Genomic DNA, 72,089 nt, shown 5'->3' on the forward strand with positions numbered 1-72,089 from the left:
TAACGATAACAGCGAGACGTTGCTGCGGCTGTTGAGTGTGAAATTGCGGTTTATTTATTTTGATTTGCTTTAGATCTGCACCCTGGATTTTATGAGTGTTATTGCCATGTCATTTTGAATACCTCACAGAACGAAATTAAGACGAGTAATGGGAACTCCCAACCGAGCAATACACATACATATATATGTACATAAGTATCTATCATACATACATATGTATGTGTGTATATTTAAAAAAATTTATCTTTCTATAGTTACTTACTATAATTGCGGTTATTGTATTTGTAGTTGTAACACATAAATAGTAGTGAATATTTAATTATTCTAATGAGAGGTATAATCGACTTTTATATGGTAATATTATATATTACCATTTCTGTGGTGCATATATCAAACCACTCACAACATATTCTTATCGCGCTTTCATCCACCAATTTCTCTCCATGTAGCTCAATTCTCTTCCAGTTGAAATTCACATGTGCAAAAAATTGCAAAATTTCCAATTAGCCTTACATTTTGCCTCCGTGCAGCTCAATTACTTATACATACGAACTAAATCCCAATCAGTTACTGAGTACCACTACGAATATCCACTCAACTCATTGAAACGTAGTATTTTACTTCGTTTCAATGGGTCGCCCCATTTGTTCATACCGCTGGTCACTGTGCCTCGCTGCTTCTGCCCAAGTGTAGTATATCAACCATATTTGAGTGTTTTAGATCTCAGGCGCGACTGCTACTTTTGGATTGTAAAGCTGCGGATTCTGTCGTTGTCGCTGCCGCTGGAGCGTAAGCGTCGCTGCTGCTGTTGTCTCAAATGTGTGCATAGTCATAGCGCGTACAAAAGCGCAGATATTACCAATTACACGAATTTTTATACTCTTTTAAAAATTTCGTTTTATTATAATATTTATTATCGTAGAGCGCAGTAGTGTCTGCGGAGCGTTTAGCGATTTAGTATTTGCGCTGACGTTGTGTACCCGACGAACAACAGAAGCGTAACCAAGCATACACAAAAATAATAGCGAACCAACGATTTGATATCAAAGTGAACGAGCGAGTGCCGTGAAAGCAAAATTCGCGTCGTATTGTCTTTTAACTGTTTGTGATTATTATTACAATACGAGCGACAATCGTTGAAACGCCATACGCCATTGCCATATATCATATATTGAATGTACGTCCAACGTTGAACGCGTAACGCTGTTGATATTAACCGTATTTGTGCAATTCATTACTATTACTATTATTATTATTACGTTAATGTTTTTAATCGTTTTGTTTTGTGTTATTATGCTCCATACTCACGTGTTGGATATTTTGTTTTTGCTGCTGTTGACTTTGGCGTAATCTTTTTGCAACAAACAAAATATACTAGACAGAAAATCTTTTCATCATATTTCAATGCATTCGTTTTAATTTTGCTAGGAAGTGTTATCAAAACGCGTCTTATATCTCAAAAAGGGGGTACTATAATGAAAGTTATATAATAATAGTGATTAAAGTTATAATACAGAACTTCAATTGAGAACGGATGTTGTATAAATCGACCGAGTTCGATTTTAGCTTTAGCTTTTTACGAAAAATATATTCCTAAAGTTAAAAAAAAATTCGCTACCATTAAATTAGTTGCGACAAACGCAAAATGTAAGAATTTTTCTTAAATTAAAATAAGAACATATTTTGAAAATGAATTCAATGAGAATTGCTCGTTCATCCACATGTACCCCTGCTAAAAATCGAGGTAACAAACAACCAGTAGAGCACTTAGAAAAAATCATAAAAATTAAATAGCCGTAAAACTGACGCAATTATAATTACAAGTCATACAACACATAAAAAATACGAAGAAGAAAAACAACGAACTACCATCAGTTGCAGCAATAATTTCAAAGAGAAAAGCTGCAGTTATCGACTAACAGAGTTTCATATGAACAGCTAGATATTTGCACAATGATTTCAGTAGTCGCAGAACCACTTGCATGGAAGAAAAACTTTCGACAAATATGGTTCTCTTCGCCATAAAGCTTTTAAAAATGATCAGAATACCTGCACAGATGTGTTGGATTAAAATACGCATCTGTTACTTTAAATGGTACTTAGTCTATGTTAACGCTTGTGTCAAAAATGCAAATAGAACAGGAAAAAGTATTCATGACAAAACCAAATATAGTAATTTTCAAATTGCGAGAAACGCGAGCACATTTTTCACAGATTCACATTTCTTATGAATATTAATATTGGATTTAAGTTAGTAAATGAGAAAATGAACGTAGTTTACTCATGGATAATCTTTTATTCGTGAAATTTTGATTTTCCTCACTATGTAAACAGCAGCAATAACAATTACTTTTGCAATATGTAATTTCCATTTTGAGCTCCTAATGATAGATGTTATAATATTAATAGCAATGGTAGTAAATATCTGTTTTTTATAAATGAAAAGTGATAGATGTCAATGCCGTCGCTAAGAGATCAATTTTGTGAAAGTATTGGCACCATTGTCGCATACGTCAAAGTGAATGTGAAGAAGTATTGTGTTTTGTGTTTTATTCCCATGATTTGAGTTAATTTTATCAAAATTGCATAGAGGAAAATTGGAAAATTTTAAATACTCAAACACGAAATAAATACAAGTGGATAACATATATAAATGTTAAATACAATACATACAAGATAAATAAATCAAACAAGTTTTAAAAAAGAAAATTTTCCAAATCTCATATGTATTTCGAAGTTCTGTAAAATAAGAAACAACCGCGATATAATATACATATATATATTCTTCCCTTAAAAGGTAAACACATTTTCATTTTGAGTTCAACTACACTTTTATTTACTCATTAGAGTTTCCATCAGAGACATTAAATATTTATTTTGACTATTTTTCAAATTTATCTAGATGTATATCTTTTACTAATTGATTATTAATCACATTAGCTTTATTTGTTTACTGCTTACTCTCAATGATATTTAACACTAACAAATGCTACGGAATAGCTCTCTATACTTCTGACAATAGTTTTATTTTTTTTATACTTTCTTTCCTCTAATATCATTTTGGTATCTTCAATGAGTAAAGAAAATGGTAGTCATAATGCTGTTATTATCTGATCTTCAACAATGTAGTTTACTATCTTTACAAATTTGTTTGCCGATTGATTATTACTGCCATTATAAATGAAAGCACTTGATATGTGGCACATTTTCTTCTATTACATAGGATATATTACCTTGTTTCAAAGATTCCGTTTACAAAGAAAATTCATTTGATAAAACTAGATTACAATGTAACCATCAGGGTAAGAGTCGGATTAAATTCACTCATTTTACCAAGTCATGCTGGAAAAGGGTACTACTTATTTGGTATTCTTGTCAATTTTTTTTAATTTTATAGTTCTACACATGAATGACATATTTCCTTTCTTGCAATGTTTTTTGAAAATCTGTTAATCAGTAATTTTTTTAAATTATATTTCACTTAATTTACTTCTATAATTTTTGGTTTGTTTTAATGAAAGCTTAAGTTAAAATACGGTCATCTCATATTCAAGAATACAAATTCGTAAAATAAACATCCATTAAATGGAAGCTGTTCCCAATGTTTTGTTAAACTAAAATTATTAATGAAATTCGATAAATAAAATGAAAGCATTTAGCACAAACTATCAGCAAAATAAACAAATTTAAAGACCGGACGCGAGAGGCAACAAAATAATGTGCAATGTCAAAATTTGTTTTCGATAGTATGCTACCGAAGTATCCACAGTTTCAGCCATTTATCAGTTCACATTTAACTTCAACCTCACAAAATTCGTCATCAGCAGCTGTTGCCGCCGCCCTCGCCGCCGCCGCAGCTTCCTCAACGGCTTCCGTTAATACCTTAGCCAACAGCTTTAACAACAACGGCATTAACTCCAACAATCACCATAGCGGTAGTCACATATCATCTGTTGCCGTCCACTCATCGTCTTTATCGCCATCGACGTCCAGCCTCAATATTAGCAGCAGTCATTTAAACCAGTCGTCCAACTCACCGGTGTCCTCGTCTTCGCCGTCGTCAACTACTTTCGGAGCCCTTTCAACTCAACAACAGCAATTGCAGCAAAACCACCAACACCACCATCAGCAACAACAACATCACAACCAATATTCTTTGTCGGCCGCCTTACATTTACAACAGCAGCAACAACAATTACATATAAATAAATTAGCTGCCGCTGCCGCAGCAGTCAGTTCCCAAAGTAGTAACGGTCTGGGTCACACTCACAGCATTCAACAGCAACAGCAATTGTCCCATCAGCAATTGTTACTCACACCCCCCTCTGGAACTAACTCCCAAGCAGGAGATAGCAGTTGCTCACCGTCGCCCTCAGCCACATCGTCTTCGCTGCATCGCAGCATCAGCGATCACTCACCCACCGCCGCGTCCGCCGTTGCTGTTGCATCCGCTGCAGCCGCTAGCACTGTAGCAGCAGCCGCAGCCGCCGCCGCCGCTGCCTCATCTTTTGCAATACCCACCAATAAAATGTATCCATACGTATCAAATCACCCATCATCGCACGGCATCTCTGGCATGCCGGGTTTTTCCGGACTGGAGGACAAATCATGCAGGTGAGTAGCAATATTCAGCAGGTTTATAACTATAGAAATTTTGCGGTGTATGTAATTATTTCGGCAATCTACAAATACGGAAAAAATCTCAATAATAAGATAGTATCTTTTATACTTACAAAATATCAATCTCCTTTACTCTGATGAAATAGTCGATCTTAGAAACTGATTATAGCATCTAGGGTTTCTAAGCTTATTATTTCAATCTAATAGCTTTAAGTGGGGACAAATCTAGGCAGGTGTAATAAGAAAACCCTATTGTAAACCTAATTAATCGTTCGGAGGTGGCTTATTAATCATGATATCTTAAAACTATTCCCATATAAGTGAAAAAGCGTATATGTATTTGCTCTAAAGAGAAACACTGAGGAGTTTAATAAAAAAAGTTTAAACAAATGTCTCCAAAATTAAGAAACTAACAATGAAATTTCTAAGTGAACAAACTGGAAATTCTGTAAGGTATCTCATGTGTTGTAAAGATACTTACTGTAAATAAAAGAAGAACTGTTTTGCTTTTGTATATCTTCACCGAGAGTGAAAAATATGATAGGTGTAGTGGATATTGCGGGATTTTTCTCGTTTTGGCTAAAACAGTACTCAGGTTTTATGAATATACTCATGGCTTTGCCAAACAGACGGAAGGACGAATGCTTGGAGTCCTCCTTTTCATATGGAATTATTTGATATACATACGTACATATATTCACAATTTTATGATTCTAATTGTGTTTATTTGCTGAGTATCCCTTAAAAATTTAAAATATATTTAACTTTCCAAGCTTTACGATACCGTCGGAGGTGAATATTCAATAAATTTACTATTATATCTTTAAGATATTACTCTTCTTATTGACATATGGTGGATTTATGTATATATCTAAAAGTTTGTATGTATTGTATGTCTAGGATTATAACCTAATGAACCTAATAATAAGATTTTTAACCACATATACTTATGAAGTAAATAATAACACACGACCACCCATTCGTTACGCAGAATCCATACCCAAAGTTGTAGGAAAATTAGAGCATAACTGCAGACAAAAACGTCATTACTGCCAAAACTCTGTTACCAAACAGGAGCAATGCATTGTAATGGATGGCAATTATGGCCAATTTGTAAGCACAGCACCTTTTCTTTTAAATAGTGCGAGAACTAAGTTAACCATAACGAAATATCTGAATTGGACTCCATAGAAAAATTCGCACGCACATTGACCTTAACCTATTTGCATACATACCAAAAGCCATTACCTTAACCGAATGCCATTGAAATTGTTTAAAGAAAACTAAGTGAAAAGAAAACATGCGAAAATCCGCTAACTTTTGGCAGATAGGGGGCATTAGAATATGACAGTATTTGCCCTCTTGTGATTTTTGATAAATTGTGTTTTTTCTTTAACAGCAGGTACACAGACAGTATCATGAACAGTTACCAATCAATGAGTGCACCCGCCTCTGCATCTAGTTTTGCGCAGTTTTATCAACATGCCGCTGCTGCGTCAGCCGCTTCTGCGGGTGCTGTTGGTGTTGATTCGCTCGGAAACGCTTGCACGCAGCCATCATCTGGCGTTTTATCCACAGGTGGCGCTGGTCAGAGTATTGCAGATTTGCCAAGATATCCATGGATGACTTTAACAGGTAAAATTTGTTATTTTACATATTAAGTTAGAAAAATTTCAAAAACTTAAGTTGGTCATGCTTCTTTAACCTTATTCAAGTCATTTCCTTTGTATGGTATATACCATACAATATATAAGTTGAAAACATGCGAGCTACACTCTTTGAATTTATTAGGTGGTGACATATTTTCAGGTATTGATAAATTAATTGATACTACATTTAAAAACGTTGAAAGCGAGTTAGTTTAATGAACATTAATTACCTATTAAATTATGTAATAAGTCAAAGCGTAGAACAACATTTTAATATATGTATATAGACCGACTAACATAAATGATCCACTGTCAGCTGGAATACCATATTTTCTTGCATGTCCAGATAACTATATATTTGTCATACTATTATATCATATGTAATACATATATGGGAGCTGGGGTTATTCGTGGACCGATTTAGTCAATTTTGAATCAACCAATATGAAATAGCCTATCTAATCGAAGCCAGTTGTTGTCATCGTCCAAGCCTCTGCACCATATAACAGGACGGGAATTATGAGTGAGTTATTGAGTTTGGTTTTTGTTCGTCGAGAGAGGACTTTAACTCTAAATTGCCTACTCAGTCCGAAGTAGCACCTGTTGGCAAGAGTTATCTTACGTTGAATTTCCAGGCTGACATTGTTGGTGGTATTTACACTGGTTCCAAGATAGACGAAATCTCTGAAGAAAGCAGAACTAACGACGTGGGTGTTGAGGATGATGATATCATTCGGAGAGGTCTTTCCCGATCCTGACAGAGCTTTTGGTGTTCCTCAACGTCAGTTTACACAGCCGTATTAGTTTTACAGGGATTCCAAATTCAGACATCTCGGCATAAAGGCAGCTCCTTTTAAATTCCAATCGTTGGGCATGTTTTCGTCCGTCCATATATTACAAAGAAGATGATGCATGATCCTTATCAGTTCTTCGCCGCCATGTTTGAATAGTTCGGCCGGCTCCCCCTGCTTTGTTGCTCTTCAGACGGGTAATTGCTATTTGAACTTCGTCATGGTCGGGCAATGGAACGTCTGCTCCATCGTCATCGATTTGGGAATCGGATTCGCCTTCTCCTGGCGTTGTACTTTCACTGCCATTCAGCAGGCTGGAGAAGTGTTCCCTCCATAATTTTAGTATGCTCTGGGCATCGGACACTAGATCACCTTTGGGGGTTCTACAAGAGTATGCTCTGGTCTTGAAACTTTCTGTAAGTCGCCGCATCTTTTCGTAGAATTTTCGAGCATTACCCCTGTCGGCCAGCTGGTCAAGCTCTTTATACTCACGCATTTCGACCTTTTTCTTTTTCTGTCTGCAAATGCGTCTCGCTTCCCTCTTTAATTCTTGGTATCTATGGATGGATGGATGGAGTCATGTGTAGAAGTTCACGCAAGTGAGGAACGTTCTCCGATCGCCATTCACTTGGGAGTGGCCAGAAACAATTCATTTACATATGACTCAAGCAGCTCACGACTTCGGGTCCTTGACCAAGTACCCTCGGGGTAGCCTAGGAACATCCGTTTGAAGGCGAGCACTTTGGAAGGCGAAATATCCCCTATTTAGGGTTGTGCGCTGGGCTTGGGACCCGTCACGTAAAAAACGCACCCAATGAAAAGAACAACAAGCCTAGGAGGCACCTAAAAAGCGGGCATGGCCACGCCCTCTAATAAATTTAATGTACATATCTCCTAAATCATTGAAGCTACAATAACTAAATTCGCCCAGTACAAATATTACAAAATCTCCTACCGATGATGTGAAAACTGATGAGATCGGAAGATAACTCCGCTCACTCCCCATATAAAGTACTACTAAAAGCGCAATAAATCAACAACTAATAACCCCAGAACAATAAATTTTACTCCGAGATGATGTAAAGAGGCTTTGCGGGAGCCGGTATAAAAATTGAACGAGGGGCGTGACACCGCCCACTTTTTGGTGAAATCCCATATCTTGGGACCCGACCAACCGATTTCGGCAAAATTTAGGACGCAGCATTCTTTTTATATTACTTTGTCACGCCACGTTTCGAAAATGGATGAAATCGGAAAATAGCCATGCACACTTCCCATATAGCACAATATTAAAATCCACTTGATCCTTTCACCTTCCAGTACACAAATCAAGAAACAATTAATATAGCAAAACAAAACATTGCACGAATAATCACTTTTGTGTATGCCACCCTGTGATCAAAAGTTATTCAAATTGAACTAAAACTGTTCAAACCCAAAGGTATCAAAAATGTCTGTCAATGTTAAAGATATTTAACTAAACTTCAGGGATAATCCTTCTCCAACAATGGTATTTCTGTATGTCAAAATGGGTTGAATCGGGTTAATACATCCCTTAGTCCCTATATAATATAATAAAAAGATTTTTGATTTTCCGGGTGACTTTATACCGCATATATCGGCTAATATGTCGGTTATCTCAATGAAAATGATTTTGCTCATAACGGTGTATGTATCTTTGTGAATAAAATGGATAACTTTGAGCGAAAATTATACTTAGCCCTAATATAACTAATATCAGAGTTTTCAAACACCCGGCTGACTTTACTCCTTATGATTGGTTTATTAGTATGTGGCATATTAATAGTATGTGGTACTGGGAAGAATACCTCCATATATGTACTACATATTATGATTTTCGCTTATCTAACAGACCTTATGTGTCTGTCAATGTAGTATGAGTTATATGTATATATCATATGTATGTATGTACATATATATAAAATTTCTTGGATTTCGATCCTTTAGTTGACGTTTTCACCTTAAAGAATTTCCATGGCTTTGATTCTTGAAAGTTGCAAGAGTATAAAATTTTGTTAATAAAATTTAGTGAAAACAAGTAAGGAAGGGCTAAGTTCGAGTGTCACCGAACATTTTATACTCTCACATGATAAAGGGATAATCGAGATTTCATTATCCGTCATTTACATATTTTTTTATTTTGCTGTAAAATTAATTAGATTAGTACTTCCTCAGATATGGTTTTTGGTCCATAAATGGGCGACGCCACGTCCATTTTCAATTTTAAATAAAAGCCTGGGTGCAGCTTCCTTCTGCCATTTCTTCCGTAAAATTTAGTGTTTCTGACGTTTTTTGTTAGTCGGTTAACGCACTTTTAGTGATTTTCAACATAACCTTTGTATGGGATCTTTTTATTATTATCCGATTTCTGAAATGTATATGGAAATGCCTGAAGGAAACGACTCTATAGAGTTTGGTTGACATAGCTATAGTAGTTTCCGAGATATGTACAAAAAACTTAGTAGAGGGCGGGGCCACGCCCACTTTTCCGAAAAAATTACGTCCAAATATGCCGCTTCCTAATGCGATCCTTTGTGCTAAATTTCACTTTAATATCTTTATTTATGGCTTAGTTATGACACTTTATAGGTTTTCGGTTTTCGCCATTTTGTGGGCGTGGCAGTGGGCCGATTTTACCCATCTTCGAACTTAACCTTCTTATGGAGCCAAGAAATACGTGTACATCATCATGATATCTCAATTTTTACTCAAGTTACAGCTTGCACGGACGGACGGACGGACAGACAGACATCCGGATTTCAACTCTACTCGTCACCCTGATCACTTTGGTACATATAACCCTATATCTGACTCTTTTAGTTTTAGGACTTACAAACAACCGTTATGTGAACAAAACTATAATACTCTCCTTAGCAACTTTGTTGCGAGAGTATAATGATTTCTTAGATATATCTTTATTAAAAGAGTAAAATAAATTAAAATGCTCTAGACTTTCTTTCAAATATCCAACTTAGTAATAATCCTGCCAGTTTATTTTATGTTTGGTATGTACATATACAGCCCGGTGGAAGTATGTATCTTAATGAAAAAAGTGAGCATAGTCTAATTTAGCGCCGAAATTGGTGAAATCGGTATATGTATTACCCATGCCGCATGTGGCAGTTTAATAGATTTTCACCTGTCTTTCTCCCTTCATATCGGACATGTCGAACGCACGAATATAGTTATTGAGGGATATCTGAATTGATTTTGAGTAGTTAATTCAATGTAGACATTACGGATCTTAAACGGAATAGCTTATTATCTCTATAAAAATGTGGATGTAGTACATAGCTTTAGTTTAAATGATTGCCAAAATGATCACTATAAGCTCAAAGTATGATAAAAATGTCAAAGTTCCCACGAAATTTCAAATTATGCAATTTGCAAACATAGCAAAAATTTTCTTATACTAGGTTAGGTTCGGTAAGACGGCTGATCGGAGATCGCACATGGACTAGAAGTAGTCCTTTGTGAAGCCGTTGAAACTCGAACTCCCGTGTTCGAACTTAGAGATCGGCAAACCGTTTTATATCCAATACAAATTTACAGAGGCGCTTAATTTCAATGCCCGCCAGATCGGTGGGATATCTGAAAGTATGTGTCCCCAAGTGCCTCAGTCTTGATCTCCCAAAAGCAGGGCAGTCAAGAAGCAAGTGCTGCCTAGTTTCCACTGCATCTTCTTCCAAGCAGCTTCTGCATGCGGCGTCCGGTAAAATTCCCAGTCTTACAGCGTGTATGCCAATGGGACAGTGGCCCGTCAAGAGCCCCATCATTAATGAGAGGCTAGCCTTGTTGAGGGCAAAGAGATCCCTAGATCTCCTTCGATCTATCTTTGGCCAAAAGGCTTTTGCGACCGCGCAGGTACTAATGCTGGCCCATCGCTGACCGAGCAGCCGCGAGGCCCAGCTATCTAGTAGTACAACACAAAAGGATGCCGGAGCACCTACCCGTTCCCATTCTACCGATAGTGATTCTAGGGTGCCTTTCCTTGCTAGCTCATCAGCTTTGCAGTTACCCGCGATTCCGCTGTGGCCCGGCACCCATACAAGTCTTATAATGAAAGCTCTCGCCGCCAGAGACAGTGACGCCAGACACTCTTCGACCAGCCCTGAACGCACTGTGAATGAGTTCCAAGGCTAGAATCGCCGCTCTGCTATCCGAGTGAATGGTCACCTCCCTGAAGTTAGACGCTCTACTGAGCAGCATATCTGCTGCTACCTTGATGGCTGCAACCTCAGCCTGGAAAACACTGCAATAGTCGGGAAGTCTGAAGCTGGATTTTATGGAGAGCTCCCGACAGTACACTCCTCCACTAACCTTCCCCCCAAGCTTCGACCCATCCGTAAAGAAGCTTGCTGCCCCTCTCCTCCAACGGCTTCTTCCCTGCCAAGCCTCCCTCGTCGGTATATGTGCAGAGAAGGAGTCACCGGAGTTCGATATGGCGACTCCATGATCCAGGGGATCCGGTATGCAGTCGAAGCTTGTGAGGATATCCGAGTGTTCAGATACCCGCTCCTTTAGGAATCCATACTCCCTGAGCCTAATGGCCACCTTTGCGGCCATACACCTTCCGGCAATATCCACCGGCGTTATGTTCAGAATTGCATTAAGTGCAATGGTTGGGGTGGACTTTAATGCACCACATATGCTGATGAGCGCAGCTCGTTGAACGCTCTCAAGTTTCTTTGCAGAGTGTGATCTTCTGTAAAGCCCTCCACCATGAAGACTCCATAGAACATTATGGGCTTGACTATGGTGTCATAGAGCCAGAGTACCACCTTCGGTGAGAGGCCCCATCTCTTGCCAATAGCTCCTCTACAGCAGTAAAGGGCAATCGATGCCTTTTTGGCTCTCTCCTCGATATTCGGCTTCCATGAAAGCTTTCTATCCAGGATGAGCCCCAAATACTTCACAGTATCCGCCGGTTGCAAGCGAATACCTCCCAATAGCGGCAACGGCGCCTCAGGGATCTTGTATCTTCTACTAAATAAAACCATTTCTGTTTTATTTGGATTTATGGCGAGTCCACTTTCGACCGCCCATTTTGTTACCACGCCGAGATATCCCTGCGTCAACTCATACACGGTGCTTAGAAACTTTCCTTTCACCATAAGTGCTACATCGTCTGCATAGGCAATAACCTTGCAGCCAAGATCCTCCAGCCTTTTGAGAAGGTCGTTAACGACTAGAATCCATAGAAGAGGGGAAAGAACCCCTCCTTGAGGGGTTCCCCTGCTTACCCTCCGCCGCGCGCTCGCGCTGCCCCATTCTGTTTCAACCACTCTGTCGCACAGAAGACTGAAAATGAGGTGCTTGAGGTTCGATTCAACCCCAAGACCGTCTAGTAGTCAGTTACGACTGCCTCTGGCAGGACATTGTTGAAAGCTCCCTCAATATCAAGGAAGGTCCCAACTGCGAAGTCCTTAGCCTCAATTGCTTCCTCAAGCCACGACACGATAGTGTGCAAGGCAGTGTCCACCGACCTTCCTTTACGATACGCATGTTGCGCTCCTGATAGATAGTCCCTCGGAATGCGCCTTCTCAAATACCAGTCCAGCAGTCTCTCCAAAGTTTTTAATAAAAAAGAGGAGAGACTGATGGGCCTGAAAATCCTTGGCCGTGACGTGCGAGCCCCTGCCCGCCTTCGGGATGAACGTCACTCTGACTCGTCTCCAGGCCCCCGGAATGTAACCTAATCTGATGCAGTTCGCATAGATCGGTGGCAACCAGCCGCAAGATACCTTAACAGCCTTGCTGCAGCTGCGCTGGTATGATGCCGTCCGGTCCCGGGGACTTGAACGGTTTGAACGAATTTATCGCCCAAGTCAAGTGACGCTCATCCAGTAGGCCGACAAAGGCTGTGTAGTCAGCATGCAACGTTCCGAGAGATACCTCCATAGAGGACGTGTCAGTAGGGAAGTGAGCATCAAGGAGCATCTGTAGAGTTTCTTCACTGCTCGGCGCCCACTTCCCATTTGCATCCTTAAGATACCCCAGGGATACAGGATTTTTCGCGAGGATTCGCCTGAATCTAGAGGACTCGTGACAGCCTTCCACTTTTTCGCAGAAGCTTTTCCACGAGATCCTTTTAGCCCTTCTAAGCTCGGACTTGTATATTGAAAGTCCTGTTTTATACAGGACCCAATAATCAGGTAGCCCGCTCCTACGGGCCTTGTTAAATAAGCGCCTACAGGACGCCCTAATTTCCGAGAGCTCCACAGTCCACCATTGAGGTTTCCCCCTGCCCTTCAGTGTTTTTAATGGACAGGAGCTCTCCAATGCAGTATTGCACGCCGAGCTGAAAGCTTCGACCCACCCATCCACCACATCGGCGGTGGCCAGCGCGCCCACCCCCGGTGCGCGTGGAAGAGTTTGCCGAAGCCTTCTGCGGTAACCTTCCCAGTCCGTGTTTCTGGGATTTCTGAAAGATTTTCTAGGCGGACCCTCTCCGTCAAGACTAAACCCGATATACCTATGATCAGAAAAGGAGTGGTCATCGAGAACCCTCCAGTTCGAGATCAGCGGAGCAATCCCGTGTGAGGCAAGGGTGAGGTCGAGGACCTCCTCCCCTACCCGCGGTCACGAAGGTAGGAGAATTTCCCCTGTTACATATGCGAAGATTTTCGCTAACAATAAAGTTAAAAAGCGACTCACCTCTGGTGTTGGTATCGAGCTCCCCAGATTGAATGCCGCGAGTTGGCGTCCGAACCGATGATAACACCGGCACCATTCCGGGACGCTTCAGTCAAAATCCTCCTCAGTAATGCGGGAGGCGGCTCTACCTCATCGTCGTGAGGCATGTACGCCGAGACTAGCCAGATATTTCCGGTGCCGCACTCTAGCTTAGCTGTAACTACGTCAGCGTTGCTGAAATTAGGTAAAATAAATACCGTTAGTTCATTTCTGACCAGCATACAGGCTCTGTTTCTACCTGCATCCTTGGCCACCAGCAGCTTATGGTTCTTCGTCCTCAGTCCAGATATACCGTTGCTAGTTAGCCACGGTTCGTGGATCAAGACCACATCAGCTTCGTCTTGCTCCAGACGAAGCAGTAGATTGGCGGAGGCCGCCTTTGCGTGATGGAGGTTAATCTGGAGGAATTTCATCCTTCAGACTCTCCTCTAGTAGCGCTAGTTCAGCGCTAAAGTACTGATCGACCCTCACCTCCTCGAACAATTGTTCGAGGCTGAAAGCGGAGTCGCCCATCGACGATCCGCCTCCAGAGCTCGCCACGTCCGAGAGGTTTGGGTCGTTTTCCAAAGGTCATTTGACCATCGCTAACGCCTTCCTCCTTCTCTCCCCGCACCTGCAGCTTGAGTGCCATCAGCCCTGGCATCCGTTGGGAGTACCTTAAGTACCACCATTTCGAACCCATAGCTGATGGCTCCCTTGGTTTTGCTGAGAGGACCGATAGACTCCGCGTTAAGCATTATCAGCGCCTGCCGATATGGTTTATCGGTTCTCTCCAGCCTTATGACCCTCCAGTCATGCGCGGGGAGTGAGGGGTTGCAGTATCTGAGGATTTCCTCGATCTCTTTCGCAGTGGATGGTTCAGCTAGCAGCCAGACGCGAGCCCTAGGGCGAAGGGGAAGATCCTCTTTGTCCACGGCCTCCAGTCTGGCCCCCTTCCAAACCTCCCCCACCAGAGACACCGCCTTCTTATATAAGATGGCCGATCTTTCATCGGCACACCCAGTAAGCTTGTGCAGCCCATGGTGCCAACCGGCACTGACACATTTTGGAGGTGGCCCCGGGTTTTCCTTGACCACCTTGAGGAAGACCGAAGAGATAGCCGCCGCTACTCTCTTCCACTCCTCATGGGAGATAGCCCCGTCCTCCCTGCTGCGGTCAAGCACGCCCAATACCCTTGCACCAGCACCTTTAGCAATCTCGCTGAAAGTTGGCGCCGCGCCCGTTCTCGGTTTTTTGCCGAGGGAGGTTTCTCCCTCGTGCGACCTTTGTCGCTTAACCGCTGGTCCCTGCCTCTTTACTTCGAGTCGTGACTCGTCGGTCTCGCTCTCTCTAAGCACCTTCTTGGCCCACTCAAGCGTGTTAGCATGCTGGTCAGGTATCTGAGCGTAGTAGCGTTCCACTATCTTCGCCGCTAATCGACGGTCCGACTTCAGCTTCCTAGCTAAAGCCCCCTTGCTAATGCCCCCTGTGGAGCCCTTCATGATTCTAGCAGAAGTTCCTCTACTAGTGCTGGCGACTCCGCCGCGTATGAAGGCTCCACCCTTCACTACCTTTTTTGCCGGCGGATCTGCGCCGGCTTCCCCCATCCTGCCGCTTGATGCGGAGACTCCTATCAGGGTCTTAGTTCTATTGCTGCCTGGCGACGATTTCGTCGCCCCGGGAGCAGCAGCCCCGCCTGGGACAGATCTGGGTGTCGATTTCGACGCCCCATCACCTCCCTTCGTCACCTTCTCGTCCGTGTATTGTGAAGTGTCCATGCAATAAGGGTCCCCACTCAGAGCCGCTATCCGTCCCCCTTCTTATACTAAAATGTTCTGTATATTTTAAACGAAATATACGAATAGAGCCCAATATTCGCCACAGTTAAATTACTGATTTTTTTATCACCTTAATTTGATTTTATAAGGAGAATATCTGCATATAAACTGTGGTATTAAAATTTTACTTATACATATACATCTGTATATTCGTTTGGTATGATTGTGGAATTACATTTTTTCACAATGCATATCTCAACGCTCAGCTGCTTTGTCGAATTTTACTTAATACATATCACGTTTGAGTTTGGGAGTGATCATCGCATACATATGTGCATATGTATCTCCTAAACTCATGCCGGTCGATCGACACGATCGTCTGCACGCGTGTCCATTCCATAAACTGTTCAACTGCCCATTCAGGCTTATTTTAATGGCAATTGTCTCAATTTAAATTGTACCTTTATAGCCTTGTAGTATATAAACAATAGATGAATGGCATCGTTATTGCCAATTTACGTACAATTCATAATGGCCCCTTCCGACCATATCTTTTCTTCAGTCGTACATGCTCTTCACTCTACTGTTACTGATACCCGCGAAAGTACGATACTATTAAATATTTCGAGTGTTTAGATAATCATAAAGAAATGATACCAGCAATCGGTTATTTAAAACTGTGGGTGTGGCGGCTTTTGAAATATCTGGCGATTCTGGCGCTTGTTTATTCTGTTGCGCTGTCATGGTCTCGCATCTCTATTAATATCTGCTCTTGTGATTAGTTATTTAAATCTCGTCAAGGTTATAACTCTTTGCTCTTTGCCATGAATGTTTGTACGTGTGTGAGAAAACTCGTGAGTATTTTAATAAGTGGAGACTTTCTAAATGGAATTTGTTTGAGGTTGATTGGGAGCAAGAATAAATAACTTATTATTCAAAATATGATTCAAACGTTTATTATGTGTTATTACATGAAGCGTGTGAGTGTATAATTATTTTCTGTCAGTTAATTATACAACTGACAGCATTTTTGCTGATAAATGTGAAAGATTTATTTCTGCAATTACTAATAATCCACATTTCTTCGGTTGGCTGATAACCAACTAGGCAGAAATGTACATACGTATGTGCATATGTAGATTTATATATGTTTATACTTTTGCAACATGATGCTCAGTGTATAAAGATTTTGTTCACCTAACGGTTGTATGTATCACCTAAAAATAAAAATAAGCGAGTTAGATTTAAATATATGATAAAGTGATAATCGAGATTTCATTATCCGTCATTTACATATTTTTCAAATAACGTATTTGTGTAAAGTTTTATTCCGCTATCATCATTGGTTCCTAATGTATATGTATATCATACAGAGAAGGCATCAGATGGAATTCAAAATAGCGTTATATTGGAAGAAGGCGTGGTTGTGAACCGATTTCATCCATATTTCGTACATGTCATCAGGATGTTAAGAAAATAGTATATACCGAATTTCACTGAAATCGGTAGAGTAGTTCCTGAGATATGGTTTTTGGTACATAAATGGGCGACGCCACGCCCATTTTCAATTTTTAAAAAAAGCCTGGGTGCAGCTTCCTTCTGCTATTTCTTCGGTAAAATTTAGTGTTTCTGACGTTGTTAGTCGGTTAACGCACTTTTAGTGATTTTCAACATAACCTTTGTATGGGAGGTGGGCGTGGTTATTATCCGATTTCTGAAATGTATATGGAAATGCCTGAAGGAAACGACTCTATAGAGTTTGGTTGACATAGCTATAGTAGTTTCCGAGATATGTACAAAAAACTTAGTAGAGGGCGGGGCCACGCCCACTTTTCCGAAAAAATTACGTCCAAATATGCCGCTCCCTAATGCGATCCTTTGTGCTAAATTTCACTTTAATATCTTTATTTATGGCTTAGTTATGACACTTTATAGGTTTTCGGTTTTCGCCATTTTGTGGGCGTGGCAGTGGGCCGATTTTACCCATCTTCGAACTTAACCTTCTTATGGAGCCAAGAAATACGTGTACATCATCATGATATCCTCAATTTTTACTCAAGTTACAGCTTGCACGGATGGACGGACGGACAGACAGACATCCGGATTTCAACTCTACTCGTCACCCTGATCACTTTGGTATACATAACCCTATATCTGACTCTTTTAGTTTTAGGACTTACAAACAACCATTATGTGAACAAAACTATAATACTCTCCTTAGCAACTTTGTTGCGAGAGTATAAAAATGATGAGGATGTCGCGACGAGTTGAATTCCGAGTGACTGTCTGTCTGTCCGTCTATGTATGCCATAACTTGAGTAAATATATTATTAAGATATATTAATGAATCTTGGTACCCGTATTTCCTGGCTAAAAAGTGAACCACGCTCACAAAACGCTATTAAGTGAAAACAAATAAATTGCAATAACTAAGCTCCGAAATAAGATAAATACTTCTATTTGGTATAAGAAATTGAATTAGAGAAGTATACCTGCAATTTTGAAGATGTAAAAATAATGGTCGCGGTCCCGCCCTCTAAGGCTTTAATTTACATATCTCCTAAACCGTTAAACCTATAATAATCAAATTCAGGACAATTCCTTTTAGCACCCATACCGACTGTGTAAAAATTTAATCGATAAATAACCCTGCCCACTCCCTAATAACGATTTTCTTATAAACTACTAAATGCATCATAAACATTAAGTTTTACCTAAGAGATACCTAACATTTATAAGATTTTAAAACTTCCGGTTAGCCTTATACCATTAGAAGCAGTCAAATTTAAGATATTTTAGTAAAATTAACTGAACGTATTATATAGTTTAATATCGAAAATATCTAAAATGATATTATACTACAAGTTGCAAGAGTATGAAATGTTCAGTTACAGCTGAACTTAGTCATTCCTTACTTGGTTTTAATTATAATTAATATGTAAATTATAATTTGGTTATTAAATGTTGGTGTTATTTTTAACATTTTAAAAATTCCACACTTTTAAATAATTAGATAATTTTTATTAATTGTGTTAATATAAAAATGTTTTTCATGTTTGATGTATGACGTCATGTACATATATACATATCGCTATTGCTGTGACAATCTGAAATTCAATTGGAAATTCTGAATAATAATGAAACTCTTTCACTTTAACTTGCTTGATTTAATCGTAAAGCATTGAAACTTACTAGTTGAGTTGCATTTAAACCAAGTTCAAGCCACGTACACACGTATCTATATTTTCCTCTATATATCTACCCATTTTATATTTTACTCTATACATATGAGTTTCTATACGCAGTAAATGTGTTTACGTCCGTTTAAGCTCACCCTGTCGAGAAACATAAAATACTCTGGACTGTACTCGTATATACTTAGGTCAATTTATCAACAAATATTTATAACTAATCATATTAGTTAATTCGCATTAACTAAAACAGTAATTTTATTGAATATGAATTAGTATTTAATACTTTGTTTAACTCCGAAACAATAGGACATAGAACATCAACCAATATTAAATCCACTAAAGTCGAACCGGTTTTAACCAGAAATATGTCCTTACGGGATATTTTATCAAGCACGGATCGCTTCTACTGGGCTTTACTCCATATCCATATGCATATGTTTGTACGTATGTATTCGAATACCGGATTTCAGATACATACATATACATTTAACTTCAGATACATTTACTTTTATGTCACTAAACACAATCTTGTCGACATCTTTATATGTAGTAGGTGAAGCGAAAACGTAATTAGCATATGAGGAATAATGCAGCTAATAAATATTACAAAAGCAAAATGTATTTATGTATACACACTTGGTATAGCAGATTTATCAAATAATTTTATTTTAAACTAAAACTTAAATATTCGCTTCAATATCAACACACAGCATTCTCTCCTTTGGCGAAAGCAATTGTGACGCAGAGAAATTTCGAAATATTGAGAATTATGATGTTGCCAAGCGTTCTCATACACTATAGTCTGCACTCATTTGTTTCCTCCTCGTAATGCATTGCTCAAATAACATATTCAAATGTTAGATGCGCACACACTTCTATAACAAGTACGGAGAGATGCCATGATCCCTTCATCTCTTTTATTCTTGATGTACTGCAGTCAGCATGAGTAATGCGGCTAAGCCTTTGTTACTCAAAATTTGATTTTTAAAATTATTGTAAGATATAGAAGCCAAACAACCCAAATGCATGTAATTCTGTCAATGGATTCCAGGCAAATGCAAGACGGCCTCTTCACTGTATCCACATTGTCATTGCTCATCTTAATGTTCGTGAATTCATCTTCACCTATTAAATGCTATTTTTGTTGTTAGCGTAAGTTTGTCAAATTGATAAACTTGTATTCAATCAAATTTTTTGTACTTATGTAATCAATGGGCTTCCTTCATACTTTCCTGAAACAAAAATACTCTTATCGCAACATTAGTGCTGCTAGTTGTTAGTAAGGAAAGCCAAAATATATAAGAAACAAATTGTACAATTAAGGTAATATTATACCTCTACATATAATTCAAACTGAAGCCTTCCAATTGTTACAACCTCTTATTACCTTATATTGTCAATTATTTCTTAGATAGTATAAAAATTAGGTACATAAATCTGTGAGATAAGTCTAGTGTTCATGGAAAATGTTGAGAGATATATAAAGATATTCAACCGATATCGGACTTGGGTATAGGCGTTGAGGTTTCCTGAAAGAAGCTAAGCCAGCATCTACTTAACTATATCTATATTTTTATAATAAAAGAGCGGAGATTTATTATATGACATTGCTCACTCCTCACCACATGGTTCACAGGTTGACTTTTGTTATACACTGTACACACGTACAAATAGATTCCAATCGTGAAGGTCAACATAATAATTACTTAGCGTAAAGTTAGAAGTGTTTTAATCAGTTTTTGGTATTTTCAAAGGGTCAATGCTAACGTATTGAAAATTTTTAACGTATGTGCGGTATTGACGGCACATCCAAGGCCACTCATATATTTTAAGCAAATTTTATTACCTAAATGTGTAAAAAAAATTAAATTTTTACAGAGGTCATGTGTTTTTTACTTTTCAGATTGGATGGGAAGCCCCTTTGAGAGAGTCGTCTGCGCAGACTTTAATGGTAAGTATTCAATATGTTCCTTAATAATTGAACGGTGAAAAAATTCTTTGAGTACAGTGATTAGGCCGGCTTTTTAACTTATTATGTGTTTTAAATTGCTAAACGGTTTTCATCAACGTTACGGGCACCACATGTAAATATGCTTTTACAAACATTTGTCATTGCATGCATGCATCTGCACAAACCTTTCCAATGTGATTATTTTGAATTTGACCTATTTTTCTTTGGAAACGTTTACGTCAATTTTAGAAATTTAGAAAAAAGAAAAAAAACATGAAAAGAAAAAACGAAAAAGCCAATCGTGCAATTACTAAAACAACAAAACAAAACCAATTTTTTTTTCTTTAAATTATCATTATCTAAACATCTAAACATCTAAACAAGGAAGAAAGGGCTAAGTTCGTGTGCAACGGAACATTTGATACTGTTGCAACTTAAGAACCAAAGCCCGGGGAAATCCTTCTGGTGGTAACAAAACTTTATATTAAAATATGTTGCGAAAGAATTAAACTTATTGTTATTTCTGTATTTAAAATCGTCAGCTAAATTAGTTTATCAGCTAAAATGATACTGAAAATATCTTCAAATGAATGATATATGAGATATTAGCTTGACCGAAGAGGCTGAACTTAATAAATTGAGTTAAAGTGAAAAACGTTGATCAGAGGATCGAAATTCTTTATATTAAGGGTATAAGATTGACACCAAGGTATAGACCAATTTGATTCTAATTCATTCATTAAAATTTCACATTTTGACCAACTTAAACGGTGAAAAGTCAGGTGGAAAAACAGAAATCATTATATGGGGTGTTTGGGGAGCAGAGAAAGGGACGACCTGATCGCATCTAAACTAAAATCTTTATATAAAGAATATACGATTTGGGGGTATTATGGACCCGATGTTATCTATTTTTGCCAATATCATAACTATTAACATGCCACATACTCATAAAATGGGTATCATTAAGCTATCTCGCATACCATCACCAAATAATGTAAAGACAGCCGGATGTTCTAAAATCCTGAATAACAGTTATATGGGGCTTTGGTCATGTTTTGCCCAATTTTATTCATTTTAAGTTACACTATTAAGATTAAAACACGCTGTCCCATTTTCATTAATACAATTCATATTTTGGCCAATATATGCCGATATAAAGTCACCCGGAAGTTCGAAAATTTTTGTATTAGGTATGGTAACCGATTCAAATCATGTTTGACATATAGAAATACTGAACGAAAGTATTATCTCTGAGTTTCAATTTAATGTCTCACATATTGACCAATTTATGCGTAAAAATGCTAAGAATAATGGGGTTCAAACAATCGGTACCTATGGGCTCAACGGGATTATGGGGTTTGAACAATTATTGTTTATGAGGTGGTTACTTCAAAAGCATTATTCCTACAAAGGCGTATTGATTGTTTCTCGATTAATATCAGGTGAGTCCCGAGATATGGATTTTCATCTAAAAGTGACGTTTTGTGGGTGTGGAGGAGTTCAATATCATCCATTTACGAACACGTCCTCACTATTTTACAAAAGAAGGACAGACAGAGTCACCCGGATTTCAGCTTCTCTCGTCATCCTGATCATTTACAGGTATCCCTCGAATAACACGGTTAATTGGTTCCGTGTTAATCGAAATCGTGTTATTTGATACTAATAAATCATACAATTTTGGAGATGCCGTTCCGTGCTATTTAAAACCGTGCAACTCGAAACTCGAGATCCATACAAATTTGTACATTTGGTTCCAAAGATTAATTAAGAAAACATTAAAAATAAGAACAAATTTTTTTTTTTATTTTTAGCTATACAATTTCAGTTATACAAAAATAACAAAATTCATTCAATTTAGAAAAGTGAAACTGAAAAATTTAAAAGGTAAAATTTTATAAACGCAATAATTTTTAAATTACATATGTTCAACCACTGATTCAAATTTTTAACAGGAATTTTCGCGACTTCGTGTAATTCGAACGCCGTGTTATTCGAGGGTTGTCGCAATTTTTAACCGTGCTATTCGAGATTTCGTGCAACTCAAGTACCGTGCTATTCGAGGGATACCTGTATATATATAACCGTTAATCTATCTCGATATAACTTCTATCTCGATTAGTTTTAAGTGATACAAACAACTGTTAGGTGAGCAAAATTATTGTACTCTGTTGCAACATATAGCAAAATTATACAGATTCCATACATATATATTATATATAAGCATAAGTGTATATAAGAATTCGCGTTTTGCTAAATATTTGATGCTACACTGAATGAAAATTTAGTTGTAAAATTGAAATAAGTTTTTCAGTTTGGAATTCACACATTCATAATTTAGACCTCAACGGAAGGCAGATAATATTTACTATACTTATTACTTCCCATGAACATATTCATTCTACCAAAACACCGACTTCTTCATTAACTCTTTCATCACTGGTATTGGTTGTAGCCTATCGTTCAAATTACAGTGTCGCTTTATATATGCGTAATTCGATGACTAGCTACAGGGGAAATGAGGCGCAATATTGGGCTACGTTAATGGTAAAGTGCTGTACTTGGAATGGTAGGAAATCATATTTGGGAAGGATCGCAACAAAATAACAAAATTCGAACAGCGGATTCCAGCGGATATTTGTTTGTTTGTGCCACTTTGCGAGATTAAATCTCAGAACAAGCAATTTGAGAACGTGATTTCACGCCGTTGCTTGTAGGCATTGATATACTACTGACTGGGAGTTTAGTGCATTTTATCCGTCTTCTTAGCGTCACAGTTGCTATTTAAATCGCCAGATCGTGTGCTTGGTTAGTTACAACTCGTTTGAAATTTCAGATGTTAAGGCGTTTCATAGTAATAAAAAGTAACTGTTGAACTTTGACGGTAAACGACGGTACATACCACATATCGAAAATATATAAAATCTATCTATACATATAATTTTCATAGACATTCATACATAAGTAGTTGATATATATCACAATAATTCAAAAATAATGAGCGAAAATAGTTTTATCAAAAACACATAAAATTTATAATCTGGGAATGTTAAGCTTACGATAAGGGAGTACGGTTAACTGAAGTTTTGAATAAATATTTTTTGAGTAAATATATGTAAATGTTGTACCTTGATTAAACAAAAATAAACTATTATCACTAAACATATGTGGAAAAAAACAACGAATAATAAAGTAGACACAGACACAAGATAATTAATGATCACAAATACAAAATTTTTTCTACGTTATTCTTCAAATAGGCCATAACAATCACAATAAATCGAACTTGTCATTAGGGACATTCTGTTTGATATATAGGATTCTAAAATAAATAGCAATAAAACATAAATATTATTCAACAGACATGATTTTAGTGACACCTAAACGGTCATTAAAATTTACAAAGATCATCATTTGCTTTATATTTTTAACAACACCGCTATAATCGATGTGTTGTCGTTTCCATCATCAAAATTCTGAACATCAGATTCGTACTGAAACGCTTAAACCGTAAATAGCTCATAAAACGGTCGTAAAAGTAATATACGCTGTGCCATTGAACATTTTGTCGCTTTTAGATGACCTGTTCAATTTCGTTCGTTCTACCCTACGGCAATTAAATTAATGCCGTAAAAGTAGTTAGCGGAAACAAGAACATAGTGTTATACATACTATATATGCGAACGCTAAAAGAAAGAGGCGCCTATTTCAGAGGACTTGCTGATCACTTTAAAAATGTTTTATTAAACACTAGAGGACCCATCCACGCTTCACTGTGGCTGATACATACATAGATAATACTATTACCATCTATATGCTTTCTATTAGTTGGCTTATAACTATTAGTTAATGAGATATAATATTTTGTGAAGCAACTTGTGTTAGTTTATAAAAAATGGATCATGAAGCATTTCGTGTGTTAATAAAGCATTTGGCTTTTTGGGGAAAATACTGTTGAATTTGGGCTCAGGGATATCCAGCGTTGAAAAGATATTTGGTAACTTGGAAACAGGCGAAATGAGCAAAGTAGGTGCCTCGCAAGTTCATAATCCAACAAAAACAACGAATAACTGATTCTGAGAAGTGTTTAAGTGCTCTCTAATCGGAATAAAGCCGAAATTTTTCGTCAGTGATAGAAACATAGCTCCATCATTTCCCACTGAAGTCCAATCGACAGTCATTGTAGTGGACTGCACATGATGAACCTGATGAACCGGTTCTCAGGTGTGGAAAAACGGAAAAGGCGGCGGGAAAGGTTATGACATCAGCCGTTCTTGAGTTATAAATGGTGTAACTAACAACAACTTTCTTTTATATATATAGATTAATAACAAATGTTGTAATGTTATTTGTAAGGAGTAATAGATCTTTTAAACGGTCTTGCAGTAATTTAACACCTATAATATCTTGTGGTCATATTCTACCCAATACATGTATACGTATATGCTAATGTCCAATTTAAACCTGCATCACAAATGAATTCAGCAGTAATCAAAATCTTATTTTAGGAAACATACCACATACATAACACTGAATAACTCCTTATGTATTTGTGATTGCTTTATATCAGTGCATACACTGTAAACGAAATCGTTTTACCACTGAGAAGATTGACATTTGTGACTGCTGGCAGACTGTAAACGGCAATTTTTTAATAAAAAAATTCTATACTGAACGTTCAAAATAAACCTTTTAGACTCTTCCAACATGTTTCTACAGAGTATAGTAATTTTGTTCACCTAATAGTTGTGTGTAACAACTGAAATAAGAGATAGATATATTTAAAGCTATATATCAATATAAATAATCAGAATGAGTTTCGAGTGACCGTATATTTGTCCGATTGTCGGAGCTACGATAACTTGAGGAAAAATTGAGATATGTTAATTAAACCTGGTACAAGTGATTCTCGGTAAAAAACTGAGGACCCCTGTGTTGGCGAAATCGGAATTCTGTCACGCCCACAAAACTCCAATTGAGAACCTATTAAATGCCATAGCTAAGTTCTTAATTAAGAATATCTAGAACTATAGATTGCTGCGACACCTGAGGGATTCCGACATTCAATAAGTTTAGTGTATGTACATACGCATCTCCTAAAACACTTAAGCCACAATAACCAAATTCGCTTAGGCGATATGCCATAAGAACCTTTACCGATAGTATGAAATATCTTGGTGATCCTATGTTACATTGTAAAAATAGTTGCAATCTGTCTACAACAACGTCTACTTCACGTAAAGTAAAATTTTTGATTCCATATGATTTCCTTTTCAGAGAACAAATCAAGCACCAATGAACATATACGGATAAAACTTTCCACAAATCGTTCCTTTAAAGTATGTCATCTCGAGTCAAAATCGAACCATAACTGTTCTAGTCCAGATCCTAGTCTCTCAGTTGTATGTATGTATCCTTGTGTTTAAAATGCTTAAAATCGGGCGAATAATTGTCTTTGTCCCATGTAGTTGATAGCCCTTCCTTACTTGTTTTACATACTTGAATTATTACTATTGATACTCAGAATACATGCAAAAGGCAAAAACAGCAACAATGGCACCTCAATCTGCCGTGCCCACCAACTACCAGTAATTCCCGATAAGCGCCATGCGTATAAATATTCTACATGCATGCTAACATTCTTGATGCAGGAAATTTACGTTAAAATAACAATGAAGGCGATGTTAACTATTTGTAATCGACTGAGGTAGACCTATTCCACCCGTAAAAAGCAAAATTATTAAAACTCTCAACTTAAAAAAATTTATAGAAAGAAGAAGTATATATTCTCTCAATTTTGAATAAGTAAAGATATAAGAAAGATAATAATATTTTGAATTTTCTATGTGTTATAATAACTAAGGGATTTGAAAATAGCACTCATTACTAAGCGAAGCGGTTAATAGCACATTATAATAATCGATAGATTAAAATTATTCAATAATATTTATATACATATATATTCTCCCATTTTCTTAATCAAAACTTACTGTACTAGGTTACATTCTGTTAAGCTAGCGAAAATAATGACCGATAGGTGTGTGACTGATATATGCATCATTAAGTGGGGCCGACGAAAGTTTATTGGCGTATATGATATGGGGGTTATGAAACGTTACGGGCCGATTTCACTAAATCACGATACTACAAGACATAAAGACCTAAAGACCTGTACCAATTAAACAATTACATAAATGTATAATATATTCATCAAATATGTGGTCAGGCGTCATCACTACGGAGAGAAAATATAACATTGGGTAAAAATATAAAAGGTAAATATGTTTTTTTCTTATCTTTTTCATAAGAAGTATCAACCCATTAAGTTCTAAGATCGAATTCTTTACCTATGGGGCTTAAAAGTTGCAACGATGAACAGTAGATGAGAATAAAAATTTACTCAATTTACTCAGAGTGCTAAGAATCATGTGCACTAAGTTTCATCAAGAAATCTAAATTTTTACTCAAGTTTTCGGTAGGGCAGACAAACAGATAATCAATTCTCCTCGTGCTTTCCATATTGGCGCAGTCGACAGATGTGGCCGAATATTGGTGTTTAGACAACAGCATTTCTATAAACGTAGCTTTAAACTTGCTAGATGGTGTTGTTTTCTACGGATTATTTAACGTTTGTGGGGTAAAGGATGAAAGAATGATTTATGGTAATCGTCTAGGATCCAATATAGGTGTGGTTTAGTTGATACATACGTTCATACTTATATGATAAATATATTCTAGTGTTGATATTCATAACATGTATTATTTTAAATATGTGAAATATTGGGATATGTGTACATACATACATATGTTGCAAATGTGGGAAGCAATTACGATGTGCTGAGCATATACATTTACAATCGATGGTGGTTGCAGATGTTGTTAATGTGCTGCGGTTTTAACAAATGAAAATTATATGTAGAAGTTTAACTTTGAAAGGATTTTGAAAGGGCCAAGTTACGCTCAGACAGTTTTAAATTAAAATTAACTGTTTGACGAGATGTCTGCCTCCCTCTATTCTCTTTCTTTGTTTCTCAGCAGCTCTCTACTGTATTCCTTTCATACATTCACATCTCGTCTCTGATGCACGCGAGTTTTTGTCGCTTTTTTCCGCAGCCAGTTTCAATAAAGCGTTCATTACACTCGACAATGTGCTTCCTACCACGATGCCGAAAATAAATGTTATACGAATATGTATAATACTTATATATGTATATACTATTATAGCCTACCTATAGTTTGGGTACCTCGTCACAGATTAGCACAAGTGTGGATAGTTAAATTATCTCGACTGTAAATCCAATGCGATACAATTATGTTTATCCAAATTAATTTGTGTGATTATCCAAATGATCAAGATTCTCGTGTACATATATGCATGTATTAAAAAGTAATTGACATTTTGCGTGATTCACTGCATTGTTACATCATGTAAGCAGTAAAATATAAATAACAGCAAAGGCAAACGAACTTTAATTTTCGGCACAATTTTGTTTAGCATAAGAAAATTATTGTATTTGATATTTGGTATTTTTGGTACTTGTTGTATTGCATTTTAATGTGGAAAGTAATCATTATGTGCAATTAATGCAAATGACGTTTTCATTTTTTATGATTGGCTTTAAACACCAATTTTCGCTTCGATATAATTATTAGGGTTTTCAAAATTTTACTTAATTCTATTCAAAGGCGTCCATATTTCGCAAATTTATTAGGTAAAGTTCTCTACAATTTGGAAGAAGATTAAAGTCAACTCTAAACAGTTTGAAAGAGGTTGTTTACTGCTTTTGACAGCTTATTGATTATATGGACTATATATTCAACGCAAAACATATATGTATAAATGTATCTATAAATGTTTGGAACATCAAGTATATACAAACGCCGTGTATATTGTTATTGAGTAAATTTTCTACCCTTGAGAGAGTATTTGTTCAGAAATGTGAAAGTACTAGCAGTGGCTAGCATAGCAATAACGTTAGTATATGGCTTAGACGGTGAGCGAAATCATCACCGCCACTCCTCGCATATATTTATTATTTTCCCACCTTTCTTCGTTTTTATGTGAGATTTGTCGATTTGCTTTGCTATTTACTTATTTTTATACCCTGAACAGGGTATATTAAGTTTGTCACGAAGTTTGTAACACCCAGAAGGAATCGTCGGAGACCCTATAAAGTATATATATAAATGATCAGTATGTCGAGCTGAGTCGATTTACCCATGTCCGTCTGTCTGTCTGTCCGTCTGTCCGTCTGTCTGTATATATACGAACTAGTCTCTCAGTTTTTCAGATATCGTTTTGAAATTTTGCAAACATCATTTTCTCTTCAAGAAGCTGCTCATTTGTCGGAACGGCCGATATCGGACCACTATAACATATTGTATGGACAACTTTCACATTTGACAAGATATATTCACGAAATTTGGTATATATTATTTTCTAAGGCAACAATGTAATCTCCGAAGAAATTGTTCAGATCAGTTAACTATAGCATATAGCTTCCATACAAACTGAACGATCGGAACAACTTTCACATTTGACAAGATATATTCACGAAATTTGATATATGTTATTTTCTAAGGCAACAATGTAATCTCTAAAAAACTTGTTTAGAACGGATTACTATAGCATATAGCTTCCATACAAACTGAACACATAGTTACTAACAGAAATGCACCTGTGAAGGGTATTTAGCTTCGGTGCAACCGAAGTTAACCTTTTTTCTTGTTATAAGTTTGTTTGTATTTTTGCCGAATTGGGACAAAATATTTTTGCCTATACGAATAAGTATTAAAATTTATTGCGGATATTTTATTTTACCACCCCTTGTAACTGCTAATATCATGTTACCCAAAACTGCAGTCAAACCAGAACAGCCACACAATTTCTTAGAATTCAGTAAAGACTCTGAGGGCAAATATCTGTGATTAATAATTTTTGTTCTCACAACATGTTGTTATTGAGATTTGTTCACCTAAATGTTGTTGTAGTACTTAAAACTAATCAATATACATATATATATAGCATAAATATGTCAGAAGTATTAAATTTCGCATTTGAAATGGCACGGAATAGGTGTTTAAAGTGTGGTGTATAATGAGCGGGCACCACCTACTTTTTGGCGAAATTCCATATCTAAGAAATTACTTGACCAATATTAACAAACATTTGAGTATTATATTATTTTCTTATCCTTGAATCAGACTACAATCACGCCTGCTTCTCATATTATCATGCAGCTATAAAATTATCGGACAAATATTTACGCAAGGCCTTTAACGTATATTGGCCATAAATGGCAAAAATCAAACCATAAATTTTTAAGTCCTCATATACCGAATACATGGATATGTACTTAGCCTATGACTGACAATATTGATCAATTAGTGAGTTTAGTTAGTATACAAAAAAAGATTAAAATGAAAAGAGTAGTTGCTTAGCCCCATATAGCTGATATAAAAATCTTCGAACTTCCGTTTGACTTTATACCGTAGTTGAGTTATATTAGTGACATTTAGAGAGCATCTTTTTCTGATAATAATCTAAAAATGGTTGAAATAGTATATACGTAATCGGTAGACCTTATGGCATATAATATGTATTGGTCAATATATTTGTAATACAATTTAGAAAAATTGTATCAAATTGATATAAGTAATAGTTTAATACCGGAATGTTGCAGTATTCAATAATTTTCGACAATTTATCAGAAAAACTGATATTTTTTGGAAATATGATATATTTTTATAAGCATAATGTAATTAACATAATTTATTGAAATCGGTCAACCCCATGGTCTAAACTTCATATCGCTCATATATGGAGGCTTTGATGCTTGTGATTTTGAGAGAATAAAATGTTCGGCTAGACCGAATATTCGATTATTCTTACTTGTTGTTTCAACGGTTACTACTGGATACAAGTTTCAATTTTTATGAATGGAATAAAGTAATACACATATCTTTCAAATAGGTTGTGTGTTGTGTGAAGATGTAAAATCGGAAAATAACCACGCCCACTCCTTATATCGCGGTTATGTTGAAAATTACTAAAATTATGATAACTCACTGAATGAATGAGCCACAAGTATTAAATTTTACAAACGGGATGGTAGGGAAAGGTTTTATACGATCTAGCGTAAAAATTGGACAATGAGCGTAGCATCGCTCATCTTTAGATGAAATCCTATATTTCAGGAACTACTTGACTGATTTCAACTAAAGATAAAAGGTTACCCAAACATTCCCATTAGATACTGCAAAAATATCACCAACGTTAAAGTTCACTTACAATATTCAAGCCAAACATCAATGAAGTTATCAGAATCACACTGTGCACAGAAAGCGCCCTCAAGGTATTTCATCTTACGTTCAAAAATTGTCGAATTGAACTATAACTTTTATTGCAAATGGCTGAAAGCAGGTCAACAGTTCCCTTAGCCCCCATATATCTAATATAACTATTTTCGAACATCTGGTTTATTTTATACCGCATCCATCTATAGTAAAAATATAAAGAAATTTAGTTTCAAAATGTGCTTTTCACAAAACTATTTCGGCTTAAAAAAGTCGTATTTCAGAGAGAAGGCTGGCTTTGATTCGGAAGCATCTGGCAAATAATGCATATTATTATTCGAGCTTCCGACTTATTTTGCTCAGTTTGCTTTCTGTTTTGACTAGTCATTAGTAATGAAGCGTGACAAAACAAAATTATATTCACCATTCCCTAAACGCCCACTCGCCCAAAACACAAATTCATAAGGACATAAACGAACAATGCAAAAACAACAAGTATACATGTGACTGACACGATTAACGTAGCAGAAAATGAAAGTTTATGCATTCACATCCAAGCGTAACAGCAGCAGCAAATTGTGAATACTCTTAGAATTCTTAGTACACGCTGAAAAATGATATGAGCAGAATGGAAAAAGAGAACCAGAATGTCAATAATAGCTGTTACCTTTTGCGCCACGAAATCTTAACCCTGACGATATAAAGGCGATGTGTTGGTAAGCAGTCAATTTTGTATATAAAGATGAATGTTGTTACTGTAAATGGTGACGGAGGCTTAAATATCATGTGGTATAGGTAGAATTTATGTTTATTAAATTTATTTAAATTTAATCAGTACGATGCACATAATGTGTCTGTAATGCCTTATTAACATTTCAGCCATCGTGCAATCTTCTCCTTCATTCTTGCCATAATTTTGGTGGTTGCAGTAGAACGGAAGAAAACCGGTTTGGCTTGTCCTTTTAGTAGCAACCATAGCCAAAATGGTGTTTGTGTTTCTAAATTTCTGGCACCATAAATAAGGGTGTGTTGATGTATACCAATATATATACAATGTATATACTTTAATGTAATGGCGTACACTAATTTCTGATCATCCTTCTTTTTTAATTATAAATGTACAGTAAATTTCCTTTCAAAGAGAAACAAAGCTAAGCAAAGCTTTTACGACACAAATATTTCAATGTAAATTATTGTGAAAAAAGTTCCATTTGTATTACATTTAAAATTATGTATGAGCAATAGATGAAAGTTGAAAATTATAACTCCAGAAGGAGATAATGGTGCTTTTTCGCTCAATTTTCCGAGGTCCTAATGAAAGAAATCTATATTTCGATATCCTTCCTTTCAGCCGAATTGTAATAATCAAAGGAGCAATTAGGTATAACGAGTATTCCTTTTGGCAAGTTACATATAAATATAGAATATCGACATCAATAACTTATATTCATCCTAACAAATGTCTTAAATGCATTCATAACGAAAATTTATTATATTTATTATAAGTATAAGTAATAAGTTTAATGTACATATGTATCTCCGAAGCCACTAAAGCTACAACAACCAAATGGTTCAAAACTACTAAACGCCCAATAAATCGATAACTTACTAAGCCAGAGACATTAAGTTTTATGAGAGCCGGTGTGAAAATTAAACAATGGGCGTGGCACCCTCTACTTTTTGGTGAATTTACATTTCTCGGGACCCGATTAATCGATTTCGATTAAATTTAGTAGGTGGCATACCTCTCATATTTTAATGTCACAGTTCGAAAATCGGTGAAATCGTACTTTAACCTTTTACTTCCCATATAGCACAATTTTAAATTCCATTTGATTCTTTCACTTTCCAGTACATGCGAAATAAATAAGTTATTGATATAACGGGATAAAATTTGTAACAATTATTCCAATAAAGTATACCACCTTATAACCTAAAATTGCCCAAATCCAACCAAAACCGTTCAAGCCCCTAGGCAAAGAATACCTGGACCCCAGTATCTATAGAAATTTTTGCCGAAAGTATCAGTGAAATATATGAGAATTGAAATTCAAAGATAATCCTTTTCAGACAATAGTAACTCTGTGTAACAAGGATGGGTTGAATCCTGTCAATACTTCCCTTTTCCCACTTATACCTTTTATAATAATTTTCGATCTTCCGGGTGACTTTATTCCATATGATCGGTGAACGTATGTGAGGTACCTTAATGAAACCTCGAGAACATTATTTTAGTATGTGGCATGATAACAGTTAATATAAAATCGGGTCGATACTACATCAACTCCCATATTATAAATATAATGATTTTCGTTTTTCTAACAAACCTTATGTGTCTGAGTTATATATAGTATATCTATATATAAAGTTCCGATTCTCTGGTTGACGTTTTACACCTTAAAGTATTTTCATGGCTTGGACTCCTGAAAGTTGGAAGTGTATAAAATGTTCGGTTGCATCTGAACTTAACCCTTCCTTACTTGTTAATTTCTATTTCCGTCAATGTTTGTAGAACAAATAGATTTAGGCTGTTTACGTTTTTATGATGCCACATTGATAAAGTCTTTAACATTACAAATGTTGGTAAACGTTTTCGGTAAGTCCGTTTAAGCGAATTATTGTCCCCACACGGTTTTTGCCTTTTTCATAGCAAATGAATAATGACCTGTTATAAATAAGGTGTTGCCTTTTACAACTCAATTATAAGCTTCGGTCATAAAATACGGTGATTAACTTTTATAATGCTGCTGTGCTTTGTACGTTATATGCACGATCATGCTATATGTGCTGGGCTGTAATTATATATACATATGTATATGGTGTTGTGGTGCTTAAGTTGGAATATAAAACATACAAAAGTGGTTATTAATGTGGCAAATTATATTTTTAATTTTGTGAATTTCTTATATGCTTAAAAAACAGAAGCAAAGAACTTGAATTCGATTACTACGTCATAAAATTTCTACGTATACGAGTATATAAGACATGGTCTAATTAATTATATGCAGTTGCAGAAAAATTAGAAAATTCTTAAACTTTTCAAGTTTGCTTCATCTAGCACCTTTATTGAGACATCTGATATTAACCAAACAAACTCAAAAAAATTTAAGACAGTATATTTGTTAGCATTGAGAAATAGCGCTAAATCACCTGTTTTCTATACATATATTTATACTTCATTGGTTAGAAACATGAAGAAAACTTTACTTACTGTATATCATAAAAGTTATAAAACATTTTTTATTTTTTGTGTCTTTGTCCGGAAAATAAAATAATTGAAAAACAAAAAGAGAAGAACTTATGAACATCCCATGCTTTCATTTCAAAAATTATACTTATTCTCTGAATTATCTACGGTAATCAGTGTGTTGTTACTAGCCATTCGGTTGTTACTTATAAAATACGTTCAATTATTATATGGTTTATGCTATGCATTCTTGTCTATCAAAATGTTATTATTCTTATCCAATTTTGGTATTTTTTATTTTTCCACACTTGCCAGGCAGGCAATTGTTTATTTTATAAAAAAAGTGCTTCCCGGATGGCATGTTGAAAGCACAATGTAAACATTATCTTACACCAAAGCATTGTGTTGAAGATACTGCTTATAGTACGAATACAAAAATATATGGCACAATGTTATTATTGTCCACATGTACCGAATAATTTGTTACACTTTGAATTAGAGTTAAGGGTTTTTTCGCCTATTTAGATTTCAAACATATTTTTCTATGTACATTCAAGTGTAAAGGCAATCATAAATAAATTTCGTAATATAAACATGTTAGAGTTTGAATTGGTCTGAAAGAAAACCGTAAAAGACAAAACGGCACCGCAGTTTATTAAAATGGGAATATTGTTAAGTATGTATTTCTTATCCAACTCACAGGGAAATTATTAAAAGGCAATACATTAAGTACTAAGTTTTTGTTTAACCGAATAGATAGTAGTATTCTAGAAAAAAAAGCCTTAATATATAGCCTCAACCAACGAGGTTAAATTTAATATTTTGTGTATATAAAAAAAACATCAACCGAGGGATCGGAAATCATTATATTAGGAATATGAAGTTTATACAGTGGTCTAGAAAATTTGTATGATTAATTTCATTACACATATTCACCCAAACCAACGGTTTAAAAACAAATAGTCGAAAATTCATTATATCGGGTATATGGAAGTAAGGACGCTGTGCAATAAGAAAACAAAGATCTCTGAATATCATTCGGATAATCCAGATATTGACCGATGTATCCGGTATAAAGTCAACTAGTGCGGAAATTTTTATACGGGTATAAGGGAAAGTATATTACTTAAAAAATATGTGAAATATTGGCATCATTGTGACTCAATTTGTAATATAAATTTATTTGAAATAGCTTAGGTAGTTTGTAAGTTTGGTTTGTAATGCACATTAAATCAATTGTTTTGGAGTTTCGTCTGCAATTTTTAACTTCTTTTTTGTCAAGTAATACCTAGTTACCAAGTTATAGCTCGCCCAAATAGCCACTCGGGTTTCCTTCCCGTCTCTCTGATCATTTATATATACATAAACCTATTTCTATCTCGATAAGTTTTGATTTTAGTTAGTCTTTTCGACAGCTGTTACTTGATTTTATCTCAGTATGATTTGCCATTTACCGACTAACTCTGGAACCACGTTTGCAAATCGTACACATTTATTACAAAAATAATAGTTCGGTCGGTTCACGCGATCGTCCAGCAGAGTCGGTGATTCGGTAATCATTTTTTACCACATTTACTCTAGTTGATAATGCGCATTCTCAGAGACGCCGCGCAGGGTGCTATTACTGCTGTGGAGTATAGATCGAAAAAGATCCGAATGAATCCAACCGCCTTCGTACGCAATAATTGAAGCTGCGTAAATCCGCTTTATGAAATATTTGCGGAGGTCTCTTGGTTGCCGGCTTACAAAATCCCACTCATACAGGAGTTGAAGCCGAATGATCATCAAGCGCAATACTAACGAAACAATCAATTTATTAAAGGAAACTTTTAGTGAGCGCTTTATCTTACATCGTAGGCCTTGAAAGAGAATATTCGGCGCAATTGTTGCAAAAATGGTCGCAAATTGGGCTTCTCAGCGGGATTTTATTCGATCTAGCCGCCGCAGCCACTTGCTCGAAATCATTTCTAAAACAATGGCAAACACTTATATTTGTAAAATACCTAAATTTTGGCAATTACATTAACTTACTTGTACGCATTTTATTTCTTTCTTCTTGTTAACTACATGTTCAAAAAAAACCACCCTTTATTATATTCTGAAGCAACATGTTGCGAGAGTATAAAAATTCCTAATACACAGATTTAAATATTGGCCGCGCCAAATTTTTAATGTTTCTTGAACAGTTTAGTCAGCCCAAAACGAATATATCAAAATTTTTGTTAAATAAATTTCTTTATTTGTCTCTTAAACGTTATTTTTACCTTCGGATCGTTAAATATTCAACACTTGGTTGATTTTAAATATGCTTTTAAAAAGTCAGAAAATCACAGCACTGAAGGTACAAAAGTAAAACAAATATAAGTACAAGGTTGAATTCAATCATTGATTTCGTCAATCAAATGTAATAAAACTAAATAAAATTACACATTCTTGCAAATTCTGTATAAAAGTAGTGATGTAATTAAAAATAATTTAGAAGTGGGCATTTGTAGGTTTAATACATGATTAAGCATGAGTAATAAAAGGTTTTTATGCAGAGATATTTTAATTTTTTTAATTTTTAATGGTCAATTGTTTAAAACAATATTCAGTCACTCCGAAAACTTTATAGAAACAATCTCAAACAATTTTATATGTGTCCATGGTTATCAGACCGCGCAATATGGAAAACTGATATTGAATTTAGTAAAAAATAAATAAGATGACGATATTTGCTCGATTGCTATTTTGATAAATAAGTTAATTTTAAAATTGTTAAACGATTGCAGATTCCGGTTGGTTACCTCCTTCGTGTATATAATTGATGGATTGGAGAAGATTGTTGAAGTATTTCATAAATAAAATGAAATTTCTTTTTGAGTTAATTAATACATTAGAAAGCTCCGGGAATAATAATATTTTAAATTTCGCAAACTCTCTGGCAAATGCCAAATTGTTACAAACTTTTTTAATTATATCAAGCTGAAAGCATTAAAACGTATAATTACTTACCTCTTACCTTTAAACGTAATAGCACTTCGCTAATTATCATGTAAATAGCAAATAATCTGTACACATTATATACATTTGTGTTATATCACACTTCGTCATTGATAGTGTATTACATATTTTAACTTTTACTTCCCACATTTAATAAGAAGAAACCAAATTAATTATTTTCAAGACACATTCAAAGGTATTTAAAGTTTAATGTTTATTGATAGACTTTCAAAAAATATTTCACGATTTTCTATTATACCTCTAAATTTTTTTCCCTTAAGTTGATTGATCCTGACTATCCGAAAACTAATTTTGATCTTAAATAAGAATTTTCTTACTGATTTTTTTAGTACTATTCTGCCATATAATTGGATCGAGTGAACAACTTCATAGATACATTTAATAATTTGTAATTTTTTTATTATTTACAACTCTACAAAAAAACGTCTCTTTTCTTGACTTATAGCTGCTGGGGAAGAAGCGCAAATACCGGATTTTCCAATAGATTTTTTCAAATGAATTCAGTAATGTTTACAATTTCATCATCATGGTATAACGTTTATAATTATTATATAATCGTTTTCCAATTAAAACTTTTTGTGCACTTTTGGCACTTCGTGGTCATAATAATCGTCTACCTGTGCTCGCTATTTGTCGATTTGTTGAACATTTGAGGCGTACAATTTCTTTCCGTAATGTTCAAGTGCTAAAATTATGCAGGGAACACTTCTCCAGCCTTCGCCACCTGCAGATGGTGAATCCGATTCCCCAATCGAGGACGATGAAACATTGCCCGACCATGAAGAAGTTTGAATAGCAATTACCCATCTAAGCAACAACAAAGGCTAAACATCGCATATATGGTTCTATCGAGCGTACTGTGTGAAAGATTAAAGATAAGTTGGCGAGGCAAATGAGTCTGGTTGTGAACGAGGTCAAGACGAAATATCTCCTGTCATCAAATAAATAGTCGTCAACTTAGCACCCATTTCACTGTTGACAGTCATAACATTGAAGTTAAAGATAATTTCGTCTATCTTGGAACCAGAATCAAAACCAACAACGACGTCAGCATCGAAATCCACCACAGAATAATTCTTCTTAACAGGTGCAACTTCGGACTGAGTCGGCAATTGAGAAGTTAAGTCCGCTATCGACGAACAAAAACCAAACTGTATAAGTCACTCATTATTACCATCCTGCAATGTGGTGTAAAGGTATGGACGATGACAACATCTGATAAGTCGGCATTACGAGTTTTCGAGGGAAAAGCACTCCAGCTCTGAAAGAATTCGACGCAATACCCGCCGGGGGAAGAGGAGGAAAAACCAAGTGGAGAAGGACTTGGCTTCGCTTGGAATTGGCGCTGTTGTACACTCGGCTATAACCTCGTAAGTGTTATCTACGCTAATAAAGAAGAAGAATGTTTAAGTGCCAATACGACAAAACACCGATCGAAGTAATGAAAATATTGCTGCCGTTCAGATTTGCCGATTTTAAGTCGTTCTCAAGAACTGGGAGTTGGAGAAAGGTTCTGTGCTTGAAGCTCTTTGAAATTGTTCTCACTCCAGAACTGAAATCATTGGACTGCCGTCAACGTCGTTAATATGCTGACATTGCCTAGGAACAACTTGAATAGGATAACATTTTTTTTTAATAAAATCATTTCCTCCAATGAGGCTTTATTTCATCTGAGTGGTGTGGTAAAAAAACAAAAATGCTGATCCTGGTGCAAAGAAAATCCAGAATTTTTCATGAACAACCATTACATTCACCTAAGTTGGCAGCTGGTGCGTTCATCGGTCCGTACTTCTTTTTATGAGTTATTTACAATTAGAGCGTTTTTTTTGTTGAAAAGAAATCAAATCACTCTTTTTTATGTTTAACTACTATGATCAGTTATCGAACATAATTAATTTAGAATTTAGTTAACAATTTTTAAAATAATTGTAAATAATTATTATATAGACTAAACGACTTGAACCAATTGAAAATTACCAAAAAAAAAAAAATTAAACGATTATGAAAAACTTTTGTAGTGTCTGATTGCAGGGGCACCAAGCAGTTGTTAAATTTAAACAATTTTAACATTTTATCGAAGAACTTCGAGACTCGAACCCAAAAGCAGGCAACACATTACTATACATACAGTTACATATGCATATACATATATTGAATTTTACAACTCACCATAGCTGCTATACTCAACACCTTAATGTTCATGGAGAGCACAGCGCATGACTAAACAGATGATGGAAAAGAGCGCTTAGCACCTCCCAATGAGCATTCATTTGTTGTCATGACAACAGTACACCATTGTTGTCTACATGCCTTTGTCTCTACCTGACCGCTAACCAATATCGATAGCGCAGCCATATTGGATTCCATTGCTGCTGCTCAGCTCTTACCTTCATAGTCACGGTAAATTCATGTGGCGCTCCACTATTATTTAGTCTTCTAATTTTGTTTGCTCTGGTACTACCCTGCATGCTTTCCAGTGCAGTGGCCTATCTCTTTTTGACGTATGCACATACTTGTTGTGATTTTAATCGTGTCCGCCCTACTCCCTCTCTGATAGAAAGCAACCGTATTTTTTCTTTGAAGCATTTACATCATGAAATAATTGTATGTATGATAGAAAAAAGCAAAATTAAATTTGTTAATTTTTATAGTTGTCTGCATGCAGTTTTTCGAGATAATGGATTATTCTAAATCCATATACATACGAAGTATATTTAAACAAATATATGTATGTACTTACGATTTTATTACGGATATTACTTAATTAAACGTGACAGTTTAAATAAATACAGTAAATAAGTAAATTTTTAAATTTAACTTCTGCAAAAAACATACATATAGCAATTTATAGGAATTTCATTTTAATACTTCATAAACAGATTTATTTTTTCCTTAAAAAACTCAATATATTCTAACATATTGTACACCTATGACTCACTACTGGATAAATAGTTCAAAATGATCGGATCCTAAAAGCATCTGAACTCAAGGAAGTCTCTACAAAATATTCTTATTAAAGTATGACAATCGAAGAATGCTGTGTAAATTTTTTGGAAGAAATATGAAGTTGCCTCGAATATTAGATAGATTTTAATTTTTTTGGAAAGCTTTTAAGGAATACGCTAAGAAATCGGCTTATTTGTTATTGCGAAATAAAAATTATTAACAAGTTTTAACTCTCTGGCGCTACCTCGTATATTAAGTATAAATATAGCGTTAAATTTCAAAACGACCACAGCAATAGACTTTGAATACGTGAATTGAGATGAAAATATTTCAAATTTGGGAATCTGATATATAAAAGTACTCATCACTTCGTCAGTTTTGCTCCAATCGATTTGAAACTAAGACACAACCAAAATCATTTGTACAGCCACTGCGACGATTTTCTCACAATAATTATGTTTTAAAATTACAATTTAAAGGTGATTTTTCATATAACTTAAATATTTTTAAAACGCCATATTTGTGGTAAATCTTTCACGACTTTGAATTGCTTCTAAATTGTGCAAAATCTATAATGGCGATGTGGGATTTAGTTTTTTTAATATACTTTATATATATATATCTATATACATATATATTAAAAAACATAAGCATTTGCCTCGTTTAAGTGAATACATTTATTTATAATTCGGCTAATTGAGCAAAAAACCCACAGTTTTAACTTATTTTATATGCTGTCCTTAATAGCGCCTGTCAATGGACGAATCGTCATTGTCTTTAAAGGGCTTTAACCAAGTGGACTGAAAGGACTGAAATGAAATATTGCCTGATTTGAAATCCATGTGGATATTACATTACGTTCACAGTAAAATCATGCTCTTTAAAACTTCTGTTTTACTTTTCACTGCCCGGAAAAGACTTCAATCTAAACAAACAAAAATCCTTAAATATTTAAAGCATGAAGGTACGCACATATCGTCTTTTCGGGGAAAAACATATAAAGGTATAAGGTTGCATACCTGGAATGTAAAAAATGCAGACGCAAGTAAAAAGTTAGATTTGAAGCAACTTCTACCAGCGAAATACAGAAAAACATTTTGCACATAAAAATATTTTGATTTCGTAAACATAAACAGTGAACTGCGTGTCCATCGCGGCATACCGCTCATCTGCTTAAGGTATAAACCCGCGTGAAATGTCAACGGCTGAACAATAAGTGCACTAACTTGGTAAAAAATTCGCACAGGTAGCGTGCATAATTGAAAGCAGTAAGAGGTAAAAAAGTAAAAAATATGAAAGAATTGAAAATACTCAAATATGTCCTACCATAAATACAAGAACAAAAAAAATAGTGAAGCAAAGCAGGTGGTCGCCCTACTTGACGCATTAAGCTGTAGAATACACTCACTGTATAGAAAGATTTACAGCGCATTCGAAACAAATGAGATCTACAAGCTGAAGCACAGCAGTACATCAGCAAAACAAACAAACATCCGAATAGCTAGACTATGGTTGGCAAAGACCTGCTGAGCAGAATGCTAGGGTTGTCACCCTTTAGCTACGCCAGTAGCAACAGTTATGTAGAAAGTTTACCAAAAATGTAAACGAAAACTCACTGAACGTGTTAGATTGATGGAAAAAATAGTTAAAAAATAGTTAGTTACCATAGCAAAGGCTAATTTCCTTTGATATTTGTTGAAGTAATTTAGGAGGTTTATATGAAATGTAGTAACCTACCAAATCATATATGTATTATCTAATGCAAAGTTTTGTCATACAAAACCAAAAATCCGTAAGAAAATTTTAAATGTGTTACCAGTCCTCTAAAATATTACCATAAATGCTAGCTACTATATATTTTTTTTAAATTTCAAAGTTTAAAGAATATTGGAAAAGCGTTTAACATTTGTTGAAAAAGTTTTGCCAATTGTAGTATAAAAGTGAATGACCCTAAAGGAAAGCATCTCACACTCTCACTAGGACCAGATATGCACGAATTTCGTACTTTAGTATTCACTTAGCAAAATAAATACCTTAACTGAATTTTGAAAATTAAAATATTAGTTTAACAAGAGAATAATAATAATTATAGTTTCATGAAAATTGTGAAACAAAAACTTTAGCAAAACTCGTGGAAGAGGCACTTATTTAAATGTTATTAATATATTTCTATTTGAATCACTATGAATAAGCTTAAAAACAAGTGATACAAAAATAATTGTAAAAGAAAAGATTATTTACGTAAAGTTAAATAAAACGTATAAGCTTCAGAGAAATATGAAGTATATGTTATAAAATTGGAGTATATAACATCTTTTGCATCTTTCAATAATTCATATTCATGGCGTATAATTTTAGGTCCGAATGGTTGCCCACGTCGTCGTGGTCGTCAAACATATACACGATTTCAGACACTTGAGTTGGAGAAAGAATTCCATTTTAATCACTATCTAACCCGCCGGCGACGAATTGAAATCGCCCATGCGCTTTGTCTTACTGAGCGTCAGATAAAAATATGGTTTCAGAATCGACGCATGAAATTGAAGAAGGAACTACGTGCCGTAAAAGAAATCAACGAACAGGTGGGTAACATTATACTTAATTACCATACAGCATAATCATAGAAAATTGTTTAATAAATTTAACATGTAAAACAGTAAATAATTATATTAAAGAAATTAAAAAGAATTTTAGATTAATTTAAAATATTATCACTAATTTAAAACTTTATGAATGGATTAGAATTACAATAGTGTAATCTTGTAATACAAAATAAATTTGAATTTGTGTTATATTACAGGCTCGTCGCGACCGCGAAGAACAAGAAAAAATGAAAGCTCAAGAGTCCATGAAATCCGCCCAGCAAAATGTTAACAAACAGGTGCAGCAACAGCAACAGCAGCAACAACAACAACAACAGCACCAGCAACAGCAACAGGATCATCATTCGATCATTGCACACAATCCAGGACATTTGCATCACTCCGTCATTGGTCAGAATGATCTTAAATTAGGTTTGGGAATGGGTGTTGGTTCGGGGGTGGGAGTGGGAGTGGGCGTTAGCGGTGGTATCGGCGGTAATTTAGGCATGATGAGTGCGCTCGAAAAGAGCAATCATGATTTGCTCAAGGCTGTAAGTAAAGTTACTTCGTAAATTCGTACACACACAAGCATTAATAGCGAATGCAAACATAGCCTATGGTAGAGTAGTTGTTGCATATATAGCTAATATATGCCACAATAATATATGGTCAATGGTCAATGGGATTATGCTTGACAGAAAAGGAATAACACAAATACTAAACGAAAGATGATAACTTAAATACGTAAAACATTTTACTTAGTAAATTAGTTACATAAGCCTGAAAACTATAAATTTATATATACTATACTTAAACCTAAAGTATCACATCAGATATTTATATGTATCTGCATAAATAACTATATATACAAATATATACAATATATATATAACACATCAGTACATGCATGCATATTATAAGTAAGGAGTTTAAATTTATACACATACAGACACTTAAGCTTGTTTAAATATTGAAGAAAAGAGCAAAAGAGAAATGCGAACACCAGAGCGCAGTTAGTCAAAGAACAAAAAAAACATGGTAAGAGAACAGAGCATTTAAAATTTTGTAAATGGAATTAATGATAATTAACCATGGTGATAAATTATTGGTACTTGCACAATTTTCAAACTTACTTTAAGTATAAACAAAAATTTTAGGCGAATGTTTAATCAACCAGCAACTTATTAGTTATATTCTCTCGATTCCCTATGACATTTCATATTCCAATAAATAAACTAATTTATATTTTTGCAAAAGTTTCTCTCCAATGCCATAACTTAGTGATAATGAATTGATTAAGTAATATAATAATGCTTACTAAATTGTATAATGCAAATTCTTTGCAATTACAATCTCATTAATGATAAAAACCACATATTTGGTAAGTTATAGCTATGCGATATTTAAAAAATACATTGTTGACTGCGTTGGTCTGCAGCATTGGCAGAACCATGATTACCAAAACAAACAAGAAAACATAGAAACTAGTATACATTTTAGCCAGTGACTAAATATAAAACTTAGAACTTTGCTTAAAAAATTTTACAAGAAAAATATCTAGCTACACTAAACAATTATAAAGTAGCTGGATACTATGTTTCATAAACATATGTAGCAATTAAAATTATTTCCTTCCTACAGAAATAACACAGTTACATACATATATACGATAAATAAAGTTATGTATTATACTGCAACTCCATTTAAATGATTAATTGGTTGAAGATGCAGCAGTAAGTGTGTTAATAATGTAATATCAAAACAATACGCAAATGCAAGTGGTTAGCAAGGATTGACTCAATATACGTATTAGATTTAAGCCCATTATAAATGTAATGTTTGCATACAAATGTATTATTTACTAAAGTAATAATATAAAATTTATGAATAAATAGAAACGCCCACACAAAGCCACTGTATTAGCCGTCTTATCAATAGTTGAAACTAAATTTTGCAAAATAAATAAATTAATAAGTGTAATATATGTAACAGAATTAAGTTGATCGAGGAAACACTTATATTTGTAACAGTGAAAAGCAACAAAGCTTACATTACGTTGAATTGCGTTGTGATTTAAATAATATACATATGTGCACACATAGTACATATGCAAGTATGACGCATTAAAACTAACTGATTTGATTGTTTCCACAGAAATTTACACACGATCGGAATTTATGTAAGAAAATACTAATTGACTGAGCCATTACCTTTTGCTATCTTACGGACTATGCAACTTAATAATTAATAATTGTAATCATTTACGATTATTTCCTATTACTATTGACACTTTTTAGCTCATATGTATATAAGGAAAACTGGGTATAGTACATGGGCTGCATACTTTTCTTCCATTTTTATATTGCTTTAACTAACTGTAATTGAAATATGTTCACTTATTTGATTATATTGTTTTCTGTTAAGTTTAGTATTTTTAAGGTATCTTGAAAGTCTTAATTACCTTTAAATGATAGGATACCACAAAATTAATAACCTTTAGTTGATTTTGTTAACAAATTGTTACACGATTTGTAAAATTGTATATTATTCTTTGTGAGATAGAAATTATTCAGTCAGAAACCCTTTGATTCAATGAAAGAAATGAGTGCAAGTATATGCATTTAAGAAAATATATATTTAAAAAAATAACCTGCTTTTCATTTTTCTTTCTTTTTATTCATTTAGCTCTTACAGCTTAGTTTTTTACTTATCAAACATTATACTGAATTACAATTATACATTTTTTTTACAATTTAAATAATGTATTAATACGATTTGCATTTAATGTATAAAGACGTGCTTGCTTGTCTAACTTATCAATTTAGCTTTGTTTTGAACCAGATGAAGAAGATCCGAAACTATAAAAGTGCTCTTTGAATACTTTTGAAGGATTTTGAAATGACATTGTTTTATTATTTCACATACAGAGCACCGGATGTGGTGAAAAATAATTTGTAATGTAGAAACACACAAATTGAAAAATTACGAAGATAATCTGTTTGTTTATATGTACACTCCTACCTGAGGAATAGAAAAGGCGAATGTTTTGATTAATATCTTCCGGTAAAAAACATGAACTTATAAAATTATGAATAAATGCAATAATGCATAGTTCCGTTCGCTTAGATAATTTTTAAATAAGCATAAGAACCCTAAACAGGGTATACTGAAATTAATTAGCGTGACGCGCTGAGTTGATGTCGCTATGTCGTCTGCCCGTCTGTTTGTCTGTATATAAGCGAAGTAGTCCTTCAGTTTTTGAAATGTCCTTTTCTCCCCACAAATCTGATAATTTATCGAAACCGTTGAAATCGGGCCGCTATAGCATATAACTGCCACACTCTTTTATATTTATGAAGGATATTTTATGTAGCTTTGGTGCAACCGAAGTTAACGTTTCCTCTTGATTTTAAATTAATCAATAAATGTTCATAGATAATGAAAATTTTTATATTTTTAAAAAATATTTCTTCAGTCTAATAAAGTTTTCAAATTCATTTTGTATAAGAAACGGATTTTTTATAAATCTTTAGCAAATATGTGATTATTTAACATTACTTTAGATTGTTATGTGTTAAGCACAGTGCTTCATACAAAAAAAAGTAATTCTGTTTTTCTCCCTATATGTTCTACAGACTATATTTCACTAGCCCAATATACCTTGGATTGCAACCACCTTAATCACAATTCTCATTCAACGAAATTCGTGAAAGTAGTAAAATAAAGCAGTTTTTGACCTAGAAAATCGTATCCTTGGAAATACCATCATATTCTTTTTTCTCAGGCGCAGTTGAGGAATATATGCTACATTATTTTCCATTATAATGCTAATAATAATAATATACATAATAACAACAATAATATTATGAATTAAAGCTAAGTTTGGTGAATTTATTTCGTCAACACATATTTAAACAGAAGACGTTGCTATTTATGAAAAATTAGAAGATGTAAATGATCGCTGAATGGTGATTTGCTCTGAAATTAATATTCCTAATTGAAATAATGAGATAAAATAGCAAACAATAAGAGATAACTAATTTACGACGATCTGAGTTCGGGAAAAGAAAGGAGTGTGGCGTGACTGATTTATTTAAGGTATGGAATGGCTTATCTCGAGTAGAATGAGTCCCACAGAAAAAAAATATTAAAAAATTATGTAGATAATGAAGAGATCTATAACTTTTGATATATATGTTATAAATGTATACTATAAATGTTTGATTTTTTTTTTACCTTGTACAAAAAAAACATTTTCGCGAAATTTGATGGAAACGAATCCAATGAATGTATTTGGTCGCAAATATACTGTATTTCTTTCTTTAAAATATTCATTAGTTCTCCTTATATTGTCCTATTATCAAAAAACAATATCTTTCGATCTACAAAACCTCATAAAACATACATTTATTACTATGGTAAGTTTTCACCAAAAATGCAAACAAAGACCCAACAAAGTGTCTCAAATCAAAAACACAGCTTTCAAACGTTTTTCATACGTTTTGTGGGTTAACGCCTACTGACTTTTAAAAAAACATTGGTGTTTTGATTTATTATATTTTGATTGATAGGGTTTTTCGAAAATAAGACAATATAAGAAGAACTAATAAATATTTTAAATAAAAAGTACTGTATGCTTGAGACAAAGGAGTGCAAGTTTTTACCACATTTTATAAAAAAAAATAATTTTTCAATTAAAAAAAACCAGAACCCATTAGTTTTGTGAACTTTTCACATAAATTTTGAGGTTATGTGAACAAAAACTTTTATACCGAAGTTATATACCTTTTTATTGCCTGCAACATTGTCATAAGAATTTTTTCTAAAGCACTCGTAGTTTCGTCTGAAATCGAGATAAACCATTCCTAACCCTGAATAAGTCCCACCACAGATCGCTCGTAAATTACTTTTCCCTTCTTGTTTGTTATTTTATCTTTCGTTTTCGATGGGTTTCAATCTACGATGAATTTATTTCTTTTATAATTTTTTAAGGCTTCTGCACTCGCCTATAAAGAAAAACATATAACAAACTACACAACAGTTTACAATAATAGAACCAACTAAAATACGTAAATACTTAACAAATGAAAAAAAAATATTATATACACTTACGTGTGCTTACAATATTAATACTTTTAAATAAAATATTCATATGTGCATATATCTAGCGGTAATATTTAAGAAACAAGAAACCATATATACGTAATTTCATTACCCGCAAATGCGAGTATGGAATACAATATTATAATTAAAATGAATAAACACTCCAAATCATATATAATTTTATAATAGACTAAGTGAGTAAGTTTTTAAATTAAAGTATTGGAATATGCTGTATATAATCGAAATAATTGCAAAATTCAAGGTAAAATAAACTTTACTAAAAAATAAATACCTAATGGCTTATTAAAAAGTTTTAAAGCATGTTGTCCTATAACAATTTAAACACTTAATGGATGGACAATACCTGTATGTTTATGATTTATTTATGAATCTAAAAAATTCACAGTGCTGATTTTCTAAAATTAAGGGAACACATATTTCTTTCTTAATTCTAATCAAGTTTTTTTACCAAATAAATCTAGCCAGACAAACTTTTAAGTTTTCGCTCGAAGTCTTAATGAAATGCTATCAGTAATATGTAAATGTTTCTTAACATAGTAAGCTATTAAGAAATTAAACGAGGTTTATTATCCATAGTCCAAACTTTTAACTAACAACATCCCAAAACCCAAAAAAAGTAGAATTAAAGAAATAATTACCAAATTTAACGTTTAGTTTAACAATGTAGAAATGTTAAATCTCCACCACATGCTGAAACAGTTAATATATAATAGTAGTACCAAAAGCTAGTCGATATAGTCATAGTTTAGTAGATATCGGTTATATGATGAATCGCTTTAATGCAAAATTGGTTATTTTCAAAATATTCATATTTCAACTCATTATTATATGAATGTGGTTGCTTAAATGCAAATCGTTTATAGGCAAAGAATTTTCAACAAAGTTAAAATCTTTACCCAAAAATTTTGATCGGTTTCCAATTAAGCAGTAAACAATTAGTAATCGTTTCAAAAAGGTAGATTTCCTATGCAAATTGGTACAAGTTAAAAGCAAAATCATTCATTTCATGCCGACATTGTTAAAAATCAAAATAGAGATGAGAGTGCAGCTACTGAAGGCGAAAGCTACAAATGGTGCGAACTTGATAAGGAATACATTCAATACAAAAATGAACATGTTTGTTTTGGAAACATATCCGACGAGGATATTGCTGCGAACGTATTGGCAGTCAATGAAAATTCAACTGAAGATAAGGAAGTATTCACTCATGCTGATATTTGTATTAAACACCCCTCAACGGAAGAAGTCTTGCTAAGCTTAGATTCGCTGCGTGACTTTTTTTCATAACAATTTAGATGCCTTAGAGGCTTTTGAGGACATTGAAAAATAATCCTAGAGAGTTCTGAAAAACAGAAGTGCCAGAAAAAAAAAACTTATTTCTTTAGGTAACTTTGGATGTGCAAGTTATTATATTTTCAAATGAAATGAACTGACAGAATTCATATTTAATTTTATTCGATAATACATCAATACGATATGTACATTAAAATGTGATTTTTAGTTGCCTTATGTTCTAACTAAGTTAAATTTAATAAATTTTTGTATTATATTTCTTTTCTGTAATTTCTTGTTTGCATCGAAATGATTACGCATATGCATGTAAACGAATTCCGGTTGTTTGCATATACCGCCTGAATGAAATTTTTGAAAATTGTATATCACAGATATCTGCTGTATATATATAAATTATCCGGATGACGAGTCGAGCTAAATTCCGGTGATTGGAAAGCCTATGACGGACTTTTTACTCAAAAAATCGTTCAATCTATGAGATATGTACATATATTATTGAAATTCAGAGACAGTCATCTCCCAACAATTATGTATCGAAATATTCAATTGTTACGGATTATAAATGTACATGCGACAAAACTAAGAGCAGTTCAAGTTGACAAAATAGAAACGTTTTATAATCAGCAATTGGCTACCGCATTCAATATGCCTTTGCAGGTAATAAATGAATTTACAATTCCACTACACAATAGTCGTCCTTCATCGTGAGTATGCTTTGAGAAATCAGACTTAGGCCGATTTTAACAGAGAAAAATGTAATCTAAATTACATAAAATTAAGTGAAATGTTCTTAACAAATTTACTTATCTATATATAATAAGCATACACTATCAGCAATCCCTATATGGAACCAGGAAGACACAAATTCTAACCTATATGAAAAGTGAATGATGGCGTCGAACATATTATACTCCGGAACTTTCAATTTTCAAAAGCTGGTATAGATTTTCAATACACGTTATTCGACGAATACTGAATAGCTTAAAATAATATTAGACATTTTTTTAATATTGATTATTATTGCAGTTGCTTTTTGCTCAAGATATTTTATTATATACAGTTTGTCGTTTGATGATTTGCAAAATGAAAAATTGCATCACAATTCAGTTTTATACTGACAACATGAAACCAAAAAAAATGTACATTAACGCAAATATTATGCCGTCTATTAGTTTTTTTGCAAAATGCTAACGCAAGTCGCTAAAGGAGACGAGACAACCTAACAGCGACATGATAAAACTTCAATTTTTATATAAGGGACGAATTGTTCTCATCACGTTAGTATTTTATCACTTTCTTGAGAAACGAACTGGTAGGAGGCAGATTCGTCGAACTTAATAAATGAGACTAAACAAAAGTTCTGTAAAAGTTTAACAATAATCCCATAGACAAGTTAGAGACCGTTGGTATCCATTCTGAAAAATGAATATGAAAATGCAATTTAAAAGGATTGACTAAAGGGATACTAACAAAAAACTAATTACTATATTACTGGTATATTTTAAAGACTTTATTCGTTAAAATATCACATTTTGAGATGTACTGCGATTATGATAATGATAACTGATCTAAATGTAATCCCAATTTACTATCGTCACGGTAAAGTTTAATACTAAAAACAACTCCATAGGTCCCTAAATCACTACACATTAATCCTATTCAAAATATCTGGAACTTTTTGGAAAACCGTATTCGAAAACATCGAATTTCTTCAAATTAAGGCAAAAAAACTGGATCATCGACTTAGTGGGTCAAAATATCCGGAAATAATATTAGAAATCGAGTGGGAGCATGTGTCGACGTGTACGGACAATAATTGCAACAAAATATAGGCCAAAAACGGCTAAAACTGTTGAAATTACTTCTGAATTACATAAATAATCATTGGTGTATCTAAACTTTTTTGATATGAATTTGGCGTATTTTAAGCTTTAGCATAAATTTTTTTTATTTGTGTAAACAAAAAATATTTTGATATGTTATATTTAATACTAAATATACATATCTTGAAATGGATAGAAAAAAAAAAAAAACTTATTAATTTTAAAACAAATAAACGTGTCGTAATTTAATAGAACTAGGTGTATGTAAACTTTATTGGTCCACTGTACATAAAATGAAAAGTGGGACGAGAAAAGTTGAAATCTGGTTGACTGTAGTTCTGTCCGTCCGTGTAAGCTGTAACTTAAGTAAAAATTATATTTAAATTTATCTTAATGAAACGTGGTATGTAGTTTCCTTAGTATAAAAAAAATTTCCAGTTCGCAAATGGGTGTTACCGGACCACTACCACGCCAACAAATCGCCAATAACCGAAAATATATAAAGTGCCCTAATTACTTACACATCAAATTAGGATACAAGGCTGTAATTTGGTACAGACGATGGAAGTAGCAAGGGGCACCTTTGGGCAAAATTTTTTGGAAAAGAGGGCGTGGCCACACCCTCTAAAAAGTCGTACATACACCCCGTCAAGAAAGCATCGGGAATTTTTCATTTCCCCCTCTCATCTCCCGCTTATATGGAAGACAGGTAAATGTATTATCCTAGGTTGGTACAACTGTTCTTTAATATGATGCCAAAAATTAGCGCGATCTGTCAACCAGTGTGTTTACAGCAGCTGTTTATGTCAGTCGACCTAAGTAGTGTTTGTCGAATTTTAAAATTTAAATCAACGAATTTGTGTTAAATTTTTGCCAAACACTCAACAAATATCATTGAGAAAGCACCTTATTCCCATCATATGCCCCCCTGTGACTATTTCTAATTCTTCATACTGTATCCACTTCGGGGAACACGCTTCGACTCAATTGAAGACATCAAACAAATTTGTCGCGAGAGCTGAAGGCCAGCCCGGAAAGTGCCTATAAAAAATGTTTTGACGATCTCCAGCTACAAAAAAATTGCTGAGTGTAAATCGTATCAAAACTTCTACCCACAGTGTGAAAATGTTTGAAATCGGAGGAGCGCCTCGCTCATTCCCCATATAACGGTACTGTTCAAAGCTAGTAAGCGCGCGATAAATCAATAATAAACACGCCAGAGACATTAAAATTTACCACTGGGATGGTATGAGAGAGCTCTATGAGAGCTGGTGTAAAAATTGGACGATGGGCGTGGCACCGCTCACTTTTTGGTGAAATTTCATATCTCGAGACCCGACCAACCGATTTCGACAAAATTTAGTGCGTAGCTTTGTTCTTACATTCTAATATCACATAATGAAAATGGATGAAATCGGACAACAACCACGCCTACTTCCCATGTAGCACAATTTTAAATTCCAGTTGATTTGTTCAGTTTCCGGTACATAAATCAAGATAATGGGATAAAACTTTGCAGAAATAATGTCTTTAGTATGTGCCACCATCAAAAATTGTTTAAATCCAATAAAACTGTTAAAGCCTCTAGGTACCAAATATTTAGACCCCTGTACGTATAGTTGACTTTTGATCGAAAATGTCGGTTTACGTGTAAAATATATACATAACTGAAATTAAAGGATAATCCTTATTTTATAATGGTATGTCTATATGTCGAAAATGGGTTGAATCGAACCAAAACTTCCCTTAGCCCTCTTATATTTAATATAAAAATTTTCGAACTTCGGGTGACTTTGTACCGCATATAACGGCCAATATGTGAATTATCCCAAAGAAAATAAGAAAGCGTGTTTTAGTCATAACAGTGTATCTTTGTACTTAAAATAGATAAGTTTGAGCGAAAACTTGGCCTAGCCCCATTATAAGTAATGGTTGTCTAAGGTAATCAAATACCGCTTTTTTGCTCTTTATTAATTAAGCGTCTCGCCATATGGGAGCAGCTCATAGTGGATGATTCCCTTCCAATTCTATCAAACACACAGCAAAACCTTCCTGGCCGTCAATCCCGGCTTGGCCACTGTTTGGGACGATTCACCGGCCTTCGACCACGACTGTTTTCGATATTGTCGTATGTGATCTATGTTTCGTCGCCAGTCCCAATTTCAAAAATGGGACGAGTTCGTTCCGTTTCAGCAGCATATCGCAGGCGTTGATTCGGTCCAGAATTTTTTTTTTGCGTTAAATCATGCGGCACCCAAACATCAAGCCTTTTTGTGTATCCAGCATTCTGTAGATGGTTTAAAATGGTTTGGTGACTAAGTCCTATCTTCTGGGCGATGTCACGAGATGCCACATGCCGGTCTAACTCGATGTTTTCCATGATTTGATCGGTATTCGTCGTAACAGGTCTTCCGCCGGGTGGCTTATCCGTGGTATCGTTTTCATCCGCTCTGAATCGTCGAATCCATTCCTCCGCAGTTCGAAGTGATAGAGTACCTTTCCCCAAAACAACATTAATCTAACGGAATGTTTCCCTAGCGGATTTGCCTTTAACGAAGGAAAACTTTAAAATAGCGCGAATTTCGGCGTTAGTGAACTCTCCTAATGTGTCCTATGTCCTTGACATCCTAATATTAAGATTTTCGAACATTTGGCAGACTTAACTCTATAAGATTTGATGTCTGACACCTTATACAAGTAGTATTTCCCTGGTTTTGATTCTTACAAGTTGCAAGAGTTCGGGTGGAACCGAACATTTTAGCTCTTCCTTACTTGTTCAATCTTAATTTGCGCTTTGGCTAAAATTTTTTTAAATTTAAATATTTATATTTAATGACAAAGTTGAAATTTGCAATATTATTTCATTCTTCCAAATTGAAATTTTTTTTTTAATTGATGTAATTGATGAAAATAATAGTGTGAATAATCTCGTTGTCTAGGTTCAACGGAAAGTGCTAAGTTGGAAAGAGGCGAAATGAGTACGGAGGACAATCAGCAATTCGTTGTTTATTCGTTTAGATTATAAACTTGCGAGGCCCCCACTTTGCACAGAGCTTTCGTCTCATTACTGCCTGTGGCCCACACGCATTAAATATGGAGAATAAAGCAATTCCTCTTTCCCTATACCATGAAGATTTCTTACTGTATTTGGAATATCTAAATTCATACACTACATTTTTACCTATTTATTTTATTTTTACAACAATTAATATATTACAGAATGTCTTTATATACAACGTTCACAGCTTTCTTGTCATTAAACAATTCAAACATATTTTCTCTAAAGGTAACTCTTGAGAGAGTGACGTACAGTTGGCCATGTGAAAAACAGTCAACGTTCAAATCTAAGCCTGTAATGTTGAAGGTTTGATTGCGATTTATTAATGGTCATTGCAAAAGATATCTTTACCGGAAACTGTAAACGTTCAAATTGGAAAGGTAAATCTGATGGCATCAGAGGCATTCAGGGAATCAATACATCTTCTCCGGTACCACATTTGTGAAAATGAATAGCTTCCTCCAAATCGAGAACAGTATTGACCGAGTAGTATATTTAGGTCGGCGCATCAATTTTCGAAAGAATCAAGTTATTTACCTTATCTACTTGTTCCTTAGTTGGTGACAGAATCGCACTTTCTTTAAACCAAGATATTGTCTTATAACTTATGTTATCAATGTCAGGATAGACATTGTTGACTAACTCTTGAATGTTGTCTATCCAAACACAAAGGTTTTCCATGGCCAACTTTTAGCAGCGTCTCTGGAAATAGTTGTCACGTGAAGATGACCAAATCCTCACATTAGTTTTAAGCTCTAATCTATTGATATGTAGCCAAAGGTTTAATCTTTTTAGGAGAGGATATATTTCGCCAGCACGTGTTCCTCGAGTCACAACTAGTAGGATTTGATGGAAATCTTCTGAGAACAGAATTGTACATCCACCCATAGGTGAATGTTTGTTGCGCAAAACGCACTTTGTCTATCCAGTGCTTCCACAGCCATCTTGCTTGACATGATAGATTTGAGACTACTAATAAACAGTCACGCATCAATTTTCCTGTTTTGCTCTGTGGAGCTTGAATGTAGAGTGTGCGAATCGACATCCTTCCAAAAGCGTAGCGGCAATGTCGGATGACACAGCAGCTAACGCAATTTTTCCGGTAGATCTCCCTTTTTTTAAAAACCGATTGATTAAAAATGTTTTTCCTGTACCTCCGGCGGGATCACTGAAAAGCAATTTCTCTTCATTGTTATCAATTGTTGATAGTAATGCAGTGAATACTTTTCGAACATTTGCAAATGTTCATGTGCAGCGAATTGCACATACTGCAAATAAAACACCATTGGCAAAATTTAACATTTTCATACCGACATTTAAAATATTCCCTTTAGAATAAAATGAAAACTTTTGGTTTATTTATTTAGTAATTTATGTAATAGCATCGTAGGGGTGTAAAAAATGTGTAAAAATAGTCATCCACGCATGCTTTAATAAAAGTTCACTGATACCTTATTGAAATTCGGATAGGAAGGGAGACAACACCCACCAATTTAAGGGTGGATGAAAGCTAATAAAAATACAGCTTGTAACATATACAATAAAGAGTAAGGTATGCTGATATTTAAATGCGGCAAAAAAATTTTCCATGTAAAGAAATCCCATTTTTGCGTTAATAACCATCCCTTCAATTTAACTAACGGTGTGCTATAATGCAACACAAGTGTATGTAAGTACAGAAAGTAAGAAGGTATATAAACAAAAGTAAGGAAGAGCTAAGTTCGGGCGCAACTGAACATTTTATACTCTTGCAACTTGCAATAATCAAAGTCAGGGAAATACTATAAGGTGTAAAACCAATCATATATAGCCAGATGTTTGAAAATCCTGATATAAGTTATTTAGGGGCTAGGCCACATTTTCGCTCAAATTTATCTATTTTAGGCACAAAGATACACTTTTATGGATAAAACACACTCTCTTATTTTCATTGGTATAATCCCATTATAAATATTAATTGCTTCTTGATTTATGTACTGGAAAGTAAAAGAATCAAGTGGAGTTTAAAATTGTGCTATATGAGAAGTACGCGGGTTTATTGTCCGATTTCATTCATTTTCACAGAGTTATATAGGATTATGAAAAGAATGCCACGCTCCCGTTCCGAGATATGGGATTTCACCAAAAAGTGGGCGATGACACCCCCATAGTCCAATTTTTAGCCCGGCCCCTAAAAACCTTTGTAATTTTTTAGTAGTTTTGAACAGTACCGTTATATGGGGAGTGAGCGGGGTTTTCATCCAATTTCACACTTTGAGTTTTATATCTTAATTAAGTGCTTAGTTATGGCCCTTTATATATTTTCGGTTAATGGCGATTTGTGCTGTTGCAGTCGTCCGATTACTCCCATCTACGAACTCAATTTTTTTTGTCCTAAGAAACCTGTATACCAAGTTTCATCAAGATATCTTAATTTTTACTCAAGTTACAGCTTGCTCGGTCCATCGGACGGACGGGCAGACGGACTGACAGACAGACAGTCAACCGGATTTCAACTTTTCTCGTTATGCTGATCATTATAATACATATATAACCCTATAGCTATCTGATTAGTTTTAGGTGATACGTACAACCGTTAGGTGAACAAAACTATAATACTCTGTAGCATCTGGTTGCAAGAGTATAACAAGTAAGGAAGAGCTAAGTTCGGGTATGATCGAACATTTTAAATTCTCGCAATATGCAAAGATCAACTGATCATTTATATACAACTCTATATCTATATCAGTTTTTATTAGGTATTCAAAACGAGTTTACGATTACACGGTAGCAACTTGTTTTGGGAGTATAATAAGTAAGAATGGGCTATATTACCGAACATTTTTCATGCTCTTAATTTTTTCAAGTGTTGACAAAATTTTAAATTAAGAAATGTAACAAATGAATTAGTAATTCATTTCTCGACAAAAACTTAATTATTTCTTTTTCTAAGTTATTTATATCAAAATTAACTTAAATAACTCGAAAGAGTTTTTTAGTAAGTTGTGGTCATTGTCGAAATATTGTAAAATATTCTATTCCGGTATAGTTTGTCATTTGACGCTTGCTTGTAACGACTAAAATCCAACGAGATTTCGGGTGTTCAAATATCTTAGCTAATTAAGCGAATGTATTTAGGTATGAGTAATACCAAAAGTTAACGAAATAAGTTCACACTTTCCCTATCACTACACTAGTATTCCCGATTCAGGGATTTTCAACCTTAGTCGATTTACCTAAGCAAAACAAAGACTCCGTATGGAAAACATTTTTCTTTGACAAAAGGTTATATTCATAAAGCATGTCTTTCATAATGGTCTTCTAACTAATTGCCGAAAGTAAAACGAGAAACAAAAGGTTATATTCGCTTGCATTTGTGCATTTGATACACTTAAAATTCGCAAGGATCTAAGGACAGTACTGAACTAGTTATCATATGTATAAAACAACTATCTCGAGTAAACATAAATTTACAAACAATAACACACAGAAATTAAAATCCATAGAAAGGTAAAGTTTCTTAATTAATGGGAGTAACGGGATCATGATCAGGTCTTGCAGCTGTGTAGTGGTTTCCCAGCGATCCCATAGCTTCTTCCCAATTCATCAGCTTTGAAATTTCTTGTGATTATTCATGAAATTCGTCACGTATTATTAGATGAAATTTTATAAGTTACACTTTCTAATAACAGCTTTTTATCACAATTTAAAACTAAAAAATTTGGGCGATTTAGAATCAGCATTTCTTGAGTTTGCAATGAAGGAAATCGTTAATTTTCATGATTTAACACAGAACCTGGTGATAAACCGGACGGATTTCTTACACATTTAACCTTTTTACTTGAGAATCGGGTATGTGATTTCCATAGCTTTTCTTATTCATCGTATTATCAAATAAATTTTATATAAATGAGAATTGTTTCAACTATTGTGATGCTATGTCCATTTGGAAGTCAGAAGAAGAGTTTTTTATCTTTTTACTGAAGAATAAGAAAACATAATGCAAAATTATAGCATTCAATGTATGTACATACTTCAGTATTCAATTTGAAAAATTTTACTTGATGCCGTGGGCAGTCTCCTGGAAAACCTCCGCTTAATATTATTCCAAATCCAAGAACCAAAAATTCATTACTACTATGGATGAGCCCAGGTAACTAAGGAAGGACTAATCAAAATTTTGATTTTTGACAAAATCTCAGCTCACCAAAAAAGTAGTTTTTGTGCGAAAAATGTAATCTTTAAAGTTGCTTAAAAATCGAATTAAGAAAGTAATTTCCCTTTGCCTACTGCTTGATAAATATGTATATATAAGAAGGTCGTGTAAAAATGTCAAGACACGTTTAAAGTTTAGGGAGTGGATTATTTTAAAATATACATACTACATTGGAATTCACAAGAGTTGTTATAACCCCTTAAATTAAAAAAGAAGTTTAGAGAAATATATTTTGAGTTATTCCGTATAGAACGTACTTTAATACGCCTGGTGCAGTTAATATTGGTTATTATTCATTTATCTGATTTTGCGTAATTTAATGGAAAGAAGCTACATAAGGTTCGTTAGAAGCATGTATTTGTAAAATAATACATGTTGTTTCTCTGCCATTTTAGTTTCTTGCATTCATAATATACCATAATACCATACAATAACACAGAATACTATATATAATTTCATATCAGTATTCTTATAATATATATATATAGGATCCTGCCATTTCCTCATACCATTTGCTTATAATGTTCCACTATTAAAGATGCTTTCCTGCCTAGAAATCTAAGTAAAATATCGGAATTCAAATAATGAAGAACAAATGCAATATATAAAACATTTGAACGTGCCATGCATTATAATTTCGTCTAAATAGACTAATGCTTACCACTCTTTCCTTTTGTCATACTCATGAATTATTATAAATGCTCTTTTGTGTTCATATACGATATACGCGTATAACTGGAATATTTGTATGTATAAAAGCAATACTTAATTTCAGACCACACAGACAATTCCTCAATCCTCCACGAGTTAATTGGAGGAATTTGTATGTGGTGTTGTGCTTTAACTTTCTAAGTTATCTTATTAACCAATCCTTCTTGCTTTCTATAAATATTGAAAATAAAATGGATGGTAAATATTTAAGAGCTTTGATGACTAGTAGAAATAACCTTTCAAACGAAATAAATATGCAATTAAATAACATAAGAAAGTAAGTTTACACCACTAACCTATTTTTTTGTATTTTAATTGAAATTTTATTTTATTTGAGTTACTGATAAAAATAAGATCATCAGCATTAGGCATAACTGGCTAAGGATATCGCTTTTTACCACCACAATCTTGAATACCGCAATATTAATTAAATTTAATTAAATAAGATTTGCTAATTTTATTACAACATTCTGAACTTCGGCTTTGGCAATATTATAAATATGGTACACATATAAATATTATCACCATAAGCACACTCTTAGCAGTTGTACGACCAAATTAATTTAATGAGAAGTGTGGCGTTGGAATTGCAAAATCTGCACTTATGAAACTTTCTAAATGATTCATTTTGAATGGGTCTGTTTGAGTTGCCAATGCATAAAGTTGGAGAAGACATTGCATATTCCACTCTTATATGCGTGTGTAGCAAATTTTTCTTCTTGCGAACTCTATTGAAATTTATTTTACATCTGTATAAAGCTCAACTTTTGGTAGTCTAGTCACAAATCTTAGATTCCTTATGGCGTTATGTCCTTTAAATTGTCCATATCTAAAATATATTTTATATATACATATATACATAATTTTAAATTGAAATAAAAAATCTTTATTTAGTTTATTTCTTTTTAATATTAGAAAATCTAGTTTAAGAGAAACCCTCGCTCCAATTTGTTTTATTAACAACTGGTACGATACACACTATGGTGGCGGTTATCTCTCACGTAAATGCTGCAGCAATCTAATTTAATCATATAGCACCCAGGAGAACAATTTGCGTAGTATCTGAATTTCCTGAATTGAAAATCACTACCATTTTGTTGAGAACTGTTTTAATTAAATTGACTTTTTTCCTGAAGAAATACGATAAATAATATTCACGTAAATGAACCCCCTAGTAAAATTTTAATCGATCGTTTGGACCCCGATTCTATAAAAAAAAGAAATCAGTAAACTTATTTAATTTTTTAATAATATGCTAAAGTTGTTGCAACATATTGCACAGAGTATGATAGTTTTGTTCATTTAACGGTAACTTGTGTTACCCAAAACTAATCGAGAGAGATATGGAGTTATGTATATATAAATGATCAGGATGACAAGATGAGTTAAAGTCCGAGTGACTGTCTGTACGTTCGTCTGTCCAGCCGTCCGTTTGTCTGCTTATGCAAGCGATAACTTGGGCGTAATCGGAGCACTGCCATGCCCACAAAACGCCATTAAACGAAAAACTATGAAGTGCATAACCAAGCACTAAATAAAGATGGACACTTCATGTGAAATCCTATAACTCAGGAACTACTTCACCAATTTCAACCAAACTTGGTGTATGAGGTTTTCCAATTATTATTTTAAGCACTATCAAAATTGGGGAAAAGTTGACAGTTTATTCTAAACGTATAAGAATAATTGAAAATTTCACCCTGAATAGAGTTTATTAAGTTTGACACGGAGTTTATAACACTCAAAAAGAAACAGTCGTCGTGCTTTTTCGTGGTTACCTGCCGTTGACAGACTTACCCAACGTTGCTTATAGTCACAGCGCCACAAATAATACATGCTGTTTGCAAGTATCCAAAAAGAAACGTCGAATACCCTATAATGTATATATATAAATGGTCAGCTTGACGTGCGGAGTGGATTTAGAAATGTCCTTCTGTCTGCATATATGCCAACTATTTCTTAAATTTTTAAGAAATTGGTCCAAAGTCTATTTCAACCCAAGGAGTTGCTGGTTCGTCAGAACCGCCGATTTCGAATACTTCACTACAAAATGTAGCTGCCATATAAATTGATCTATCGAAACCAATTCCTTATATGGAAGACTATCTAATTGACATGATGTCTTAACGAAATACGGCAACGATCAATATCCAAAACTATGCAGCATGGCATGTATTTATAACACCAAATCTGGTATCAATGAAATAAAACATTGTACTAAAGGTTTCTATATGGTATGCCATCTCAAGTCTAAAATTTGTCATATAGGACATTTTTCCTAATTAAGTAAGCATAGCTAATATTGCTAGAAAGAGTTAAAAAACGTTCTTTGATGCAATCCTTTGGCCGTTAAGCTTTCAGATTTAGTTATATTAGTACATATAGTTGCTTTAAGAAAAATTCACTAGTAAAGGGTACTGTAATTTCAATGCATCGGAAATTGACCTTTTTTCCTCTTTAGTCTCATATTATTTTTCTATCTTAATCCAATGCACAAAATTTGCAACAAATCAAACTAATTACTAGCGTATTATTTTCTCATGCAAATATTGTATTTATTCTGCATTATTCTAGGACTTGCAAATTTGCATTTACTTTTATCAACAGTTTTCCGTTTCGTTTGTTCTTTTCACAAAATGTTTCCTTCTAACCCGGAAAAAGTGCACCATTTTCTGACCTTCCTAAAACGTAGGTATGTTCAATTACGAGGGACGATCGGATCGTCTCTCAGACGTTTATGGAGTATAAGCCCTCCACCATCTCCTCATACTATATGAAAGTGAGTAAAGATGACCACACTGACTTCTCATATAACACTGGTGAACAATGGTTTTGTTGCTCTAGACATAAGAACGATTTCGGCTCATAATTCATGAAACTATCAATGATTTTTTAAGATTTGCTCTTATTTATTTTTAAATATTTATTTTCACTTTCCATTACAAAACATGAAACAAAATAACATATATATTTATACTATAGGTTTAGTTTTGAAATATTAGGATGGATCGATTTAAACAGGGAGACGAATGTCGAAAACATATGTTATATCTTTATTAAACATATTTTATGAGCTCTACTTTTATAATATTCTAGTTTCCAATATATTTTTAAGGATCAGCAGTAATCATACTGTCTTCATACGCATCATACAATTAACATTGATACCTTTCTTCCATCACTTATAGATCATGGTGGAACAGCTCTCTATGTTTCTCATCATTCCTTCGACTTTTCCATAATTTTCTACAAACGAAATTAAAACAATGTTCTTTCAAACCCAACGCTTTGACAATTTTTTTTATCATTCCTATCTTTATCATGCATTAAATTACAGGGTTCATTTTGAGAAAATAACTTTGGTGCATATGTTTCACCCTCTTATTCACATTCATTGGTAGACTGTACCAATATCTGGGTATTTGGCAACATCATTTCGTGAAACAAGACATTTTGTGGACTGTATTCTAAATATCTTCAAGTCTAATTTTTGGCAAAATATATTTTCGGTAAGGAGCTTGAGATAAAGAATTATGTAACGTTACCTTAATCATGACAAGAAAACTAAAATTTTCATTACTAAAAATGGACATTTATCAAAATACTAGATATTCAATTATTTTAAAAACAAGAACACGTCTAATAGTTTTTACATGAATAAGGTCGTAATCTGGACACTTGAAAGTATCAATATTTTCCAATCCCTCAGATACTGAATATGTGATTCTCAGTGGCCTCGTCTGACTTTACACTAAAAACGTTTGTCAAAATGTGAAATATGTTAATTAAACGAATGAGGTCTTGATAATAATATCACAAATTATTAAATTCGGGTCACCAAAAATGGAGGATATCGTTTCAGTACTATCCTTACCCTCAATATACCTAATATTCGAATTTCAAACTTTTGTTTGGCAGTCAATATATAAGATATGTTAAGATACTTTGGAAAATTTCATATTGATCATTTAAAACATTGCGGCTGACTTTAAGTTCGAAGTGATATTTGAATGAAATTATGTGGAAATATTTTCATTTATAACTTAATATGAATTAAACCGGTCTAGACCTTAGTCGAAGCCGTATATTCTTAATACAGAGATTTCCGATTATCTGGCTGACCTTTTCCTGATAAGTATACTAAAAAAAATTAAGAAATTTAGTTTATTTCTAATATTAATATATTGAACAAGCAGTCACATGTTTATTACTGCATGAGTTTATATCTTATAATGTAATATGATTATAATCCAATCACAAGTTCGTCGAATGGGAATATTGAATTCTTAATCTTAATTTAATACAACGTTTTGTAACCCCTGAAGCTATGTTCGCGGCTTTGAACTTAGAAAATTGCGAGATCATAAAATGATCGGTTTTACCCAAATTTAAACCTAACTTTCTTATTTCAATATTATATTATTACCTTAAATATTTGTTGGGAACCTTTTCATTGTTTCCATTTCTGTAGTCTCCATCACTTTTATTAGTACCATCCCTTACTATGTGGTTATAAAATCCAAAGGGGAGGAAATCACATATACATATATATATTCATTTAATTGGGGTTGAACTTCTGTAGCTTATTTTTACTCAATCCAGGTGGAATATTTATTTATACAGAAATTGCTTTCGATGCAAGAGTATAAGTAGTTGGTTCGAATTAATACTATTTTTATTTGTTAAAGTAAAATTAATAGATTTAAAAGTAGCAACCTATTGCATGTAAGGCAAATAGTTTTTTATAAGATTACGTTTATATAAGAAAATTATTTTATATATTTTTTCAATAGGAACCTTTTTAGACATTTAATATTTGCAAGCTTGTTGTATTCTACAAAAAGACAGCTTTTGATTCGTGCCTTACTATAGCCTTTTATTTAGGACGATATATCAAGACTTAAAGCGTACATATGTAAGTATGTATATGGTTGCCAAACAAAGTTAAATTGTGAATATTAAAACTTTGCTGGGTCCTAAAAGTACCTGTAAACATTTTGTGTTATAACTTCACTAATAAAACTGGCACACAGTTTCAATTTGTTTTTAAACAAGAAATATTTTCAGAATGCACATGTATTTAAAAAGCAAAAAAGGAACATTTTCATAAGATTTCTAAAATTCTTAACTTAATCAAAAAACTACAACACAAATATCTCAGGACATGTTCAACCACCTTTAACCAAATTGAGCTGGTAACATTATTCTGACATTCCTATGTATCAGTATGAAAACTGTCGAAAAAGAATTAAACGACGACTACATACCACACAAGAAATAAAAGTCTAGCACCAATGAAATAAAACTTTGTACAAAGAGTTTCTTAATGGCATGCCATCTCAAGTAAAAAAAAACGCCTAGGCGTTAATTTGTACCGATAATGTCTAAAATATATGTATTACTGAAATTCAGAGAGAATATTTTTCCGCCAAAAATTGATAGAAACAGGTCAATAGTAGTTCCCCTCTCATCCATATATCTTATATAACGATGATAGACTTTTATTTTTTATTAAAAACCTACAAAATCTGTGAACCAGTTATTTATTCAAGTAAGATCTGAATTTTTTTATCTGATAATAAGAAAAAAAATAGAAAACTTTAATGCGCACCCCAAAGACTTTCTTAGGGGTGTCTAAGAATCCATTTGTGAAATTTTTAACTTACCTTTTTTGACCTACCCTAATGTATGCTAACCTACTAGGAGGTAGGGCCAATCCGTGTGATTCGTTGCCCCATATTTAAGGTTTATAGTTCATTGAGGAGTTTGACATAGTTATAGCTCTTTATTAATTTGCGATTAATAACGTTTGTAGGCGCGACAATTGTCCGAATCAAGGGTCATCTGTCATACCAACCCCTTCAGTGTACAAAGAAACGGGTGTACTTGCATTTAAATATCTAAATTTTTACTCAGGTCAAAGCTTGCGCTGACAGTTTGACGAACCGGATTTCAACTTGTCTTGTTATTCTGATCATTTATCTACATACAGATATATAAATCAATACCTATATCGATTAGTTTTAGGTGATACAAAAAACATTATGAGAACAAAACTACTTGTATTGTACTTTGTAGCAACAGGTTGCGATAGTATAAAAATAATAAAAAAAGGTAAGAATGGTTAAGTTCGGGTCTAGCCGAATATTTTATACTCTTGCAACTTACAAAGATTAAAGATCGGAAAATTCATTAAAATGCAAAACTTTATATTAAATTCTCTGGTCTTCATAAAGTATGTACCTCACATATAATCACCAATAATATGGAGTAAAGTCAGTGATGGAGGATGGAGTCATGTGCAGAAGTTCACGCAAGTGAGGAAAGTTCTCTGATCGCCACTCACTTGGGAGTGGCCAGAAACGATTATTTTACATATGCCTCAAGCAGCTCACGACTTCCGGTCCTTGACCAAGTATCCTCTGGGTAGCCTAAGAACATCCGTTTGAAAGGAGCTAAAGTGAAAAGGCGAAACATCCCCCAATTAGGGTTGTGCGCTGAGTATGAAACCCGCCACGTAAAAAACGCTCTCAATGAAAAAGAACAACAAGCTTCAGATGAATGATCCCCTTTTGATGAAGACCATGGCAAATGAATTAAGGACTACGATTTGAGGGCATGCATCTGGAATATCCGATCCCTTAAATGGGAGGCTGCCTAGCTGCTTGATGTCGTTGTATAATTAAAGGCTGACATCCCCGCCGTCCAAGAAATGCGATGGACGGGAAAAGGACTTAGACGAGAAGGTCCTTGTGGCATTTACTACAGTGGCCATATAAAGGAGCGCAAATTCGGGATGGGATTCTGGTGGGAGAAAGAAAGCTGGTACTACGAGGAGTGCCGTGTCGCAGCCGTGAGACTGCCTACCTCGCAACGTTACGATCGACCACAACACGTACGGGATGGGATAGATACCAGGAGTTGAAGAGGGAAGCGAGACGAATTTTCAGACAGAAAAAGAAAGAGACCGAAATGCGTGAGTATAAAGAACTTGCCAAGCTAGCCGACAGTAGTAATGCTCGAAAATTCTACGAAAATATGCGGCGACTAACAGAAGGTTTCAAGACCAGAGCATACTTTTTTTTTTTTTAAGTAGGAGAAAGCATTGAAAGCCGAAGTGCGGGACTTTAACCCGCTAAACCTAACCTACTCCCAACTCAAGACTCTCCCACGGAACCACCAGATAAGGTATTACTTCATGGGAGTGACAAGACATTTTACGTCTCCTCTATAGCACAGACGGACTGGCGCCTATTCCGCTGTACCTGTCTTAATATTGTCGTGATGGAAGCTGCCGCTTCGCGAACAGCTTTCCACTTCTCAGAGGACTGACACATATGTAAGTGCAGTCAAACTTTCCACCATTAAACTACCACCTAGTGCTGTTTCTAACTTTTCCCTTATTTTTTGAAACCGAAAACAATAGAAAAACACTTGTTCAGAGTCTTCTATTGACTCCGTACACATCGAACAATACGGACTGATGTCATTTTGAAATTTATATAGGTAGCCTATAAAGCACCCATGCCCACTTAATATTTGGGTGAGGTGGAAATCAAGGTCCCCATGTTGTCTACTTATCCACGTGTGGATGTCAGGTATGAGTCTGTGGGTCCACCGTCCTTTAGTTGAGGTTTGCCACCGTTGCTGCCATAGAGTTATGCTCTTATTTCTCTCTTCTCTCTTTTGGTTTCTCATATAGTCTCGCGAACTCGTCTCCCTGGATGTCTATAGGCGGCATACTAGCTAGTACTTCAGCTGCTTCGCTGGAAATAGTTCGGAAAGCACTTGTTACTCTTATTGCTGTGAGTCTATGCACCTCAATTATTGGCCTGGCATACGCTTTTGTGTTTAGTGCCTGTATCCATACTGGAGCTGCATACAGTATAACTGAGCACATTGCTTTTGCGATTAGAAGTCGGCGGCTGGAGCGCACACAGCCTCTATTTGCCATCATTCTTGATAGAGCATTATAAATCTTATCTGCTTTATTTGCTGTGTTTGCCAAGTGCTGCTTGAATTTCAGTTTGGTGTCCAATATTACCCCTAAATACTTCAACTGTGGTTGTGAAGTAATCACGCACTCGCCTTCAGTGAGAGTTACTTTTTCCTCAATTTTCCTGATGCTTACGAGCAATACCTCCGTTTTGTGCTCAGCCAGTTCCAAACTCATGGACGAAAACCATTGGCGCAGACCATTTATGCATTCGTTACATTTATTTTGCAGGTCATCAAGTTGTTTAGCTACTGCTACCACTATAAGGTCGTCCGCGTATGCGATTAGCTTAACGTTTTTTGGTTGTGGGATTTTTAGCACCCCATCATATACTAGATTCCATAAGCAAGGCCCTAAAACTGAACCTTGTGGTACTCCACTTGAAATAGGGTAGCTCTTGATGCCTTCGGTGGTGTCGTAAAACAGTCTTCTATTATCAAAATAACTCATAACGATATTTATGAGGTACTGTGGGGCCCGTATTTCATTTAAGGCTGCAAATATGTTTGTCCATTTAGCAGAGTTGAATGCATTCTTCACATCCAGGGTTATCAGCGCACAATATTCTTTTTTACCACCTTTCCATCTTTTGCCGCTTACTGCGCTTTTCGCAGTGTCGACAACTTCTTTTAGTGCATCGATAGTGGACCTCTGTTTCCTGAAGCCGTATTGTCTTTCTGATAGTCTGCCGGCTTCCTGGATTGCAAACTCCAAGCGGTTTCTTATTATGCTTTCGTACACTTTGCCCATTGTGTCGAGCATACACAGACGTCGATACGAAGAGGGTTCATGTGGTGGTTTTTTTGGTTTTGGGATTAAAACGAGGCGCTGAACTTTCCAGGGATCGGGGAAGATCCCTTCTTTTAGACATGCGTTGTACATTTTTGCGAAAAGAGCGGGCTTTGAAATTATGGCTACCTTTAGAGCTCTGTTTGGTATGCCATCGATACCAGGAGCTTTGTTGTTATTAATTTTTTTTTGCTATGGCCAATAATTCTTCTTCTGTAACTAGTAGGGATGGTTCAGGTGCTTCGTTTTGTCGCACAGCGCTGGTAATCAGGGCGTACGTCGGAAATAATGCCTCCACGATTTCCTTCATGAACGAAGCGCATTTGGGTTGCTGCCGCTTATTTTGGAATTTGGACATACATATTTTATGTATAAGCTGTCCCCCAGGGGTCTATATTCGCTTCTTCACAGATCTTTTCAAAGCAGTTTCTTTTGCTACGGATTATAGCTGACTTTAGAAGCTTCTTATGGCTTTTAAAAGCTTCTTTGAGACGGTTTCCGTTTTCGCCATTTTGATTGCGTTGTAGGCGACGTCGGGCTGAGTGACAGAGCTTTCTCAGCGTGGCAATTTCTTCATTCCACCAGTATACAGGTCTTCGGTTATTGTGACATTTTGTCTTTCGCATTGTGGCGTCGCATGCTGTTACCAGTTCCTTTCGCAATGCGGTTACTAAGTGGATGGCGCCTTCGCCTGATAATTTTGCTGTACTCCAGACTGTCTCAAAAACGTCAGTATCAAAATCTGTTTGCTTTCAGCTTCGTTTTTGTATAGTGTTACTGCGTGGGGATTCCTGTTCTCGAGAGACTAAAACTTCTGCTATGATAGCCATGTGATCACTATATGTGAACATGTCAGACACCTCCCATTTAATGTGTCTGCTAAGTGCGTCATTTGCAAACATCAGGTCTATTATAGAGCCTTTATTTCCTTTTTGGTAAGTATTTTTTGTGCCGCTATTCATTATTGTGAGGTTGGTTTGGCTCAGGAATTCTAGAACTAGGCGCCCACGATGGTTCGAGCTTCTGCTACCCCAGGCGGTAGACCATGCGTTAAAATCGCCTGCCATTATTATCGGAGATTTGCCTCTGCTTTCTAACGATAATTCCAGGAGGAAGTCTTCAAATTCTCTAACAGGCGCGCTGGGGCGAGCATAACAGCTTACGTAGTAAATTCCTCCTATTAATACTCTTGTAGGACCCCCAAAGGCGATCTAGTAACCGAATCTCAGAACATTCTAAAATTGTGAAGGGAACACTTCTCCAGCCTGCTGAATGGCAGTGAACGTACAACACCAGAAGAAGGCGAACCCGATTCCCCAATCGATGACGATGGAGCAGACGTTTCATTGCCCGACCATGAAGAAGTTCGAAAGCAATTACCCGTCTGAAGAACAGCAAAGCAGCGGGGGCCGATGGGGTGCCAGCCGAGCTATTCCAACTGATAAGGAGCATGCATCAGCTTCTTTGTAAAATATCGTCAGACGAAAGTATGCCCAACGATTGGAATTTAAGTGTGCTATGCCCAATCCACAAAAACGGAGACCCCACAATCTACGCCAACTACCGAGGGATAAGCCTCTTCAACATCGCGTATAAGGTTCTATCCAGCGTATTGTGTGAAAGATTAAAGCCCACCGTCAACAAACTGATTGGACCTTATGAGTGTAGCTTTAGACCTGGCAAATCAACAACCAACCAGATATTCACCATACGCCAAATCTTGGAAAAGACCCGTGAAAGGAGAATCGACACACACCACCTCTTCGTCGATTTCAAAGCTGCTTTCGACAGCACGAAAAGGAGCTGCCTTTATGCCGCGATGTCTGAATTTGGTACCCCCGTAAAACTAATACGGCTGTGTAAACTGACGTTGAGCAACACGAAAAGCTCCGTCAGGATCGGGAAGGACCACTCCGAGCCGTTCGATACCAAACGAGGTTTCAGACAAAGCGACTCCCTATCGTGCGACTTCTTCTGCTGGAAAACATAATTTGAGCTGCAGAATTAAACCGAGAAGGTACAATATTTTATAAGAGTGTACAGCTGCTGGCATATGCCGATGATATTGATTTGGACAAAATTTGACACAAAGCAAATAGGTCTGGCAGTAAACGAGGGCAAGACGACATATCTCTTGTCATCAAACAAATAGTCGTCGCACTCGCGACTAAGCTCTCACGTCACTGTTGACAGTCATAACTTTGAAGTAGCAAATAATTTCGTCTATCTTGGAACCAGTATCAACACCACCAACAATGTCAGCCTGAAAACCCAACGCAGGATAACTCTTGCCAACAGGTGCTACTTCGGACTGAGTTGGCAATTGAGAAGTAAAGTCCTCTCTCGACGAACAAAAACCAAAATCTATAAGTCACTCATAATTCTCGTCCTGTTTCATGGTGCGGAGGCTTGGACGATGACAACAACTGATGAGTCGACGATGCGAGTTATTGCGTTCTAAGTGTCAGTTTGTTTGTGTTATCAGTGCGAAAATGAGCTTCGAACAAAGAGTCAACATTGAATTTTGTTTCAAAATTGGTATAACTTTTACCGAAACGTTTCAATTGATGAAACAAGTTATGGTTTCTACGTTTTCAAAGTGGTCGTGAGGTCATAAGTGACGATCGACATGTGGTCCAATCAAAATCCGTGATCACCGGAAATTCCATCGAAACTGTGCGTGAATTCATCAAAATTAGCCGAAGCTTACGAAAGGTGTGTGCACGGTTTGTTCCGCACAAATTGACTGACGACCAAAAATTGCTCGGAAGCCATCTCATCGATCGACGCTTGTGACCGATTATTTGACCAAAAATCACATTTTAACCATTAACAACCACTCCCCGTATTCACCTTATATGGCACCGTGGGACTTCTTCCTTTTCGGAAAAATGCATTTGCTCAGGAAAGGAAAGCGTTATGCAGACGTAGAGACCATTTAAAAGGCTTGTACCGGCATACTGGCGGTCATACCGGCCAACGAGCTAAAACACTCGTTCGACATAATTTTGGACAGTGCAAAAAGCTGTATTGAAGCAGAAGGGGACTATTTTGAATAAAATAAATTGATTTTACCGAAAAAATCATTTGTTCTCTTTTTTTTAATTCCTGTTTACTTTGGAACGCACCTTGTTTGTACATTAAGCTTATTAGACGGACACTTTTTCAAAATATTTTGTGCTCAGGTCCCCTTACTACTGCGATCTTCTGTGCCAAATTACAGTACTATATTTAATTTTAAATAGGTATGGCTTTGTATACGTTTCCGATTAATGGCGTTTTTTAGGCGTTGAAGTTTTTCGATTACGCCCATTTACGAATTCTGCCTTTCTTTTTCGTCCAGGCACATGTATTCCAAATTTCAACAAGAAATATTAAATTTTACTCAAGTTACAGCTTGCACCGTCGAATATACAGACAGCCACTCGGATTTCAACTCGTTTTATGATCTTGTTCATTTACATATGTATATATAACCCTTTATCCAACTCGATTAGTTTAGGTGATATATACTTACAACAGTTAGGTAAGCAAAACTATTGTGCTGTGTAGCAACATGTTGCAAGAGTATAAAGATAATACAAAAAAATTTTAGGTTATGCTAACAGTGCGCAAATTAAAAAAAGATGAATTATCAATACTTCATCCGTAAAGCTATCAATAGTTTCAATAAGACGAAATCGAAGAGTGAAATCCACTTGAACAGATGTCAACGGAGACATTTGCAGCGAATTCAAACTGCCACTAACATGCAATAATATTTAATAAGAAACTCATTTGGCGAGATGCATTATTGTACACAACCGTTTACAAATACAGCAATCGCCATCACAGCTGACGACGAACATGGCGGCCAGCACACTACAACCCGTCGCCTCGTTAACTTCAACCCCCGAAGAGCTTGGAATACAATTACCACACATTATTCTCATTGTTAGGCAAAATATATGTACATCTAGGAGCGTCTGACGATTTTTTATGAAAGGAATTCTGAGCTGTAGGTCAGATTAAAAGAAAGGCCATAAAATGTATTGAGAAAGGATGACACTTTTGTTCTCGAATTCTCTTTATCATTTTCGGTTGCACAAATAGTCTCTCCGTTTTGAACTGCCCTCACAATAACCTCTTTTCACTCCTCAAGACAGCATAAGATGACAACAACACCTAAGCCCACAGTCAAAATGTCATAAATACATGTAATGGCTAGTATATGGAACGTTCGAAGGCATACGATCCGGTATAATTAGCCAAGCCTTCAGTATTCAGACAAATATACTCACACATATGTAACTAGCCATGTGTAGAACTGAGGATGATAGAACTCTTGTGTCGTATACACCGTATACATATTAGGGTGTTCATTATTCACCACCATAAGTTCAAAGTAACAATGCAATTTTTAAA

At 35.0% G+C, this 72,089-nt stretch overlaps 1 protein-coding gene across 1 annotated transcript; it reads left to right on the forward strand.

Annotated features, from left to right (window-relative positions):
- The first annotated feature begins 3,709 nt into the window (after positions 1–3,709).
- On the forward strand, positions 3,710–43,518 carry LOC120766601 (homeobox protein abdominal-A). The gene is made up of 5 exons (XM_040092206.1): positions 3,710–4,614; positions 6,020–6,255; positions 20,632–20,679; positions 42,473–42,696; positions 42,915–43,518. Exons 1-5 carry the CDS (start codon positions 3,725–3,727, stop codon positions 43,266–43,268), a joined length of 1,752 nt encoding a protein of 583 aa, XP_039948140.1. The 5' UTR covers positions 3,710–3,724; the 3' UTR covers positions 43,269–43,518.
- Positions 43,519–72,089: the final 28,571 nt, after the last annotated feature.

The sequence above is a fragment of the Bactrocera tryoni genome, chromosome 1 (assembly GCF_016617805.1).
Source record: "Bactrocera tryoni isolate S06 chromosome 1, CSIRO_BtryS06_freeze2, whole genome shotgun sequence".
Lineage (NCBI taxonomy): Eukaryota > Metazoa > Arthropoda > Insecta > Diptera > Tephritidae > Bactrocera > Bactrocera tryoni.

What these genes read in the sequence shown, in the direction of transcription:
- LOC120766601 (XM_040092206.1), top strand. Translation starts at nt 3,725, where the DNA reads ATGTCAAAATTTGTTTTCGATAGTATGCTACCGAAGTATCCACAGTTT. An exon ending in TCCATGGATGACTTTAACAG is followed by an intron (nt 6,256 to 20,631) that starts GTAAAATTTGTT and finishes TTTACTTTTCAG; the next exon opens with ATTGGATGGGAAGCCCCTTT. An exon ending in CGTCTGCGCAGACTTTAATG is followed by an intron (nt 20,680 to 42,472) that starts GTAAGTATTCAA and finishes GTATAATTTTAG; the next exon opens with GTCCGAATGGTTGCCCACGT.